General features: G+C 38.8%; 2 protein-coding genes across 4 annotated transcripts; both read left to right on the top strand.

Moving 5' to 3' along the window:
- Positions 1 to 1,178: 1,178 nt before the first annotated feature.
- LOC117913805 (U11/U12 small nuclear ribonucleoprotein 65 kDa protein) lies at positions 1,179 to 13,066 on the top strand. 3 transcript variants are annotated; one of them, XR_004651165.1, is made up of 13 exons: positions 1,179 to 1,459; positions 5,621 to 5,692; positions 5,790 to 6,023; positions 6,796 to 6,877; positions 7,035 to 7,211; positions 7,587 to 7,778; positions 7,866 to 8,036; positions 8,716 to 8,803; positions 9,035 to 9,093; positions 11,197 to 11,262; positions 12,148 to 12,263; positions 12,593 to 12,634; positions 12,971 to 13,066. XR_004651165.1 is itself a non-coding variant. In XM_034828853.1 (12 exons), the coding sequence occupies exons 1-11, from the start codon at positions 1,293 to 1,295 to the stop codon at positions 12,229 to 12,231; spliced, it is 1,254 nt and encodes a 417-aa protein (XP_034684744.1). In that variant the 5' UTR covers positions 1,179 to 1,292; the 3' UTR covers positions 12,232 to 12,263; positions 12,593 to 13,066. The 3 variants fall into 3 exon arrangements, 2 of the variants coding, with proteins under 2 accessions (XP_034684744.1, XP_034684743.1); XM_034828853.1 differs by having other exon boundaries at positions 5,928 to 6,023; positions 12,593 to 13,066; XM_034828852.1 differs by having other exon boundaries at positions 12,593 to 13,066.
- Positions 13,067 to 15,927: 2,861 nt separating this feature from the next.
- LOC117914606 (probable glucan 1,3-alpha-glucosidase) lies at positions 15,928 to 50,428 on the top strand. The gene is made up of 6 exons (XM_034830000.1): positions 15,928 to 17,678; positions 21,742 to 22,015; positions 22,096 to 22,231; positions 36,428 to 36,638; positions 36,776 to 36,982; positions 49,828 to 50,428. Exons 1-6 carry the CDS (start codon positions 16,092 to 16,094, stop codon positions 50,191 to 50,193), a joined length of 2,781 nt encoding a protein of 926 aa, XP_034685891.1. The 5' UTR covers positions 15,928 to 16,091; the 3' UTR covers positions 50,194 to 50,428.
- Positions 50,429 to 56,534: the final 6,106 nt, after the last annotated feature.

Here is a 56,534-nt window from a genome sequence, read left to right as displayed (position 1 = left end):
AAACGGTTCTAAAAATTGTTTTTGAGGACAATTTTTTGAAAATTGTTCTCTAATGTTTTATCATATACAAACATCAACAACAATGACATTGAATTTAATATTGTATCAAAATTTGAATTTGGTTTATTGAAGTCATCGGTGAAGTTTTAAGTCTATTTGGTAATTGTTTTTATAAGAATTATGAGAAACAATTTTTGAGAATGATTTTTAAAAATTGTTTTATAATATTTTATAAAATAAAAGCCTATTTAGTAACTTGAAATATTTTTAAACTATTTTAAATATTTTTAAATATGTTTTAAAAATAAAATTTATATCCAATGCTTTATTTTTAACCATTCCATATGCTTGGATAATTATAATAATTTTTTAAAGTGAAAACAACAAAAAGAAATTTAAAAGATGTTATTTAAAAACACTTCAATTTTTATTTTTAAAAATAAAAAATGATTTTTTATTGTCAAACTTGTTTTCTTGTTCATTTGTTCTAAAGAATAAAACATTGTTCTAAAAAATAGATTAGGTCCTAAATTGTTGAACAATAGCATATATCAATATAATTTAAAGACATAAAAGAATGAAATTAGATATAAATAAGAGTCAATTAATTAAAAGAGATGAAATAATTCAAAAATTACAAATGGATTCATTCTTGTATTTTAGCATAAAAATTTACTCTTTTTTTTTTTTTTTACAAAAATATCCTTTCTCCTTTTTTTATAAAAATTTATATGAAAATAATATGAATATTGAAGAATATTTATGTGAAAAATAAATTACTTTCTAAGTTTAAATATTTGAGAAGTTATTTTTATAAATTCGGGATTATTTCATGATTTTAATAAAATAATCACATTCAAAAAGGGAAATGGGAAATCAAGAAAATACGAAGAAGAAAAATAAAGAAAAAAATAGAATAAAAAAATAAAAAATAGAAGTTAATAAATAATCTTTATATTAATTTCATTTATTTTTATCTATTATATAAAAATTAAATAATTTTAAAAGATATAAATTTCAAATTAATTTTAATTATATTTAATTTTCTTTTACTTTTTTTCATAAAACAATCAAACAAAAATCATTTTTCTTTAATATATTTTTTTCCATAATATTTCTTGAACCAAACATGACCTAATGTATTTATTTATTTATTTTTCTGAAAATATGGTACAATTCGTCTGCTCCGTTGCTCCATCACAAGATCTGTAAATTGTCCAAAACGCAGCGTTTTGAGCACCAGTCCGAAACCCTAGGTTTGAAGAAGGGAAGCAAGTGCTATTGAAGCTCTAATGGCTTCGCAACCCATGTTAGGCCCTAGAACGCAGAGTTTTGAAGCAGAAAAATCGGCGGCGACGCTTTTGATTCGGCATCTCCCCGAAGCCATTCCTCAGGACACCCTGTCTCGCCTCTTCTCCAGCTATGGCGCTTCTTCTGTCCGTCCTTGCACTTCTGGAAGGTACGAATCGTTTTCCATATACCATCATGGTTTCCCTTAATTATCATTGTTGTTTGCAAAAACCTGTATGTTTTTTTCCTCATTATTTATGAGTTTTCATATTTTTCCCGCTAATTTTCTAGTTCCTTTTTAGCATTTCTTCGAATTTGAAAATATAAACAAGGAAGGAATGAAAAAAAATTATGAGCAAGTTTGATTTTTTTTATTTTATAGTTTATTAGTCATGGGTTTTTAGTGAAATATTCGAGTTTTTAAATTTTCTAGGGAAATATTTAATGGGTTTGTGTATATGAAAGTATGGGGTTGTTACTTGGTAGTGGAGACTGAAATTCAGAGACGTTTTCCTTTTTTAGAAAATGAAAACAACGAAACTTTTAGTTTTGGATCATTTCAGTTGTTGAAGTGTTTGCCCTTTCTAAATGCCTCAAGAATGACAGATAAAGTAGTTCTCATTTCTGCTACAAAACCGTCCTGTGTGTCTCTAAAAAAAAAACAGTCCTGTGATTATTTTCATTTTCAGGTTTATGGGGTAGCACCGATTTAGAACTTATAGATTTAATTAAGTTGGGTGGGGTGGTTTCCAATCATTTTGTAAAAATTTACACAAAGCCCAAGCAGGGCATAGTGTTGTACCATTGCAGTTGTATATCAGTCCCTATTGATATGCTAGAGCTTCAGCTGTGGTAAAATATTGGTCACTGCATCTTGCATTTCTTCTTCTCCTTCTTCCATAAGTTGGACATGGAGAAGGAAGAGATAAGAGGGTCTTATTGAGAATGTGCTAAAAAATACAGAATGGAGTCCAACCATAGTGACTAATTGTGCATCTCATGCACAAGGATACTAGCCATGGTTCAAAGTAAGACTTGACTGAGTCGTATTTGGCTCAACCGTTTCGGTGTTGAGTACAATACCCAATGCCATCTCAAACTCAAACTCAATCAAGACTCATTTAAACTCGGTTGACTAGATCCAGATTCTAAGTTGACTTTGTTGAACTGTCTCTAAGTTACCGAAATAAATTATTTTTCTCACCAAAATTTTTAAAGGTGAAAGCGTAAGGTGAAGTGTTTTCGTATCCTTGAGGCAAGGTGTAAGCCTTTTGAGACCATCATTTTTAGAATTAATAAATATTAAAATATAATTTAAAATGTATAAAATTTTTAAAAGATAATTGAATTATATAAATTTTTGCTATTAAATCTCAAATTAATTTCATAACCTTTTTTAGAATATAAAATAATAAAATTTCAATCATATAATGAAGTTCAAAGTCTACAAATTCATATTCTAAATAATTTAAATATTAAATTGATTGTCTAATTTTTTTTTTCTAATTTTTTTGTTGTTTGAAAAAAATTAATAACTAAAGAAAATTACAAAGTAAAATAAAATTAATTATCTAATTTATTTTACTATTTCGAAAAATCAATTATCTAAAATTTTTGACTAAAATCAATTATAGAAAAAGAAATTAGTAGTTTGCTAATTTTTTAAATAGAAAAAGGGGGAAAAAAATCCAACCTCATTAAACAAAGAGATCAAGAATGCTTTTTGAAAAACCAAAACAAAACAGAAAGATAAGGAAAAAACTAATAGGTGTGAAACAAAAAGAAAAAAGAAAAAAAAGGGCAATATAAAATGAAAAATAAAATATAAAACTAATTTGGGAGAAGAAAAGATATTGGAACTGGAGAGAAGAAATGAACGGAGAACGAAGAGGGAAAAAAAGGAAGAGCTGAGAACGAAGGAGAGGAAGAGTCGAGGACCATATTGGAAGATCTCGTTGGAGCAATGGGGAGATGTCGAAGTTATCTACGCGAGAGTGAGCTATTGCCACATTTCAACAACAGTGAATTAAGAATTAGGGGTTTTTTTTTTGTGTTTTCTCCTTTGATTGCACTTTCCATAGACTCTTTTGGTTAAAGACAACCCTTTTTGTATTTTTTTATTTTTATTTTTTTTGGGGTCTTGTCGCAACAACCAAAACACGTCCGAGGCCTATGCCTCAAGCACTGATGTGTTAAAGGCACATTGGAAACACACCTTAGATACTCTTCGACTCTAGAGGCGTGCACCTTTTAGGAGTCTAGCACTTTGATGAACGTTTCAACTTGTTTTGGGAATGCTTTGCCTCAAGGTGCACCCTGAAGCAAGCCTCACCAATGCCTTTGAAAACAGTGTTTCTCACTTCAAATCACGACAAGTGAACAGTAAATAGGATTCAAAGCTAAGAAATCTCTGAAAAATCAAAGATTCTCTTAAAAAATAGAAGCTTTTCAAGATTCAAGACCCTTGACCCATGATGAAGAGGAAAGAAATCAGCCTTACCCATGACTGAGTCTTTCTCAACATGATATTGATTTCCTCCATTAACGTGCATGGTGATTGCTGCATCTGCCCTCTCCTCTCTCTGCTTTTGGTCTTTGGTGTCATGGTGATTTCCTCCCTTCTCTCTTTCTCTTTTATTTGCCCTCATCTCTCCCCCCCTATGGTGTGGGTGAGTAGGTGTGCATTGTGTGGATTGGTGATTTGAAGAAAGGGTAGAGATGTGTCATTTTGTATGAATTGTTTATCATTTTATATGTTAATGTGGTATGAATCATTAAGTGATTAAGTGTAGTATGAATTGCATTAATTTGAGGTAATATATTATCATATTTTATAATCTATTATTTTATATGATAATAGTTTAATTATTTTATATGTTAATGGTGTGGTATAAATTATATTAGTTTAAGTAATGTATTATTTCATATGGTAATGGTAGCATATATGGTGTATTGATTTATCATTAACAATATATTGACACCATTTAATTTATTATTATAATACTATATTAAAATCATTTAATTAATAATATATTCTACTTTGTTTGATAAATATAGTTTTCTATTTATATTTAAATATAAAGTGTTCTAATCATTTAATCGAAACTAAAAATGGAATTAATAATTGAATTATATGTCTTTTAGTAAAAATATCATTGTATTTGAAATAAACTAATTTTCAATTCTTATCATTATCATAAATCACATTCTACAAAAACTTTATAACGATTTAAATAATATTAAATATGAGAAAAATTTTATTTTATTACTTTTTTAAAGCTTATTTAATTATATTTATTTTTTCTAAAAAATTTCGTAATATTTTTATAATTTTTAAAACTTTTTAACAATCTTATTTTACATATCACCCAATACTGAGCCGGGAAGCCGAGATCGATGTGTCTTGAGACCCTCCAAGTTGATGATCGATACCGCGACTTTAAACCATGATACCAGCTTAACTATAGAAAAAAAAATTTAAAATTGTCACAAACCTTCCCTTTTTTTCTTTTCTATTGCAATTTCTAGAAACTAGAAATGACATCTCTTATGTCAATTACACCAAAGGGATATTAAATGAATGAGATTGGAATATATGAATTAGAGCCACTTTGAGGTTTCCTATGAAATAAGGCATGGAATGGGGCCACAACAAAGAAGTTCCGGGAGTTTCGAAGGAACCTTTGTGCTGATATTCATCAGGGGTTGAGAATTGGAATTGAACTGTATGAGATCTAATCTCCCGTTGTTCCTTGGTAACTTAGTGGTCTACTAATAATTGGTTGTAGGTTTGAGTTCTACTTGGGGAGATTTAATTTATTTTAATTTCTTTAGTTCAGAATGAAAGGGCTTGCTTTGACTGTTAGCATTAGGTAACTTGCCCCTGTCTTAGTTCTTCTTGCGTTCTATCTCATCGTATTGCATTCTATTTTGCAATATTTGAGAATCACTGTCAATAACTTGGTGTAGCTTTGAGATAATCCTTTATTCCATAGCCCTAGAGCTATTTACAACTGGTCAATTAATGATAAGGACTAAGGAGCAAATTTTCGCTATCCTACTAATATTTTTCTTGCTCTACTATTCTGCCCAAACCTGGTTGAGGAAGAGTTGTGTGGTGTAAAACAAAAAAAAAAGAAAAAAAAAATACTGATTCTGGCCAAGCATACTATAAGTAATTTTTTTTTATGGGGTGAGTAAAAGGCTCTGGTTTTGTATTCTTCAAGAATTCTTTTGTGTATGTATGCATGTATGTGTGTGTGTGTGTGCGATAGAGAGAGGGAAAGAGAGAGTATATGCAGCTTTCATAATCTTTCTTGTTTTGGTGCAGGTTGAGGAACTGTGCATTTGTGGATTTCAAGAGTGAAATGTTGGCTTCTCAAGCACTACGCCAATTAAATGGGTACTTATCTCACAGTTCTTTTTATTAGATTTCCTTGTTCTTTAATCACAAGAGCCTTATTTTGTATATCTTGTATTGTCTTCTTATATTCGGCTAGGTTGAGGTTTCTTGGTAAAGTTTTGTTAGTGGAGAGAGCAAATAAGCCAACTGAGGATGATAAACAAAAAAGTGAAGCTCTATTTGGCAAGGATCTTACTAAACCCGTATCTTTAATAAAGGATTTTACCATGGCCAGAGATCTCGGTGAAGGATTGAAGTCAAGCTCCTTACCTGCTAGTGAACCCATCGCTGCAAGACTCGGCATTGATTACCCATTTCCTCCCCACCTTGAGTATGTGTCTTTTTCTCTCACTATTTTTAGTGTCTATATCTTTTTAGCACCCTTATCTATAATACGTGAAACGGGGTTATAAATAGAGAATTCTTATATGTTCTCCATGAGCTCTTTCTTCATCTTGTATGTACCTTTTTAGGATATCAACTGGGGCGTCATCTTTCTGGTTGGTAGAGACCCATGTGTGTGCTTCATGTGAAATTTCATATGCAAACGCAAGTATATTTTATCACATGAAAAAACAACATAAAAGGGCATAACTGATGAACACCATTAGCAGAGGGATTATGTTAAAAAGTAAAAGAGAGTAATCTCTCTCTCTCTCTCTCTCTATATATATATATATATATATATATATATATCTTCCTCTACATATTTTTTTGTGAGAACTGTAGTAGGTCCTGTTCTACTTTATATTAACATGAGAAGCATTAGTGAAGTGTTTGGTAACAAAATAAAATAAGAAAAAGCTCTACTAAGAGTGATCCATGAGAGTGGGTGAGGGATGCCCTAGGCTTTTGAAGTACGAGCTGTTTTGTAATTCAATTACCTCAATTTTTGGGTTGCCAAATTTACCATCTGGTGTTTCTATATATTTTTTATTTTTATTTTAGTTTTTACAAATAAAAGATTATCTGTGTTGTTTATCTTCTCGTTCTTGTTTGGCAATAATTCCTTCTTCGTTGGCACAGAGATTTCCTATCTGGTTTACATAAAGTAACCTGCTTGTATCTGATAAAAAAAATGAAGTAACATGCTTATCTTATAGGTACGCTTACCCCCCACCAGATGGAAATATTCTGACCAACATTGTAAATGCTCTAATTGCTGTTCCTCGCTTCTATGTACAGGTTGGCTCTAATCTCACACAAAAGCTACTAAAAAAATGGAATGAAAATTCTTTGCCTTGTTAAATAATCATTATCCATTAGTTGGTTTTAATATAATCATCTACAAATATATATATTAATTATTTGTTCTTTATATTACTGAGCTTTTTAATTGTAGGTGTTGCACTTGATGAACAAAATGAACATTCCAGCTCCATTTCGTATGGCCTTGCCCACCCCACCTTTACCACCTCCAGTACCTGCCCCGCCACCACCACCTCCACCCCCTGAAGCTGCAAGACCTAACTTGGAAGATCTATCTAGTGGCGAGTCTGAAATGGAATCATCAGATGAGGTGATCTCTTGCTGCTTCATTGCTAAGATTCACAAGGGACATGCCTTAGTTACACTTGTATGCACACACACAAATATATGTATGTATGTATGTATGTATGGTTTATTTCTATATATTTGTATGTATACAAAAATAAATTACTCCATCCAAACACTAGAGCTTTAGAACTGGAAGCATGTTTATTTTTCTTGGCCACATTTTATGAGATTCAGTGGCTGGTGGTGTTCTGTTTGAATTTACTTCTCCTTTGTATTCTTATTGCATAATCATCATGCTTGTATATTTATCTAGTAAACAAAAATTAATTGAGTGTTTTTTGATATCTCTTCCAAGATTCTAGCAGATTTTGATACTTTCTTGTCCACATGTTTTCAGGAGGTCGATGGCAAAGCCTATTTTACTGGGCCTCCAAGAGAAACAAAACCTGGTCGAAAGCGTGTCAAACGAGAAGCTATTGTAGGCCCTGGAGTTGATAAAGATGTGGCTCATGAGGCTGTTGGAGTGAAACCTGCCACCTTGGTTCCTAAAGAGATTCCAATGATAAAAAAGAAGAACCCTGTGTTGCAGGTTATAACCCTTCCCTTTTGAGAGAAGTGAGTTACCAGATGGTCTTTCCTCTTTACCATTTTTTGATGTCTCTTTGGTTGGTTGCAGATCAAAATTGCCCCCAAGGTAATCACTGAACATAAAGATGAATGTAGCATCATGAAAGAATCGGAGGATTCTGAGAAAGAGGATTTTGATCTCAAACCTTATGCAACCTTGGAAGAATTAAAAAGTGGAAAGTTGCCTCCAGAGGAAATCTTATCACTTCCAATGTTTAAGGTATTGGAATTGAAAAGTTTAAATGCATTTATCCCTTGAAAGAAATACGTACAAAGCATGAATCAAATTTACTGATTTTCTGAAACCTAACCCATTTGCTTGCTAGATCAAAACTGTCAACTTAATTTTTCAAAAAGTAATTGCAGGAAACTTATTTATGCTTTACTTTATATAAAGTTCCTAAAAGAAGATAGTATGGCAAGATCTTAACATAGTTTTTTCGACATGTTTTTGGGAGCTTTTACATTATTTTGTCATAATATTGTAGTTATTCATTGCCATTTCCTTTTCTGTTAGCATCATCTGGAAATGCTCAAGTTCATTTTTCTTATGAGTTTATTCTGTTTGATAATTTTCCTAAATTGATATGAATTCTGGTGTTTTCAATTTTTCTAATCTTAGTGGATGTCAGTACTTTTTGCACACAACAATGCCTGTACTGTTTGAGGGTGGATTGGCTGCAGGAATTTTAAAAAGATGCCTAACCACCTTACAAATATGCATTTTAAGGAATTTGATAGGCGTTGTGAATATACCTTTTTTTGCTTGCTTATTAAAAAAAACATTTTAAGGAATCATTAATTATGAATGAAGCATATTTGAAAAAAGCAAGATTCAGTTTAGGTGCATATATCATACTTGTTGAGTAATTAATAAGATGTTTTCTTGGACCATACAGAACTATACGGCTGGGAATCCTGCTCCTGTGTTGTACATAAAGAACTTGGCAAAAGATGTGGTTGTAGATGACTTCTATTTCATATTTGGTGAGTTTCAAAATTGACTCGTGCTAAATCTGATTGACCCCTTCTTTTATTTATTTATTTATTTTTTTTAAAAAAATCTTGTATGACCATTTTAGCTAAATCTTTTTGGTCCTTATAAAAGAGACCAAAAGTTCTATGAAACTGTAATTTTGAAGTCCTTTTTTATTCTTTGCATATTTTTTCGTACAAAGATGGTTCTGGTTGATTTGTCTTGAATGTAATGTACTTCAGGATCATTATTTGGAAGTGTGGATGCTGCTAAATCTGGCCTTAGTGTGAAGTTGATGCAGGTGAAGTCTCTTGATTAATTTCTAACCATAGATCAAGCTTTGTATATCTTTGTTTGAAATTGATGTTTGAGTTTATTCTTAAAATCACTTTTAAAACTTAAAAAAGTATCACTGTCATGTCATTGAAGCTCTTTATTTTTATCCCTTGGTTGGAAATTATAAATGTTTATATAGATTTGCAGAGAAGGATGAGATATTGTTCAGAAAGAGAATGTAGTTACATACAATCCCCACATGTCCCTAAACTGAAAACCCAATGGGGGTACAGGATCCCCCACGGAGACAAAAGGAGAGATGACTCTTGGCTAGTCTGTCAGCCTATTGATGAACCAATCTGGTGACTGGTAGAAGGCTGAACAACCTAACACGCTTGTGAGATTTGCAATCCTATGCACCCAATAATGTATTGCCATGATTCTCTCCATCCATTAGCCACCTAAGTAAAGACTGGCTGAGTTTCCCTTAACTCCTAGCTCTTGCAATTTTCAAGCCCTCTGATTATGAAGGGATCTTTCATTGATAGCTGTGCTTGCTTTGATAGAAAAGGTAGGGTGATCCTGTATGAGGCTGCTGTCCCCCATTTGACTTGGGTTAACCAGGGAGCAGCCATCATAATCGAGCATCAGGGTACTTCAGGCAGGGGAGTCTACTGCATCCAAATCTCTGTTGAAATTGAGCTCCAAAGAGGTTGGCTGCTGCACCCTAATCTCTATCACTTTTATATTGGGGGATGCTGAAATTCGGTCCCTCAAAATATTGCATGGCGTGATTCCAGAAAAGTTGTTGGTGATGGACATTGAGAGAATTATGAGAAAACAAAAATTCTCCCCCAGAATAGCTAGGATAACCCTATGCAATATGAAATCCTTCCAAGGAGATAACTTACTGACTGACACCTTGTCCTAAAAGTTTTTATGGTTTCCCTCCTTCCATAAGCACTGAAGCACACAAGGGGAGCTACTCACCTAAGGATGTAAGCATTGGCAGTCCTGGTCATGATCCACCATCCTTCACAGAGGTCTATAGCCAAGTGGAGCCATGGATTCGGCAAACATAGTGAAGATGGGTGACTAGATAATAGGTATTAGAATCTTGTACAGAATCTTATTTACTTTTTCACTCCTCTGGATATAGCCTGGGTTGTATCGCAAATGTTTTCCAGTTAGGTAAGCATCCTTGGAGGCCTAAACAGAGTATTGTACTGGATTGGGATAGGTTAAGTCTTCCCGTAAATGATGGGCTTTTCTTTTCTAGATATGATTACAGTTGAGAAAAATCCTATATAGATGCATCTCAGCCCATGAGAGACTGTTATTACATGAATATATTCCTACATAAGACATGAAGCTTCTGTCCTAGCAGTGCTGTAACTGTGGATCAAGGAAAACTAGCATGCTAACAAACATCTAACTCAGTGAATGCTACTGAGAGGATATGTGAGAGTGCCTTAGTATATGGTTGCATTTAATATGTTAGGATGAGAGAAGAATGCTGGTACTTGTTACATGATTACATTTTGAAGCTTTCATTTTCAAGCACTGTGTTTATGTGGGTGTATATGGATGAAAACATCAAAAGGAGTGCATGTTAAGAAAGCCTTTTTTTTTTTTCTGTACACAGTTTGATATGATCAAAATCCTATATGGATAGTGTATGACGGGGGAGATTGTGATTATTTACAAATAGTGTCATACATAGACATAGGCTTCTGTAATTACAGTGTTATAACTAAGGAAAACAAACATCTCTTATTTTAACTTTGTGAATGCTACTGGGAAGATATATGGGAGTGCCTTAGTATATGGTTTTATTTTAATATTTCAGGCTGAGACAACAGAGATTGCTAATGAATGGTTTCATTTGCTATCATTGTGTATGAATGAGAACCTTGAGCATCTGTATGACTCTATTAAAAGAACTCAATGTTAAGAGAGCCTTTTCATTGAGAGATTTCATTTGATTAAACCTAGTCTAGGGGCATGAAATATGATCATATTGACAAGTAGTTGCAATTTGTTGGTTGATCAACATTTTCAGCCAAATCAAAATACTAGAACTGCATAATATTTGAATCTGGAAGTAATTGCACCTTTTGGATTTCAGGAGGGAAGAATGAGGGGCCAAGCTTTTGTGACATTTCCATCAGTTGAACTTGCTCATCATGCTTTGGTATGTGTCTACACTAATGAAACTTGATATGCCAATTCTATCTTTCAGAATATGTCAAATTGTGATGTGTTGTACTTTGTTGTGGTTAGTAACTTAGTCCATTCGTATGTGCTTTATTCTTGACTATAATTGCAAGGAGGAAACTGCATCTGAGGATCTTGCTAGTCCAATCATTGATAAATAAATCGAATTTTGTTTTACTCCATTGGTCTTTCCATGTTTTCATTGCTTTATATCCCCCGTATGTGAATGACAACCAGATTGATGTAGTTAAGAAGCAGTGACATCTAAGTATCTTTGCTCTGACTTTGCTAGCAACTTTTTACCTGTGGAACTTACCCTTTTCTTAGCAGAATTTTTTTTCTTCATTCTACTTTGCTAACAGCTTTCTTATCTGATCTTCCCCTGTACTCAGAATCCCTATTGTCTGTAAAATTTGAATCCAACTGCCAACTCAGATTCCAAACTCAAGCCATAGAAAGGCTAATCCATCAGTAACATCTTGGGTTTGTTTGCAATATATTTGTGCAACAGAACCCGCTCACTGTTCTTGATCTCATAAGAGATATGGTGGTTCAAACCCTTCTTTAGTATTTTTAGCACGTCCACCCTTGTAATATTTATCTTAATCCACCTCCATCTCGTTGATGCCAACCTCTTCTTATTGAGTGATTGTAGAACTGATATGAGATTTTGCTAAATAAGAGCAGTTTATGAAGTTTTGTTTGAAGTCTTGACAATTAAAGTAGATGTCTCTATTCCTTGTACTTTTTTGCCAGTTTGACTGTAGTGGTTATAAAGTACTCATTTATCATGCAATTATAATCTTTGGTCTCAAAATGTAGTGAACTGCTCATTTATTAGCAATTTTAATCTATGGTTCAGAATGTAGTGAATGGATACGTCTTCAAAGGCAAGCCAATGATTATCCAGTTTGGTCGGAACCCTGCTGCTGCAAAAGAGAAATAAACTGATATCCTGCAATAGGAACAACTATTATGGTTAGTTCCCAATTGATTTTACCTTGTTTTGTTATGGTAGGCAAGCAATTTGGCATGGAACCCACAACTTTTAGAGTGAGGGTTTTCAAGTGGCCAAGCAATTGGCTTGACCGTACTTCAAAGCTGAAGATGAGCAGTCTTAGCTTCACTACATTGATGCATGAACTGGGATGCAAGCAGTTGATTCATACTTTGTGGTTTGACATGGTTACCGGGTCTGATCTTAAATTCAGAAAAATTAACTACATTACACTGTTAGTTTATTAAATCTCATATATTCCTGTACATTTAATCATTTTGTAGTTTGATTAATTTGGTTTACATGGCAGATGCATGAGGACAAATGGACCTGTTGAAGAGGCAAAGCCCAGGTAAATTCTGACGATGATCTGCTGCACCAAATGCAGGCACTTATGCCTTCGCTAAGTTTATCCTTTAATTTATCAAGGGCTTGAGGGTATTGAATACAAGCACACTCCTGAATCAATCATAATGAAGGATGTGAAGGAAATTTTTAGGCCAAAATTTTTTCAGGCGGCCAACCCAGTTGGCCTTGGCTTCTCAATTGTCATGCTCAAGGCAACTATTCCATTTCTATATCCTTCATTAAACCCTAATGTGATTTTTGAATTGACATCATAATCGTCTTCATTTAACTAGTTTTGCTTTCTAGAGCTGTGTGGACTGACTTTCTTTCTTCTGATTAGATTTTGTACAACACATTGTGTACCTTGAGAAGGATTTTTCATCCTCTGTAAGTATTAATCTCACAGCAATGAAATGTTCATTTCTACCTGATCTAATTTTTTGTATTATTTGCTCAACCCATTCTTAAAAAAATACATCAGAAATTGTATTTTGTGTAACTCATACCCTGCAATAGCTGAGTTTCAAGGTTTTAATCCCAAGTTGGAAGTATCTATCATAGCCAAAAGATCAATTAATTCCAATAGTTAAAAGGATCTAAAAGAACTTATCATGGCCACGTGTTGGACAGCAGAGCCAAAGCAAGGGCCTTTAATTAGCTAATGGCAATACTGAAAGGCTAAGCACAAAGACAAGAAGATTTGTCCAACATGAGGCCCTTGCTTGATCCAGTTCCTGATAGAAGGCGCCTGGGATTAGACCTGTGAATAAGAAATATTCTTAGTAAGGGGTAAAAGTAAAAATTGCATTAGCAAGCGAGAATTAAGAGAAATTTACAAAAATTAATACAAAATACAAATCTCCAAGTTGACTTGGAGATGCATAAATTATATGCAAGATAGTTTGGACTAACTGAAAAAAAAAAATACTAAAGATCGAAATATACTTTTTTTTTTTTTGTTTTTTGATAATCGAGGAACTTTTCATGGTCAAGTCCTTATGACTCTATGGAACCCAAAACTCGAGGTATTGATCGTTTCATAACAACCAGCACCAAGTAAATATGCCAGGATTTGAACTCAAAACCATGTGTTATTTATTGGGATCACATTTCCTAATATTTGCCCCGATCAATTGGACTACCATAGCAGATAAGATTGAAACCTTGTTTTATGCCATGGTTATATAATGGGAGACGTTTGCGGAAAAGAATGAGAAACTAAAATCATCATCAAAACTTCACCTTGGTTTATAGAATAGATTTCATTATGATACAATAAAAAAACTAAAATCCTAGGTTAAAAGAACAAGTTTTGAGAAACATTTATTTTAACCTAGTATATAATGAAATTCATCATAAATTTCCAGTTGCATCAGGGTTTGCAATACTTGTATCATTTCATTTTTCCTAGATAAATTTTTTCGGAATCACTAACTTTGCCTAGAAAACTGTAGCGAATTGCATGGACAAAATGAAGCACAAACCTTTGGTTGTGCCATGTGTGTGACCATTAATTGAAGCCACCTTTTGACATTCCCAGACTTTCATTAACAACCTTTATATATACAACACCAAGCTAGACGACTTGTCTGAAAAGAAATTAGTGATTGAGGGGTTTCCTGATGAGGGTTCTCTTTTGGATGAGATGAGGAAGCTGGAGAGGTTTGTTGGGCTGGTGGATCCATTTTTGGAGGTTGGGAGCAGCCTCAGAAACTGAAGATGTTTCTTGACTTGGCTGAAGGGTTGATCTAGTTGTTGGAGTATTTATTCTATTTTCAAAACACCAATGTTCTTCATGTTTCCATGATTTTCTTTTTTGTTTAAAAATTGTATACTTCAAAACAAATTGTTCTCAATAAATACTCCTGCATCATGCCCTGAAACTTTTGGGTATAGAGGTGAATGAATGTTGATGTCAATTGATATCTCTCAAATGCTGCAAACCTTGCTGAATATTTCCTAGTAGTATGTTCAGAATGTCGAAACTTTAAACTCTAAAGTGAACTGGAAGAAAAATAAAAAGACGAAAAAAGATATTTCTGCAATGGATCATCATTCTTCATATGAAAATTTAGACAGTCGCTTGGAGCTGTTGACAAGAAGTTTCGACAGAATAAGAATTTTGCCATTATGCCGTTGTATAAATCAGCCAATAAACATAGCAAGCCCCGGAATAATCATAGGTAATAATCTCTAATGCTCAACCATACAATGCCCACCATGGCTCCCCCCATCCTTTGAGGTCATTGTTGGATTCCACTTGATCCTTTCTCTCAGAAAGCACAGCCCGGATGTGCTAGCTAAAAGCTCTCCTACCTTGTGTAAGTGATCAGACGCTGATCAAATATCTAAGTGACTGCCAAAACTTTAACCAGAATGACTGAAATTATGTTCATGTTGACATAAAAACTTTTGCAATTCTTGGACCATCGCCCACCACTGCAAATTAAAGGGGAAATAAAAGGAAAAGGAAAAGGAAAATTAGAGAGAAAAACTGGCAGTCCAATGTTCTAACCTTGTAAACAAGACAAAGGAAATGGGTAACAAAACTTGCCCACCAAAAACAATAAGAACAGTTGGGCTTTGGCTGGAATGCTAACTTCCCATACAAACCAATTACATTAGGACTAGAGATGTCAAGATTGGTCAAGCTAGGTTTCTAGCTTGATCAAAGCTTCCTTACAGGAATTTTTCCTATATATATATATATATTAGGTGATCTTATTGCTCTATTATGAGTGACCTGGAAGCTTGTAGGACATGGGATGTGGCTGTTAGATGTAGGTGGCAGCTAAGTCCAACACCAATTGTAGGACATAGACAGTTGAATTATGTCCAGTTTTCTTCTATTCTGGGGCCAATATGAAGGACCTATGTGACATTTTTTATCTATAGCCATAAAGAAAGTACCAAATAAAATTGTGTTAGAAAAAAAAATGTTTCTCTTTTTCACTGTAAACATTTCTAACACATTCCACAAACAGGCTCATTTTGCATGCAAATCCCAAATTTTGAGGGGAACATGTATCATGAATTGTTATGCAACCATTATTGAAAAGAACTTCAAACCAGTCAGTCTTAAATAAATTTGACTTGGTCTTCATTGTAATGGAACTTCATTGACAGCACAGGCCAAAATTGGTGGTTCATAATTTTGCAGAAGCACCATTGACAGGTGAAAGAAAATATCAAACATGATGGAAAGAAAACCAAGTTTGAAACAAATGTTTCATACCCGCATCATTAATCCAACTTCAAGGATTTGGGCCCATAACACCCCCTCACGAGCAGCCCCATACCCACCACTATGAGCCCTTGATGTATATGGTGAGTGGTCTAACACTCCCTCAAGTGCGGCTCCATTGTGAAATCAGATGACTCGGACAAACAGAATGTGGAGTTAAGCTCAAATTGAAACACACAAAAAAAGAAGGGTTGGCAGTCGTTGAAGAGACTCAGCCATGGCCCCCAACATCAACCCTACTCTCCCTCTCCTCCTCCTTCTTCTTCTTTTCACTCTCCATCTTTCCTCTGTCTCCGCTTGGAAGAAGGAAGAGTTCAGAACCTGCAACCAAACCCCCTTCTGCAAACGAGCCCGCTCCCGCAAACCCCACTCCTCTTCCCTCTTCGCCACCGACGTCGCCATCCTCGACGGCGCCCTCACTGCAAATCTCCGCCAACCACCTCCCGAATCCCCCGATCAGGATCAGATCAAGCCCCTCCTTTTCACTCTTTCGGTTTATCAAAATGGCGTCGTTCGAGTCAAGATTGACGAGGACCCCTCCCTCGATCCGCCTAAAAAGCGCTTTGAAGTGCCCGATGTGGTCCTCCCGGAGTTTGAGTCTACGAAGCTTTGGCTCCAGCGGTTTCAGACAGAGACGGTCGACGGCGATTCGGGGCCTTCCTCGGTCGTTTACGTGGCTGATGGGTACGAGGCGGTGCTTCGGCACAATCCGTTTGAGGTCTACGTGAGGGAGAAACAGGGTAAACGTAGGGTTTTGTCGTTGAATTCTCATGGGTTGTTTGATTTCGAGCAATTGAGAGTGAAACAAGAAGGGGACGATTGGGAGGAGAGGTTTAAGGGCCACACTGATGTGAGGCCCTACGGCCCCCAATCCATTAGCTTCGATGTTTCCTTTTTTGATGCCGATTTCGTGTATGGCATTCCCGAGCATGCGTCAAGCTTTGCTTTGAGGCCTACTAGAGGGCCTGGGGTTGATGATTCTGAACCTTATCGGTTGTTTAATTTAGATGTGTTTGAGTATATTCATGATTCGCCATTTGGGCTCTACGGATCAATCCCATTTATGCTTGGGCATGGAAAGGCCAGGGGGACTTCAGGATTTTTCTGGTTGAATGCAGCAGAAATGCAGATTGATGTGCTTGGCTCGGGTTGGGATGCTGAGTCTGGGATTTTGTTACCCGAGTCAGGTGGTAGGATCGATACATTGTGGATGAGTGAAGCTGGTATTGTTGATACATTCTTTTTTATCGGTCCTGGTCCAAAGGATGTTGTGAGACAGTATACGAGTGTGACAGGAACGCCAGCGATGCCACAACTTTTTTCGACAGCTTATCACCAATGTAGGTGGAATTATAGGGATGAGGAGGATGTTGAGAATGTCGATTCCAAGTTCGATGAGCATGATATTCCTTATGATGTTTTATGGCTTGATATTGAGCATACTGATGGGAAGAGGTACTTTACATGGGATAGGGTGCTTTTCCCAAACCCAGAGCAGATGCAAAACAAGTTGGCGGCAAAGGGTAGGCATATGGTTACTATTGTGGATCCACACATTAAGCGAGATGAATCCTTTCACCTACACAAGGAGGCCACTAGTAAGGGATATTATGTTAAGGATGCAACTGGAAAGGATTATGATGGGTGGTGTTGGCCTGGATCATCATCCTACCCGGATATGTTGAACCCAGAGATCAGGTCATGGTGGTCTGAGAAGTTCTCTCTCAAGAACTATGTTGGATCAACTCCTTGGTTGTACATTTGGAATGACATGAATGAACCTTCTGTCTTTAATGGCCCTGAGGTATGTTGCTTGTCCCATTTGATTTTATTCATAATAACATTTGACTGTGTCTTAAGTTTTTTCTATTTTTCAAATTTACTTCAAAGAACAAGGAACCATCATGATCATGAAATAGCTTTCTGCTTAGTAAGCGAATTCTGGATATTAACACTTATTCTGCTGGATATGACAAGATCACTAGATGACTAATGTAATCATAAGACTTTTTAAAGATGTGACTTGATCACTAGAAGACTAATTTAATCAAAAAGTTTTTTAAACCATCTTGAGATTGTAGGGTTTTGGCATTTCCCCTGCAGGTTTAGTAGATGAAATATGTGTAATATACTATTTACCTCCTTTTAGTTGGTAAACTACATATGTGCTACTTAAAATAATAGCCTATAATGTTATAGCATGCTGTTGCTGTAGAGTCATACTGTCATAGGTTATAATCAACTAGGAGTTTGACTGTGGTTATAGTTGGAGTTGCATGGTCCTGGCATTGTATCTACATGGACTGAATTGATGATGTGATGAATATGAGATCTCACATTTCACTGGGGTTAGTATGGCTCTATGAAAGAGTGGGAGTCAGGTAGCTTTTCTTATCTGTCTAATGAATTATGGTATGAAAGATATGAAGAAACGTCATGAGAAGGAGAGGAGGCTCTTTAGACTTGGCTCAAGTGGCAGGGAGTTTGGATCAGGATGTGGGAGTTCCAGGTCCAATTTCCAATAGGGGCCAAGAAAAAAATGTTACCTTTGAGGGAGGAGGGGGGGATGGATTGGCAAAGAGAGTGATGGGCAACATGAAGCTGAGAATAATCTGTTGGAATTTGATTGGGGGTGCAGCAGAGAAGGCAGTGGGAGACATGAAGCTGAGAACTGTCTCTTGTAATTGATGGGGGCTAAAGGGAGACAGAAGTGGAGATGGGGCATATTCCTTGTTGTGTTAGTTTAGGAATGTGGACAAACTGAACAGGCATGTGTCTATGCTGAGTTTTGCAAGGAGTTGCAACAATTAAGGTCTTATGGGAGGACCATGGGTATCTGAAGGGAGACTTTTATTAGTTCATTTTCCTTATGAGAGATGGTTGTGTGAAAGGACATTGACCAATGAGGAGATTCTCAAATTTTATTAGAGTAACAACTTGACGGATTACCAAGATATACATTGGTATGATGCTATGTTACATGGATTGGAGTACAAGTGTCAATTGCTGGTAATCATGTTCCAAAAATTAGGAATAAATTTTAGAACATGGTTGCATGAACAAGCAATCTCATTTCTCTTTTTTTCTTCAGTCTATCCTCAAGAACAAATTGAAGTGTATGACTAAGATAGAATATCAAATCTGAGCCTAAGGTTATTTACAACAAAATAGGGATTTATTCTTCTTTCTTTGTTGAATACACCTCTAGGTACATATTTGACCAATAGGTATGTTAGACACTTATCCTACACTGACCCATTGTAACAGATGTGTCACTGATGCACCATATTGTGAGATACATCGCATTATTTCATGTGATACAGCAGATCAACGCTATTTTTGCTTTTACTTTTTCTTTTTACTACAAGATAGAAGAGAAGGTGCCTGTGTGATCTCTTGCTGTTATTGCACTAGGGTCTAGTGCATTTTTGTTTGTTTTTGTGTTTTTTTTTTTTTTTTTTCAACTTTTGAGAACGAAGTAGCAAGAATTGTTGGGAGCTTGAAGAATATATTGCAGGTCTGGTACCCTCCGCTGTGCAATTGTTGGTGCTGTACAGTTGTCAATGTTGTGCAATTGTCATGATTGCAAAATTTGTTTGAATACAACACTTAACAAATGGATGTGTGAATACAACACTTCAAAATCGCAATTTTGAAGTCTGCTTGCTAATCATGCTGCAAGTTGCTTAGCAAAATCAAGAGCCAAATGGCAGGTTTTGTTTGTGGAGGATTTTCTAAAGCCCCATGAGTTGTGTAGAGTTTCTCTGACTTGTTTTTGTTATATCTTTCATCTATATGGCTGTTTTGCTCTCTTTTCAAGCTCCCTTTTCTTCCTCCCTCTTTTTTTTTTTAATCAAGTCATGTATATTTAGGAAGGATTTCTTGTTCATCACTTTTAGTTACAAATTCATATCAATGATGTATTTGTTCTTGATAAAAAACTTGGAGTGTGCTATTTCAAAACTCCACGTTTGTTTGGGTTTACTATCTTAAAAGCCCAAGGGTGCGGACCCAGAAAAAAGAATATGGTTAACCCCAAAGTTCATTTGCATGTTAGCAATCACTTTGCTTGCCTCATCAATGTGCTTGTTTGAAGGAGTGGGAGAAAGAAAATAAAGTTCTGAAAAAGAATAAAGGAAAGGAAAGAAATATGTGCTTGACTTGCTTATCAAAAAAAAAATTGAAATAAATGCTTGAGTTAGAAATTAGTTTGCAAAGTTTGAAATTGGGAGGCAATAATAAACTAGCAGAACTTGTTTCAAAATTTTTGTTTTACGTTTTCTAAGGTAAATTATGTATGTATGTATGTATGTATGTATGTATGTATGTATGTATGTATCCATCCTAGACTTATCTTGATTTAGGATTTTGAAAGAATAATTACACTAGGAACTTAGATACTTATCTTGATTTAAGATTTTGAAAGAATAAATACATTAGGAACTTAAATGCATGGCGCGGTGCATGTATATATGTATGTATTTTGAAAGAATAATTACATTAGGAACTTAGATGCGATGCGTGGTGTGGCGTGGCGTGGTGTGTGTGTGTGTATGATGAGGATGAATCTTCAAGATATATATCAAGAAAGGGAATTAGTATTAGTTGTAATTAAAGTAGGATTAATATTACTTGGAATTAAATTATTTTATTTAGTCTATTTTGCCAATCAAAAAAAAAATATTACTTGGAATTAAATTAGGATTAATATTTGTTGGAATCAAATTAGGATTAGCTAGTTGAGTTAAAATATAATTAGAATTTGAGTCATGATATGTTATTAGAGTCTTAATAGACTTTGGATGTTATAATTAGAATTAGAATCATAATAGGTTATTAGAGTTCTAGTGGACTTTGGATTTCTTAGAGAAGCCTATAAATAGGCTAATCAATGTAAATCAAAGGGATGAATTAATATGAATAATATTATATTTTCTTTCATTGCAAGCTTGCAACCCTCAATGGTGAGACTCCATTGATTTTCTTCTAGGTGAGACTCCTAGAAGGCCTTAGTGAGACTCTAAGGTTTTCCATCTTTTCTTCATTATTTCTTCTTTCTCTCTATTTCTTATCTTATAATTTTCTCTACCATAAAATTTATTCCTTGTTCCTCTTCTTACACCCTAAAAATAAAACCCTAGCCCACCTACCCTTAAGTGTAGGCAACCATCCTAGGGTTGTCCTACATTAGTGTATTTTGAAAGAATAATTACATTAGGAACTTAGTAGGAACTTAGATGTGTGGCATGGTGTGTGTGTATCCTAGACTTATCTTGATTTAAGATTTTGAAAGAATAATTGCATTAGGAACTTATATGCATGGTTAAAATAAAAATAAAATAAAATATAAACAATAAAACCTACACACTCTGAGGAACCTCTCTTTTGTGAATATATGGGCTAAAATATCAAAAAAGGAACTTTTGTGTTTTCTGCTGCTGAAATTTTATTGTGAGTTGAAACATTTAATTGCATAAAAAATGTGACAATGCATCAATTTTTGCTAAGGTACATCAATGCATCAATTTTCTCCAAGGTATATGAATGCATTTTTCTTTTGATAAGGTATATCAAGGCATTTGCTAGTATGTTACTAATTTGTATCCTCTTATGTAAATGTATAAAATGAGAAACAGGCAACCTGTAGTTTCCTAATTGAGGTATTGTTACATCACTAATTTATCATAGATAAGAACTAAAGGTATGGCTATTACTTGGTCTTTATAATTAATATACATGACCATTTTACTAGAGTAGATTTGACTATGAGGAATTTAAATCAACCTGATGGTAACAAGTTGCTATTTAATCATAGTTGTTATAACTTACATCCTGGTGTTGTTGCATAATTATTTTTCTTTTACCAGGTGACAATGCCTCGAGATGCTTTACATTATGGAGGTGTAGAGCACAGAGAACTACATAATGCCTATGGCTACTACTTTCATATGGCTACATCTGATGGGCTTGTAAAGCGTGGAGATGGAAATGATCGACCTTTTGTTTTGTCAAGAGCATTCTTTTCGGGAAGTCAAAGGTATGGAGCTGTTTGGACAGGAGATAATACAGCAGACTGGGATCAACTCAGGGTTTCAGTTCCTATGATTTTGACCCTTGGCCTTACTGGAATGACATTCTCTGGTATGTAAAACTTATTTAATTAAAGAATGGCATTTTTTTTTTTTTAAATATAGGTTGTCATGGTTGATTTTTTATTACAGGCGCAGATGTTGGTGGGTTTTTTGGCAATCCTGAGACGGAGCTATTGGTACGCTGGTATCAACTAGGTGCCTACTATCCTTTCTTTAGGGCCCATGCTCATCATGACACAAAGAGACGAGAGCCTTGGTTATTTGGGTAGGATTATGTTTTACTATTATATTGAACTTGTGAACTTGATTATGAACTCTGAATTTTATTGTTGGTGGTTAGCAGGTCATGTATACTTTTGCAGAGAGTTTTCATTATTATGTCCAGGAGGGGAACAAAAACAGTTTCCAAAGCATGGACTTGTCAGAAAATTTTTCAGAAATTAAATATATGTTGTTTCTCTCCATAACCTGTTATCTGAATGTGTTGTAGTTTTTGCCAAAATTTATGTGGATTTTGGGTAGGGCAGTGAAGTGCACTGCAGTCTTAGCTTGCTTGATTTTGTTAGTGCACAATGATGTTCACTGCCGCCTTGTTCTTGTTGGTATGGCTTTTCTGCACAAAAAAAAAATCTCAGTAGCTCTTCCATTGAATCCTTTCACTCTTTGATGGATTATTTTTTATTTTTTATCTTTTACTTTTTATTTTTTTTGTTTTTCATTTTTTTATGTCCTTTTCCCAGAGAAACCATTAAAATTGAACCCTAAACCTATGCTTAGGGTGCCTTTGCTGATTTAGTCACTAGTCAAGGGAACACTCTCCCTGGTTTCTGGTTGTTTATGTTTTTTGTTTCCTTATGCATAGACAATTAAATGAGATAGTTGTCCAAGGATGGTTTGGTCATGGGCATCAAAGGTCAATTCAATAGGTGGAGTTGCATGGGCAAAGGGAATTCCCCAAAGAAATGAGATAAGGCTTTTATTAAGATTTTGGAGTTTTTTTCCTTTTACCACAGCAGTTATCAACTAAAGTACGGGTGTTCTTGAGGCATAAGCGTAATAGTGATATGGGCCTTTCTGATTTCATGATCCCCTGGATCCTGCCTGTTCCAGACACCTATGGTGCCTCATTGAAACTATGAAAGTCCAATCGATTTTGCATTAGTTTGGTCACATTTCAATTTGGATGTCAATGAACTCTCTTCAGCATGGCATCTGGATGAATCAGAGGTAGTCTCTACAAGCTCTTTTTTCAGGCTCAATTGGTTGACCAATTTTTTTTTTTTTTTTTTTGATAGATAAACATCAGAATATATTAAAGAAGGCTGATAAGCCGCATGTATACAGGTAGTATACTCAAAAGCCCAAGAAGAAAGGCTGCCACAACCTCACCCACCCTCAAGTGACCGCAAGCCACTCTAAAAAGCCTAAAAGAGAATATGAATCCTCACCAATGTACACCCTAGCCCACCTCCACAAATTACATACAAAAAAATTCTTGAATTTTTGAATATCTAAAGACCCTCCTCTAAACGCTAACCGGTTTCTTTCCTTCCACACCGTCCAAAATATACACAACGGAATGGAATTCCATGTATTTTTTCTTTTTTTTCCCACAAAAGAACCCCTCCAACTAAGAAGCACATCTATAACTGAATTTGGGAACACCCATTGGACTCCAAAAATAGCGAGTGCAATCTCCCAAAGAGATTTAACCACTGTACAGTGAACTAGAATATGATCCGCATTTTCCTCTTCGCAGCCGCACAAAAAACATCGATTCGGGAGTTGCCACCCCCTTCTCTGAAGCTTATCCAAGGTGAGGATCTTCCCCCACGAGGCTTCCCAAGCAAAAAAAGACACTTTTGTTGGGACCTTATCCAACCAAATGCGTCTATTCGGGAAGGCACAGGCTGAAGACCCCACCAGCAATTTATAGGCCCCCTTAGCCCCAAAAACGCCATTGCCTTCCCCTTTCCATCTCACTGTATCATCCTCAGTAGAAGTTCTGAAATCCCTCAGCAGAGTCAACATATTACCTATCTGGTCCAACTCCCAATCGTTGAAGTCTCTAACCAGTCTCAGATTCCAGCTTCCTTGACCCATGCTCGAGTCCCACACTTCACTGACTTTGGCATTCCTATTCCCTGCCAAGGTAAAAAGCTGAGGGAAGGTTTGAGACAGCGCCTCATTACCACACCATTTATCCGTCCAGAATAGCACTCTGGTCCCCTTTCCTACCTTAAAATCAATGCTCTCCCAACACCAATCAGCTTCCTTCATGATCTCCTTCCACAATCCCACTCCGTGAGGCCCACCAGCTTCCTTTGTCCTCCACCCGCATCCCTCTTGGCCATACTTAACCCCTATCACCATTTTCCACAGGTTCTCTTTCTCATAAGCATATCTCCACACCCATTTTCCCAACAAGGCTCTATTCAGAAAATTAATCTTTCGGATGCCTAAACCTCCCTCCTCCTTGGGGCTACAGACCACCTTCCACTTTATTAGGTGAGCTTTCCTCTCCAAGCTACCTCCCCCCCAAAGGAAGTCTCTTTGGATTTTCTCAATCCTTTTTGAAACGGACCTAGGGATGCGGATAAGGGAGAGAAAATAGGTAGGTATGCTGGCCAAAGTACTCTTGATAAGAGTAATTCTACCTCCCTTCGAAATGTATTGTCTTTTCCACTTGGCTAGTCTTCTTCTCATTCTTTCTTCCACCCCGTCCCAAGAAGAAACCGTTTTATGATGCGCTCCAAGGGGCAGCCCCAAATAGACAGTGGGTAATGCCCCCAATCTGCATCCTAGTTCAGCCGCCAACTCCTCCAACTCATCCACTTGCCCCACGGGAATGAGGGCACTCTTAGCCAAATTAATTCTAAGTCCCGAGGCCGCCTCAAACCATGCCAATATCCAACTTAGATTGGTTACTTGCTCTCTTTCAGCTTTACAAAAGATGATTGTGTCGTCCGCATAAAGTAGGTGTGAAACAGCCAGCTCCTCACCCCCTCTTCCCCGAAGCCTACAGCCGGTAATAAAACCCCCCTCACCAGCCCGTCTAAGAAGGGTACTAAGAACCTCCATCCCCAAGACGAAGAGATATGGAGAGAGAGGGTCTCCTTGCCGCAGTCCCCTTGAGTTTGAGAAGAAACCGGCAGGCTCCCCATTGATTAAGATGGAAAATTTAGCAGTGGAAATACACCACCACATCCAATCCATCCATCGGACCCCAAAACCCATCTTCCGAAGCACTTTCATCAAAAACTTCCAATTGATGCTGTCATAGGCTTTTTCAATGTCCAACTTGCAAATCAACCCTTTCTCTTTCCTTTTGAGCCAATAATCAATCACCTCATTAGCCACCAAGGACGCATCTAAAATCTGTCTCCCACTCACAAACGCATTTTGATCTACTGAGACGACTCTATCCAGCACCTTTCTTAGCCTATTCGCAAGGACTTTGGCCAATAGTTTATACAACCCCCCAAGCAAGCTAATGGGCCTAAAATCCCCCAGATCTTCAGCTCCTCCCTTCTTGGGGATAAGGACCAGGAAGGTAGAATTCAGACATTTGGAAAAGGACCCATGTTCAAAGAATTCCTTAAACAGATCCCCCACTTCCTCCTTCACCAAATCCCAGCTCTCTTGCCAAAAAGCCATTGTAAATCCATCCGGGCCTGGTGCTTTATCTCCCCTCATTTCCATCAGTGCACAGTAGATCTCCTCCTCAGCAAAAGGCCTCTCCAAGTCTTCAGCTTCCCGAGGATTTAGTTGATTGAGATGCAGCCCCTCAATATCCGCTCTCCACCCTGGCTCTTCTGATAAAAAATTCTGATAAGCGTTCACAATCCCCTCCCTCACCTCTTGCTCCTCAGTCAGCCAATCCCCGTTAATCTTTATCCTATCCAAGGAATTATTCCTACGGTGGGCATTAGCCATCCGATGAAAGTAGCCGGTGTTCCTATCCCCTTCCTTGAGCCACAACTCCCTTGATTTCTGCCTCCAATGGACTTCTTCCAACAGCACCCATTTGTGGAAGGCATCCTTAGCTTCCTTTTTCTGTTCAGTTTCAGCCATTGTCAGCCTCCTCTCGCTCTCCACACCATCCCAATATTCCACTTGCTGAAGGGCAGAGTTTTTGTTGATTTCCAGCCTACCAAACTCCTCCCTATTCCAAACTTTAATTTTATGCTTTAAAACCTTCAGCTTCGAGGCCAGCCTGAAACTAGCCCTTCCCCTCACCTCAATCTCCTGCCACCACCCCCGTATAAGACCTTTAAAGCCCTCCACTCTCAGCCACATGTTCTCAAATCTGAACGGAGTGGGACCCCTCCTCAACCCCCCACCCATCAGCAAAATAGGAAAATGGTCAGAAGTGGGTCTCTGCAACCTACATTGGACAATCCCACTAACCATCTCCAGCCACTGATGCGTAACCAAAAACCTATCTAGTCTAGCCCAGGATTGGTTATTCCTCCCCTCACTCCAAGTGAAAACACCCCCTTGCATAGGAAGATCCATAAGTTCTAATTCGTCAACTGTCTGGGCAAACATTCTCATAGCGCCAGTTAGCCTTCCCTGTCTATTTCTTTCCCTTGGAGACAGTAGCACATTGAAATCCCCCCCTAAACACCACGGGTCCTCCCATAGGCCTCTGATCGCCCCTAGTTCTTCCCACAAGCAAATTCTATCTTCTCTGGAAAAAGGCCCGTATACCCTAGTAAAAATCCAAACTAGCCCATTTTCCACATTCCTAATCCTGCAGGATACCGAGAAATTCCCCACCTCCGTCTCCAACACTTCCAGGGATCTTTTATCCCAGCACACCAAAATCCCTCCTGCAGAACCCACCGCATCCAAAGCCACCCAATTTGACCACCTACCCGACCCCAAACTTCTCACCAAGCCTTCCGACCAGGAATGAATTTTAGTCTCCTGAAGACAAAAAAGGTCCACCCTCTGACTTCTGATCACTGCCCTGATAACCCTTCTCTTAGAGCTGTCATTAGCTCCACGAACATTCCAACTGAGTATTCGTAGCTTCATTTAACTTCCGTGATCTGGCACCCCTTTGCTTGCTCTTCACCACATTGCTTCTTCCCCCCTTCATAGTTAATGGAGCATTCTAATCTTTTCAGCTCTCTCTCGAATTTAGATTTCTCCAACAAGGTTTTGCTGTGAACTCTTTCCCTTCTTTTACGAATCTTAACCAAGAATTCTGTGATATCCTTCTCCAGACCCTCTGTCGAAAATCCCAAAAAATTGCTGAATTTGGCCAGGTCGCTTTTCTCCCAGCTAAGCTCCCCCTCTACCTCAGAAGCTCCAGGCACTATTTGATCTGGAGCCGTCTTTGATCCCCCCTCTTCATTTCTACTTATGTTTACCTCCACCAAATCCCAGCATTCAACAGTCTTTCTCAAAGGAGACTTCGTGCCAATTAGCATCTGAAGCGGATTTACTTCCTCACCCCGCTCCATTTCAATCCCAGAATGGTCGCAATACTCCCCCATTGGAGTCCGACCAAAAAATGAGAAGAAGGAGAGGGGGTCCCAAAGATCAGGCAAGGAATCTTATCATACCTCATCGCTTCCTCAGCCAAGGCGATATCAGCCATCGGTCCCACTATTTGGCTTTGCTCAGCCTCTCCTAGCTTTCGGACATCCTCCTTCTCCCTTAATATAGGATCCTCAGAGACAGGGAACCTCTGTCGTCTCGGGCCGCAACTCAGGGCCACTTCAAGTTGGGCGCTATCCACCGTCGCTGGGCTGTCTTTAACACTCGCACCAGCATCCTCCCTTGGCTTCCAAATTTTGGGCCGATCCAAGTCCACCATCTCCTTTGGCCCAGAGGAATCCACAAGAGGAGGGGAGTTTGCCTCGGGCCCACGAGATTTCTCCAAACGGCCCATCACTAATGGCCCATCCTGTATTCCTACCATTCCCTTAAGCCCTACTTCCGGTCCACCCAACCCATAATTACAATCCATGGGCTGCCCCGACCCGTCTGTCAGCCTCCATGTCCCATCCGCCCTCTGCGTCTGGACCTCGAGCCTTGTGCCCCCTTCTTCCTGCATCACGCGCTTGCCCTCGCGTGGCTGAAACGTGCCTTCTTCCTCTCCGACTACTGCAAATGATTTTCCTCCTTCATCGGCCGGCATCGCTCTTAACTTTGGCCTAATTTCCCACCACAAAGTTAAAGAGTAGCATATGTTCTCGAACCAAATGTCCACTCTATTTGGGGTTCTCTCCTCTTTGATCCTCACCCGAATCCTAGCCCATTGCAGCTCCTCCATCCTCTCGGTTTTGACATCGATGTCCAGAAGCCCCCCGCACCCCTCTCCTATCTTGGCTAGGACGTCGCGATCCCATAAGGAGATGGGTAGACCAAAAATCCTAACCCATGCCTCACTCTCCTTCACTTCTTCCATTACGCAACCCGTCCTTTGGCTCCAATTCTCCAGACGGATGCCTAATCCACCGATCGAAACTGCACCCTCTATTAGGGCTTTCTCTGCTTCCCTTTCAACTCAAATTCCAGTAAGGCCTTGCCGTCTCCCAGCTTGGCTAGGCCTAAATTGCCTTTCAGGCCCCATCGCTTTGACATTTGTGTCCCCCAGCTTCTCAGGTCTTCCCCCCTTTCAAGCCTTGGATCCCAAATACCCACAAGACAATGAGCTAACTTTTCCGTACTCACGCCTGGTGGCCTCTTGTCCACTTTCACCCGCACCACCTCTTCTCCGTTGCTGCAGTTCTGTTTCACCACCTCCGCAAAGGATCTTCCCAACATGGGCCTCCAAACCTCCTCCGTATCATGCTGTCTCTTCTGTCTAGCTGTGTCAAGCTCCATCTCGCTCAACGCCTCCAGTAAAAGGACCCAGCCCCCTTTTGTTCCTTTGCCCTTGGGAACAAAAATGCAAAATCTTTTTTTTTCTCGATCTGTGACCCCCAGGCGAATGAAACTTCCCCCCTTGTTTTCGCCGCGAGTTAAAGAGAAGTTTCTCCCGTTCTCTTGCCAAATCTTCTCCCAATGTCGTATCCTCGTATCCTTGATGCAAAAGACCAGTCCTTCCCTAAGAGGCCCTAAGCTCGCCGGCCCCATTTTTATCCATGAGGCGACCCCTCTCTTTCTTTCCACTATGTATATTTGCGTCTTTCCTTTCTTTCTCTCTGCCTCGACCTCAATGGTCTTCGATTCTACCCCAAAGCTTCTTCTCTGAACCCCAGAGGGGTTGAGGTCCACTGCGTCCCCCATCCCGCCATGTCCCTCTCTCGCTTTCCCGTCTCTCTCACCCCCTCTCTCTCTAGGTCTTTCTCTCTCCTCCATCTCTAAACATTCAGGGCTATGACACTCAATTGGTTGACCAATTTAGAGAGTGTCGTATTAATATGTTGTCTAAGGTTGCAGAGCAATGTACCTTTCTTGTAATTGGTTTGGTTTGTTGTGTAAAGGATCTATATAGAGTTATAGACAACTTTAGTTTCCATTTGAGCTTTATAGGTTAGACATTGATTGCAACGATCAAAAGAAAAGTGGGGAAGGGGGATGGAAGTTGTTTGATGTTGCCATTTTTTCCCTATTCTTAGTTTGTTCAGCAGTTTTAAACATGCTGTCTTGTGTCTTTTGCTGCACTAAAACTATAATCTACACCAACCAATGAGATAATTTGTTTTGCTTAATTGATTAACTTATATGTTAAATTTGAGAAATGAAGTTTTATCAAGAAGCAACTAAGAAGCCAAAACTATATTTGCACTGAAAATGTTCTCTGCTGAATCTTGGAAAACTCTCTCTCTGATATCATTCTTCATATCAATGGAGTAAACTGAAGAATCTTTGAAGGAATATAAGAGTGGCCTGGTAATGGAAAGATTTGACGTGGAAAGAAAGGCTTTTCAGGTTAAGTTTGAAGGCATCAATGGGGGAATGTGGGTTTCAATAACAGAGAGAAGCCGAGGTTATGCTGTTTCATTAGGCTTTGGTGAGGAGGAGATGGATTGGTTGGTGGAACATTTGAAGAAAGCTGTGGATTTGGAGGCTTCCAGGGGTTTTACTCGGAAGATGAGGGGCAAAACGAGGACGCATTTGATGGAGATTTGCAACAATGGTAGAGGGAGATTTATGAAAATCACAGAAATTGTTGCAAAAAGAAAACCTCTAGTGCTAATTGTTCCTGAGGGTGTTAAAGGCAATGGGTGGGAAACCCTTAGGAAGGCGATTTCTAGAGTCCAAGATTTGTCTGATCAGGCTGTAAGAGTCTCGAAGGAGAAAGATAATGAGACTCAGGTGAGCAAAGGAATGTACAGAGAAGGGCGGTCCTACGCAGATGTGGTTGCAGAGGAAGGACATAGAAACCGAGCTTCGGTGCCAGTTGGAAAATGGGCAAGAGCTGTAATTTGTGAGAGTAAAGGAAAAATACTTGATTGGTTTGATGTAGGGAAAGGTATTGCGAGGATGATGGGCACGAAAGGGATGGTGTCGGTAACTCCCATTTCCGAATACAAGGGATGCTTTTTTGTGGATTCTGCAAGGAGAGCTATGTGGTTTCAAGACCAAGGGAGTTTAACAGCGAGAGGAGGGGTTGTTGCGTTGAGGAGATGGTCGCCAAAAGAAAACTCGGTTGTGGGTGGAAAGTTTAGAAGGGGTTGGTTAGAACTGAGAGGCCTTCCGTTCCATTTATGGGATGAGACTCAGTTGAGGTTCATTCTGCAGAAATGGGGGAGGGTAACGAAGGTGGCAAAGGAAACTTTGAAGCTCGTAGACTTGTCGAAGGCAAAGATGTGGGTGGAGATGAATCCAAATGTCGTGCTACCAGCGTTGCTAGAGGTGGAAGATGGAGCTTGGTCATTTACGGTTGCAGTTTCCGTCATCGGAGAACTGAAGAAGACGCTCTTCTCAGGCCAGAGTCAAATCGCAGCAAGGACGAAGTTACGTCAGCGGAAGGTTGCGTCTACCAGAGGCCAAAGAACGTTGAAGGGCTACGAGCTACTGCTAGGGATAATGAGTTCTGGAGGCCTCGTCAGCGCTTTCGTGCTCAGTCTTCAGCTTCAAATTCAGCTGCTAAAGTGGTGAAAGGAAGGGGGAAGAACTGTTTGGGCCCAACGGCGGGAAGTGTTGACGGGCCAACAAATCCAGAAGCCATTTTTAAAGGCGTTTTGCTAGGGCCCATTTTGAGGAGAAGAATATTGGGCCTTTTGCGGGGCGGGTCCAGTCCACGAAACTGAAGCAGGGTCTTCTAACGATGGCCCAGCAACGCCTTCGTCTTCAAAGCTTCAGCGATCAGGAACCTCTGCAAAGGAGGTGTTGCCGTAACACTTCTCAAGAGTCAGCAAAGCTAGAAGGTAAATCAGTTATCGGAAGACGCAAGGCGAGGAGTTGGCCGCCGAGCCTAAAGGTGACGTCTTTTGACCCAAAGAGCAACCTAGATGGGGATGACGCACCGAAAGCAAATCGAGGCTTTATGTGGGGTAGATCAGAATTCAAGAAGGGCGCCCTTTCTCCTGTTTCAGAAAAATCCCGACACATCACCGGGGGGACAGAGGGAGACGAAGGGATCTCGCCTTGCAACTGGGTAAAAAAGGTTGTCCTCCTTCCTTAGCTTTCTCTGAGAAGGGTCTTCCTTTGGCTGGGGCTTTTAATCCAAATATTTTCTCCGAATCCCTTGTTTCTTCGGTTCTTCCTTCTCGATGTCAGGCTTTTTCTCCGATTCCTTTGGAATCAAGCCCTGTCTCTCAGAGTAGTCCCTTTCCGAAATTTGCTGTTGTTGATCCCAGTCGTCATGTTGGCGTGTCCCGTTCTGAAGGAGTGGAGTTTCCTCTAGAAACCTCTAACCGAAATTCTGAAGACTGTCCTTTATCTAAGGATGCTCTAAGTAGCCGAGAGAAGCTTTGTGCCTCAGGGAAGGCTCCGTCCCCAAACCCAGAACCTCCCATCCCTTCGGAAGGTTTTCAGGTTGAGGGACTCACGCCTGGAAATATGGTCAAGGTTCAGTCGGTTTTGGAGAGTTTGAGGATCAGAATAGTCAGAGAAAATGGAAAAGATGCGGGAGAAGAAAACCAGAGTAATTCTCTTGCGGACAAGGTTTATTCCAGAAGGAAAAGGAGAAATGCTTCTGGAAACCGAGGAGAGGATTAGGTTTGGATGCTGGTTGTTCTGGGTTTTTTTGGTTTATATGAAGATTTTAAGCTGGAATACGAGAGGATTAGGATCCAAGAAGAAAAGGAGGACTGTTAGAAGGTTTTTAAGTACTCACAATCCAGATATTGTGATGCTTCAGGAAACAAAGAGGGAAACTTGGGACAGGAGGTTTATGAGTAGTGTTTGGAAAGGCAAGAGTTTGGAGTGGGCTGCTCTTCCAGCCTGTGGGGCCTCAGGGGGAATTGTGATATTGTGGGATTCTAGTAAGTTTGAGTGTACAGAGAAGGTGTTAGGATCCTTTTCTGTAACTGTGAAGTTTAACTCTGGTGAGGAAGGATCTTTTTGGTTAACTTCAGTGTATGGCCCGATTAATCCGTTGTGGAGGAAGGACTTTTGGTTGGAGCTTCAAGACCTATATGGTCTAACATCCCCAAGGTGGTGTGTAGGAGGGGATTTTAATGTTATTAGGAGGATATCTGAGAAATTGGGTGGGACCAGATTAACTTTCAACATGAGGTGTTTTGATGAGTTTATAAGGGAGTGTGGCTTGCTTGACCCCCCTCTAAGGAATGCGGCTTTTACATGGTCAAATATGCAAGTTGATCCTATTTGTAAGAGATTGGATAGGTTCTTGTTTTCTTCTGAGTGGGATTCCTTTTTCTCTCAAAGTTTTCAAGAGGCGCTTCCTAGATGGACATCTGACCATAGCCCTATTTGTTTGGAAACAAATCCTTTGAAGTGGGGTCCGACTCCTTTTAGGTTTGAGAATATGTGGTTGCTCCATCCAGAGTTTAAGGAGAAGTTTAGAGTTTGGTGGCAAGAATGTACGGGTGAAGGGTGGGAAGGTCACAAGTTTATGAGGAAATTAAAGTTTGTTAAGTCAAAGTTGAAAGAGTGGAATATAATGGCCTTTGGTGATTTAAAAGAGAGAAAGAAGCTCATTCTGACGGACTTAGGTAGAATTGATCTAATTGAACAAGAAGGGAATTTGAATCTTGACCTGGTGTTAGAAAGGACCTTAAGAAGAAGAGAGTTAGAGGATGTGTTATTAAAGGAAGAGGTTCAATGGAGACAAAAATCTAGGGTTAAGTGGATTAAAGAAGGGGATTGTAACTCTAAATTCTTTCATAGAGTGGCCACAGGAAGGAGAAGTAGGAAGTTCATTAAGTCTCTGATTTCTGAGAGGGGGGAGACTTTGAACAGCATTGAGGTTATTTCTGAGGAGATTGTTAATTTCTTTGGGAATCTTTATTCCAAACCGGTAGGTGAGTCTTGGAGGATTGAAGGAATAGACTGGGTCCCTATTTCTAGAGAAGTGGAGTTTGGCTGGATAGGCCTTTTACTGAAGAGGAGGTTCGCATGGCAGTTTTCCAATTAAATAAGGAAAAGGCCCCTGGTCCTGATGGTTTTACTATTGCAGTTTATCAAGAGTGTTGGGATGTGATAAAAGAGGATCTTATGAGGGTGTTTATTGAGTTCCACACCAATGGGGTAATAAACCAAAGTACAAATGCGACCTTCATTGCTTTGGTGCCTAAGAGAAGTCAAACTTTTAAAATCTCAGATTATAGACCAATTAGCTTGGTTACAAGTTTGTATAAGATAATTGCTAAGGTCTTATCTGGGCGTTTACGCAAAGTTCTTCATGAGACAATATCTGGTTCTCAAGGAGCCTTTGTGGAAGGGAGACACATTCTAGATGCTGTGTTGATAGCCAATGAAGTGGTGGATGAGAAAAGAAGGTCAGGGGAGGAAGGAATTGTTTTCAAAATCGATTTTGAGAAGGCCTATGATCATGTAGATTGGGGCTTCTTAGATCATGTGCTTCAAAGAAAGGGGTTCAGCCAGAAATGGAGATCATGGATAAGGGGCTGTTTGTCTTCTTCTAGTTTTGCAATCCTAGTTAATGGGAATGCAAAGGGTTGGGTTAAGGCTTCTAGAGGTTTGAGACAAGGAGACCCTCTCTCTCCTTTCCTTTTTACTTTAGTGGCAGATGTTCTAAGTAGATTGTTGTTCAGAGCAGAGGAAACTGGGATTACTGAGGGTTTTTCTGTGGGGAGGGATAGGACAAGAGTGTCTTTGTTACAGTTTGCAGATGACACTATCTTTTTCTCTAAAGCCTCTTTGGAACATCTTCAAAACCTCAAGATTATCCTTTTGGTTTTCGGGCAAGTTTCTGGTTTAAAAATCAACTTAGAGAAAAGCACCATGGTTGGTATTAACACTAGGCAGGAGCTATTGTCTTGTCTGGCTTCGGTTTTTGATTGCAAAGTGTCTGAGTGGCCTTTATCTTATTTAGGTCTTCCTTTGGGAGGGAACCCAAAGACAATAGGCTTTTGGGACCCAGTGGTTGAGAGAATTTCGAGAAGGTTGGATGGTTGGAAAAAGGCCTATTTGTCTTTGGGAGGGAGGATTACTTTAATTCAGTCGTGTTTGTCTCACATCCCTAGTTACTTCCTCTCCCTATTTAAAATCCCAGCTTCAATTGCTTCAAAGATTGAGAAGATGCAAAGGAATTTCCTGTGGTCTGGGGCAGGGGAAGGGAAGAAAGATCATCTTGTCAGATGGGAGGTTGTTAGCAGACCAAAGGAGTTGGGAGGTTTGGGTTTTGGGAAGATTTCTCTGAGAAATATTGCTCTCTTAGGGAAATGGCTTTGGAGGTTCCCTAGAGAAAGGAGTGGTCTTTGGCACAAGGTTATAGTGAGTATATATGGGACACATCCTAATGGATGGGACGCCAACATGGTGGTTAGATGGTCACACAGATGTCCTTGGAAGGCTATTGCTCAAGTTTTCCAGGAATTTTCCCCTTTTGTTCGTCTAGTGATGGGCAATAGGGGAGAGAATTCGCTTTTGGGAAGATCTTTGGTGGGGTAACCAATCTTTGTGCTCGCAATTTGCTGATCTTTATAGAGTTATTTCTGTGAAAAACCTCACTATTTCAAATGTCCTTGGCAATTCCTTTCCATTGGCTTGGAATTTAAATTTTCGCCGCAATCTTACCGACTCTGAAATTGATCTCCTTCAGAGATTAATGTCCTCCCTCAGTTCAGTGCGTTTCTCTCCTTCTTTGGCTGATTATAGAGTGTGGTCTTTGTCTTCATCAGGCCTGTTTTCAGTGAAATCTTTTTTCTTGGCCTTGTCAAAAGTTTCTAATCCTATTTTGTTCCTTCCGGCGAAGTTTTTGTGGAGTTCAAAAGCCCCATCAAAGGTTAAGGCCCTCGCTTGGTTAGTAGCTCATGGGAAGGTGAACACCAATGACAAGTTGCAGTTGAGAAGACCTTACAAGTCCCTTTGTCCTCAATGGTGCATTCTTTGCAAGGGAAATGGGGAGTCGATTGATCACCTTTTTCTTCATTGTCCTGTTACCATTGGGCTCTGGAACAAGCTGTTCAAGCTAGTTGGGCTGGTTTGGGTCCCTCCAAGGAGGTTTGTGGACATGTTGGTTATTGCTTTTAAAGGCTTGGGGAACTCCTTAAGAGGCAAGACTCTTTGGCAAGTTGCTTGCCTCACTTTGGTTTGGATAGTGTGGCAAGAGCGAAACAATAGGATTTTTGAGGATAAGGGGAGATCGGAAGAGACGTTATGGGATTTGATTTTGTTCTATTCCTCTCTTTGGGCTTCTTGTTCTGCAGCTTTTAGAGGAGTTCCTTTAAATGTGTTACAACTCAACTGGAGTGAGGTTTGCTCTTCAAAAGTTTGAGTTTGGGGGTTTCTCTTTGTTTTTAGCTAATGTTGGGGGATTTTATGCTGATCAGTTTGTGTAGGAAGGACCTCTCATCCTTCTTGTGGTTTCTTTTGTTTCTTTTTTCTTTCTTTCTCATGTATCTTTCCTTCTATTAATATATTTCTCTTCGTTTCTGATCAAAAAAAAAAAAAAAAAAAGTTTTATCAAGAAGGTAGTACATGTTATGTTTTACTGTCCATCAAAGAGAATACTGTATAGAAGTTGACAGTGAAAAGTGATAAATTGCTAGGGAGATTTACTACCTTAAATGGTAACTGGTGCTCATTAACTTATAGTATCACATAGGCTCTGACACTCTCTTCAGATATAAGTTCTGTCTTGTTCACAGGTGCTTCATTTGAGTATTACCAATTGAATATAATTGAGCACCTGGTTTAAGCATTGGATGAAACATCTGTTTCATGACTGATGTATATAATCAGTTGTTTATACAACCAGAGGAACTGAATAAAGTTGACACTATAAGCGGCATTGAATTGTCACCTTGTACATTTTAACCATCAATTACAATCTCTTTAGTGTTGAGATCTATTTTCGATATTGTAAAATCAGTGGTAAGCATGTGCTTTGTATTGATTCTAGGGAGCGAAATACGGAACTTATGAGGGATGCCATTCACACTCGATATGCACTGCTCCCATATTTTTACACATTATTCAGAGAGGCCAACACAAGTGGTGTTCCAGTTATGCGTCCACTTTGGATGGAGTTCCCTTCTGACAAAGCTACTTTCAGCAATGACGAAGCTTTCATGGTTGGGAACAGTCTTTTGGTGCAAGGGATCTATACTGAGGTGCTCTTGGAACATAATTTTTACTTGTTTTGGTTTGTTTTGCTTTCATTTTTTTTGGCTTGTTTCCCTCTTGCACTTTCTTCGTTGTAATCCTGTGTTTCTTAAACTGATACATAAATTAAATTCTTTTCAACCAGCAAGTGAAGCATGCATCAGTGTATTTGCCAGGGGGACAGTCTTGGTATGACCTGAGAACTGGAATTATCTACAAAGGAGGTATGACACACAAGTTAGAGGTTTCAGAAGAGACTATTCCTGCTTTTCAAAGGGCTGGAACCATCATACCAAGGAAAGACCGGTATCGACGAAGCTCTACCCAGATGGCAAATGATCCTTACACTCTGGTGAGTATTTGATGCTGAAGTGACCCTTCTATAAATATGCTGCAGCATCTGACTATCTGAAATATGGGTGTGCATATGTTCCAACCCTGTCATACTCAATTTTTATTTCTATATTTGTGGTCTTTGCTTTGAGGGATTTGAATTCCCACTTTTCTATCCTACTGGGCTTTAGGCCCCAAGACACTGCTTTAAAAACCAAAAAATAAATAGCTAATTCCAAATGTCCTTGAGATAAGGTAGCGACTTTTAGGTGGAGGAAAGGGTTTATGAGTACAAAAGATGTTGTAAATATTAAGTTGACGCTCCATTAGATCTATTTCAAATATTTGACATCTTGAAAATACCTTGAATTTTTTAATAATTTTGTCAACATATCCAAGATATCACTGATGTGTCAATATGTCAATTTGCAGTTTTTATATTAGAAATCTCTGCATAACTGTCTGTAGCACAAATGACATTGGATGTATGGGTTTTTGACATTGATCATGTCAATGCTATCTAAATTCATGGTTAGCATACAGAAACAAACACATTCATTTTGTTCAATGGTAGATACAAAGGATGAGCAGTCCTTCCAAGATGTACAATTACCAATCAGAAAGTAGAAAAAGTATACCGCCGCACAAAGACTAACAATATGTGCCGAGACTATAGGCAGAAAAAACAATGTACACACTGTAAAAGCTCTTTAAACTTAGGGTGGAAAAAAATCAACAATCAAAGGAACCAAGTGTTTTTGCTCCTTACTTGGCTAATTGGTTTACAAATTGATTAGCTGAACAAGGAAACCTTAGAGAAGGAGCATCCCACCTATTAGAATTTTGTGGAGCAACTTCCATGCACCTCTCTCCCTATTGGACACCTAATACATAACAACAACAAAATCTTCCTCTACCTTTAGGTTGGGTTGACACAACCTTTAGAGTGATGTGAATTACTAAAGGTACTAGTACTATTGTATAAGCTTCACAAGCAACTAGGGAGTTGTACTTCCATAATTTTGAATGAGGTGTACATAACACCATTGTGTTATCATTTAATGAATGAAGATGTTTATTTTTTATTTTAAGAACAATTAATTCCCCACAATAAATTGAAAGTACAGGCCCTTCCTTTTCCTTTAGAGCACCAAATTAATCTTGCATGGCCCATGTTACATATGGAGGTGTAGCAATGCATTGCACGTAAAGTAAAAATTTTAGAAAAAAGTGTACTGCCCCATCAAGCTAACTTCCTACCCTGACATTGATTTATTATATATGGCTTTGGGAAAAGCTTACCTTCTGCCTCGATGAGTCTTCCCTCTTGAGAGGGGGTGACCAGCCCTTAGGCTGCCTCTTTTCCCATTCTTGTTCCCTTTTTAGAATGAGGGTCTTCTCATTGTTTAGTTCATATAGATTGAGAAATTCCATTTTGTTGTCCTTGCAAATTGTTTCTCTCCTCTTCCATTCTTGATGAGACATGGTATACTAAGAATTAGGGTTCTTCCATGGATCCTATTATCCTTGCAGATTATTTTGTCTCTTTTCTTCCAGTCTTGATGAGGCGTGTTGAACATTAGGCTCTAACAATCCTTTCCTCAAAATCTCTCTCTATCTCTCTTCTCTGTCTTTTTTTTTTTTTTTTTCTTTTTTTGAGTCTTATTAAAATTAGTACTCTCCCTCTCTTTTCTCAAGGTAAGCTCTTTCGGAAATCCAAAAGTTCTCACAATTTCAGGTCTTTTCCTTGGTTGGTGGCTAACAGTAAGATTAATACAAATAATCTGCCTCATCGTAGGAGTCTTCATAAAGAGGAATGCAAGGATTATACGACGAAATTAGTGGTTAATTTTGTTGAAGGATATCTATGTTTTCATCTCTTTGGATTTAGCTACCAAGAAGGTTTTCTGTTGTTTCACTTGGGATTACTTTTACTAGATTTGATATCACTCTGCTCCTCACATACGTGAGTGTTTCAGGTTGAGTGGACTCCACTGGTAGGTATCCTAAAACTCAACTTAGATTATGCTCCCTGGGCACTTTGTTCAAATGGAGATTGGTGGTTTAGTGCAAGACCATATATGTGAGATGATCCAAGCTTTTTCTTATGTAGTAGCCTTTGTACTAGCTGGTGAGTTAGAGATATTAGCGGTACTAAGTAGTTTGAAACTGACAAGAGAGTTAAGTACCTTCAATTTTATGGTGTACGGAGATTGGGTGACAGTTCTTTCTTGGCTGGCAAACAGAGATTTTTTGGTACAATTACATGTGTGTGTGTGTTTTTTTTTTTAAATAAATCTAAAAAAATGGTAGTTACAAATCCATTTCTGAAAATACAACACTTAATATTCACATCAAAATTGTTTTTTGAAAAGTGATTTCAATATAAATTTATAAATTGTGCTTATACTAAAACCCCATTTTGAAAAAATCATTTTTAGAAAAGACAATTTTAAAAGTGCTGTATTTTTTTTTATTGCAAAAATTAATGAAATGCTGTTTTTAAAAATAATTTTTCTAAAATAATGCTATTTCAATAAAGAAACCCACAAATAGGTGGAGAGGGTCGTGGAAATATGAACATGAGATATTGATAATTGTGGATCTCTCTGGAGTTTAGGGCTACAATTTCTCTTAGAAGTCAAGATTGGAAAATCAAGAAGTTGATAGGCTGACCATGGGAGGAGCCATTTTCTTAGTTGACTATTTTAGGCATTTCATTCCCCCTTGAATTTTGTGGACTAGTCCTTCACCTCTACTTTTGGATTTGGAAGCTTGAGTGGTTTTTTCTATGAGGAGCTATGTGTTACTCTAGTTTTATTATGTCCACATATATTTTCATTTCTGAAGGACTTTTAATCCTTCTTGTAAATCTTCATTTACTTTATACTCATACAAGTATAGTTTCTCATTCAAAAGAGAGGGAAAGGAAAAAAGGCATCAAAGTTTGTCCCCATCAAGAGGGCAGCAGTTGACATGAATGCAGAAGTTTAGATGGTTTTATTTTTCTCATTTATTCGAGAGAACCTTTGTGAAATTTTAATGTTCCTGTGCTATCGAGATTGTTGCAATATGTGGCATTGAATTGAACTTAAGGGAAGTGTTTGGTAGGCTGGAAACCAATAAGAACTCAGCCCTTCAACAAGTGGAGTTTTGGGACGGGGTGGAAAGGGAAAGGAGCTTGTCTGAAGGAGAAACTGAGCTGAAAAAAGAAGCCAAGGATTCCTTTAAAAAATGGGTCTTAATGGAAGAGACCCACTGGAGACAATTGTCAAGGGAATTGTGGCTTAAGGAGGGAGATAGAAACACTGGATTTTTCCATAGGATGGCAAATGCTCACCGAAGGAATAATTCTCTGGATAGAATTAAAATTAATGGAGTTTGGATGACTGAGGACCAGGAGGTGAGGGAGGGGATAGTGAGTGCTTTTCAGCAGTTATTGCTAGAAGAACTAGGCTAGAGGGCGGATATTGAGGGGTTGCACCTTAATCGCCTCAATTCCCGTGAAGCTGATGTCTTGGAGATGCCATTTACTAAAGAGGAAATTTACGTTGCCCTAATGGATATGAATGGTGATAAAGCTCTTGGCCCAGATGGCTTCACAGTTGCTTTTTGGCAATCAAGCTGGGGGAGCTAGTGAAGGAGGAGATTATGGACTTGTTTAGAGAATTCTATGACCAGTGTTCTTTTGCCAAAAGCCTCAATTCCACTTTCTTAGTCCTCATTCCCAAGAAAAGAGGGGCTGAAGACTTGGGTGATTTCCGGCCAATCAGTTTGTTAGGGAGTTTGTACAAGCTCTTGGCTAAGGTGTTGGCGAATAAGCTAAAGAAGGTGTTAGATAAGGTGGTTTCCGGGGACCAAAATGCCTTTGTGAGGGGCAAACAGATTTTGGATGCGTCTCTTATTGCCAATGAGGTGATTGATTTCTAGCACAAAAGGAACGAGAAAGGGTTGATTTGCAAATTGGACATTGAAAAAGCCTATGACAGCATTAATTGGAATTTTCTTATGAAAGTTATGTTTAAAAAGGGCTTTGGGTCGTGGTGGATGAAGTGGATTTGGTGGTGCATCTCAACCGCCAAATTTTTAGTCATGATCAATGGGGTGTCGGCTGGCTTCTTCTCGAATTCCAAGGGGCTGAGGCAAGGAGATCCTCTTTCCCCGTATCTCTTTGTGTTGGGCATGGAAGTGCTGAGTAATCTGATTAGAAGGGCGGTTGATGGGGGCTTCTTGTCAAGCTGTAGAATTCAGGGGAGAGGGGAAGAGGAGATGATAGTTTCACATCATCTTTTTGCTGATGATACAATCATCTTTTTTTTTTTTTTTTTTTGATAATTAAAGGATATTCATTCAAAAGGCACAACGCCACAAGGTATACAGGAAGTATACAAGGCAGCTAAGGCCTCAAAAAACACCAACAAGAACAAAAGAATCACCTCCCTTTAACTGGAGGCTATCCACTCCAGGAACCCTATAAGGGAGAACGCCTCCTCACCTACATACAATTTGGCCCAACTCCATAGATTACAAACAAAAAAATTCTTTAACCTCTGCACATTTAACACACCTCCCCTAAAAGCTAATCTATTCCTCTCCTTCCACACCGTCCAAAAAATACACAACGGAATGGCGTCCCAAATCTTTTTCCTTTTCTTTCCCACAATCAAGCCCCTCCAGCTAGCTAAGACCTCCTTTACACTTTCTGGAAAAACCCATTTCACATCAACTAAACCAAAAACAATATCCCATAGAGCTCTAACCACTGTACAATGAATAAGGATATGATTTACACTTTCTTCCTCACAACCACATAGGAAACAACGATTTGGAAGGTGAAGCCCTCTTCTTTGAAGTCTATCCAAAGTAAGCACTTTCCCCCAAGTCGCCTCCCACGCAAAAAAAGCAACTTTAGTAGGCACCCGTGCCACCCAAATGTTCCTAGAAGGGAAATCTGTATCAGCAGACCTCGCCAGCAAGCTATACGCTTCCTTGACCCTGAACTGACCTCTTTTTCCTTTCCTCCATAGGACTGAATCTTCCTCCAGAGAGGGCCTGTGACCCCTTAATATATGCAGAAAATCCCCAACCAACTCCATCTCCCAATCATTGAAATCCCTCACAAAGTTTAGATTCCAATTTCCTTGCCCCGAATTTTGATCCCACATTTCCTCAACCGTTGCATTCCTTTGCACCGTCATACCAAAGAGATGAGGGAAACAATGGGACAGCGCTGACTCTGTACACCACACATCTGTCCAAAATCTGATCTTGTTGCCCTTCCCTACTCTGAAAGTCATGTTATTCCAGCACCAATCTGACTCTTTCCAAATCTCTTTCCAAACCCCTACACCCACTGCCCCATTAGCCTTCTTAGGCCTCCACCCAAACTCCTCCTGCCCATACTTCACCTTGATCACTTGTTTCCAAAGATTATCTTTGTCACAAGCAAATCTCCATATCCACTTACCAAGCAAAGCTTTGTTCAACATGGCTAGCTTCCTAAGGCCTAGCCCACCTTTGTCCTTGTCTGTGCAAACCACCTCCCAATTAACCAAATGAATTTTCCCCTCCATATTTCCCCTTCCCCACAAGAAATCCCTTTGCACTTTCTCAAGCCTTCTAGCAACAATCTTGGGCATTCTAAAAATGGACATTTGGTAGATTGGCATGCTAGCCAAAGTACTCTTTATTAGAGTAACTCTTCCCCCTTTAGAGATATATTGTCGTTTCCAAAGAGTTAGTCTCCTCCTGACTCTCTCTTCCACCCCATCCCACATATAGGGCGCTTTATTAGGAGCCCCTAAGGGAAGACCCAAGTACTGAGAAGGTAAGGACCCCACCCTGCAGCCTAGCTCAACAGCCAACTCCTCCATCTCCACCACTTCTCCAACTGGAATGATTTCACTCTTGGCTAGATTAATCCTTAGGCCTGACGCCGCTTCAAACCAGAATAAGATCCAACTTAAGTGGGTTAGATGCTCCTTTCTGGGCTCACAGAAAATAATTGTATCGTCAGCAAAGAACAAATGAGAGATAATCAGAGAGGATTCCCTGCCACCCCTTATATTACACCCTGATAAGAAGCCCCCCTCCACAGCTCTCCTCATAAGGACATCTAACACTTCCATCCCCATAACAAAGAGATAAGGAGACAGGGGGTCTCCTTGTCTAAGCCCTTTAGTGCTGGGGAAGAAACCTGCAGGCACACCATTAACCAACACTGAAAATTTGGCTGAAGATAAGCAGCTCCACATCCACCCCACCCACTTTGACCCAAAGCCCATTTTTTGCAACACCTTCAACAGAAATTTCCAGTTGATACTATCATAGGCTTTTTCTATATCCAGCTTACATATTAGACCCTTTTCTTTTCGTTTCTGCCACGAGTCTATCACTTCATTTGCAATTAAGGAGGCGTCAAGGATTTGTCTTCCCCTCACAAAGGCATTCTGAGAAGTAGATACCACCTTTCCAACCACTGTCTTCAGTCTGTTAGCTAGCACTTTAGCCAATAACTTGTACAACCCCCCCAGGAGACTAATGGGTCTAAAGTCTCCTAAGTCCTCAGCCCCACTCTTCTTGGGAATCAACACCAAGAAAGTATTGTTAAGGCTCTTTAGGAAAGAGCCATGTTCGTAGAATTCCTTGAACATTTCTATGATCTCCTCCTTGATAAACTCCCAACAGCTTTGCCAAAAGGCCAGAGTAAATCCATCCGGGCCAGGGGCTTTGTCCCCATTCATCTCCATCAGGGCCGCATGAATTTCTTCCTCTGAAAAGGGCCTTTCCAGGTTTTCAGCCTCTTGATGGCTGATCTGCTCAAGCTGAATTCTCCCAATATCCGCCTTCCACCCCGAATCTTCTGATAGAAAATTTTTAAACGCATTAGCAATTCCTTCCCTAATTTCCTGCTCCTCTAGAAACCATTCCCCATTGATCTTAATTCTCTCCAGAGAATTATTTCTACGGTGAGCACTTGCCATACGATGAAAGAACCCCGTGTTTCTATCCCCCTCCTTTAGCCATATTTCCCTTGAGAGCTGTCTCCAGTGTGTTTCCTCCATTATCACCCATTTTCTGTAATTTTCTTTTGCCGCTTTCTTCAGCTCTGTTTCCTCCACAGTCAAAACTCTCTCCTCCTCCTCCCTATCCCAGAATTCCACCTGCTGCAAGGCTTCAGATTTATTACTCTCCAGCTTACCGAAGACTTCCCTATTCCAGACTTTCAGCTTCTTTTTTATTTCCTTCATCTTGGTAGCCAACTTGTAACTACCACTGCCCCTTACTTCAATTTCTTGCCACCAGCTGCGCACCAACTCTTTAAAGCCTTCAGCCTTAAGCCACATGTTTTCAAATCTGAATGGAGTCGGCCCACGTCTTATCCCACCCCCCACTAACATTATTGGAAAGTGGTCTGAAACCGGACGGGGCAGTCTACATTGATTAATCCCACTGAACTGATCTATCCAACAAGGAGTCACTAGGAATCTGTCCAAACGTGCCCAGTTCTGATTATTTTGGCCCCCATTCCAAGTGCATTCTCCCCCCTGAAGAGGAAGATCCACCAGCCCAAGATCATTCACTGTTTCAGCAAATTTCCTCATTGCTGGGCTAATTCTCCTTTGGCTACTCCTTTCCCTTGGAAACAAAGTAATGTTAAAATCCCCCCCTACACACCAGGGCTCTTCCCACAGCCCTCTAATTGCCCCAAATTCTTCCCATAACGCATCCCTTTCCACTTTAGCAAACGGGCCATAAACTCCCGTAAACACCCAGACATTCCCATTTTCAACATTCCGAAATCTGCAAGATAACGTGAACTGACCCTCCTCCCAATCTATAATGTCCAAAGTCCTCTTATCCCAACATATAAAGATTCCTCCCGAGGCCCCCTCCGCATTCACAGCTTTCCAATCAAGGAATCTCCCAGAACCTAGACTTCTTGCTATGCTATCCGTCATAGCTTGCATTTTTGTTTCCTGAATACAAATTAGGTCCACCCTCTGATTTCTTATGAAAGTCTTAATCACTTTTCTTTTGGAGCTATCATTAGCTCCCCTTACATTCCAGCTCAGGATTTTCACCTTCATTGGACAATCACAATTTGGCGCCCTTTGCCCTGAACCGAGCCTTTCTGTTTCAACCCCCCCTCATAATTTACGGAGCATTCCAGCCTTCTTAGCTCCCTTTCAAATTTAGACTTTTCCAGTAGCTCTTTGCTATGAATTTTCTCCCGTCTTTTTCTGATCTTGGTCAAAAAATTCAGTATTTCCTTCTCCAACCCCTCCGTGGGGAATCCCAGGAACTGGCTGAACCTCGCCAAGCCACTCTCTTCCCATTTGTCCTCCAATTCCTTTCTTTCAATTTGAACATCATATATGTCCCCAACCCCATTCATTCCCCTGCCTTTATCACTACTGGATAGTCCCACTTCCTTGCAGCCATTCATCCTTTCATTACTTGCCTCATACACTGTAAGCCACATTGAATTATCAGCCCGACCTGCCTCACCCAAATCCCCAGAATGATCGAAAAACTCCCCCTCCGGAGTCCGATCAAAATTAAAAAAATTGAGATGAGGATCCCCTAGATCCCTTTTCCCCCAAGAGCTAAACCCCATTCCATACCTCATTACTTCCTCTTCGAGCGCCCTATCCGTCTCTGTCAGTCTGACCCCACCTTGTATCTTCCTTGTTTCTTCAGACTCCATCGCAACGAATGGCTCTGGTGCGTGAAGGTGTCTGGGAATGAGACACTGCAGCAGGGAGCCCATCTCCTCTTGGGCTACTGGCGAGCTTGGGCTCTCTCTTTGATTACCACCAGACTCGTACTGTTGGGAGCAGCCCTTAGTCCCACTTGGGCCTGCGTCTGACGGACTGATTAAAGGCAAAACTGGGCCTTTAGTGAAGCAGCCCACAACACCCTTTCTAAGTGGCGGGCCTGTATCTGGGCCAAGCTCACTTACAGCCACCCCTTTCTTTTTCAAGTCCATGGGCCCGCTCAACTTTGGGCCCACACATGAGTTTAAAAAATGAAACTTGGCATTTGAGGCCCAAGTCCTTGATGTCGGGTTTAGATCTGGGCAGACCTCGACCCGACCCGGCCCCTCCCCCTGCACGTCCATCCCATCACCTGACGGGTTCTGCACCTCGGGCCTCACGCTCACCCACTCCTTCATCACGCGCTGCCCCGCGCGTGGCGTCTCCTCACCCCTAACCTCACTGCTCCGACGGCTATCTTCGGTTCTGCGCTTTCTCTTTATCACCGGCCAGCACTCCCACCATAGAGACACCACGTAAATCTCCTCCTCCGTTTCAATTTCCAGAATGCTCGGTCTAAAATCTCCTCTCAGTCGCACCAAGATTCTGGCCCATTGGAGTTCACCCATCAGCTTCGTCTGTTCATCGACTGCGATGAACCCTCCACATTCGTCCCCCACTTTCTTCAATATTTCTTGATTCCAGAGCGAGATTGGAAGCCCAACTATCCTCACCCAGGCTTCCTTTCTCTCTTCCTCCTCTGTCCGACACCCGCTCTTTGGACTCCAATATTCCAGCCGTACCTGGCTTCCTTCCATCGTGTGGTTCCCAAAGGAAACAACACGTCTGGCCTCCTCCACATTTTCAAATTCCAGCAACACTCTTTCCTTATCCAGCTTAGCCAGCCCTAAATTACCCTTTAGATTCCACGACTTTGCCCAGATTTGCCCCACCTTCGCTAGGTCATCTTTTCCCCCTGACCTATCCTCCCAATTCGCCACAGCACAATGACCCAATTTCTGTAACAGTCCTATAGTTTCCTCCCTTCTCACCTTCACTGCAACTCTGCAAATCGGCCTTCTCACCACTTCCGCAAACGTTCTCTTCACATCCATGTTTCCCCCTACCTTTTCTTTTTGCGTATTGTTCTTCCTATGGAGCGACCTGCACAGAGTCTGTAAATTTTCCGCCATTTCAATCCATCCCTTTTTTCCTCCTCTGCCTTTTGGGATGAAGATACAATATTGTTTTCGTTCCAAATCAGTTACCCCTAACCTGAGGAAGCAACCCGCTTTGTTTGCACTTCGCATCAGAGAGAAGGATCTCCCCTGTTCCTTCCATTCCTTCACCCATTTATCTTCCTTCTCGTCCCTTATACAGAAGTTTAGGCCCTCCATAAGGAACCCTAAGCTCTCCACACCCATTCTAACCCAAGACGAGACTCCCCCTTTGCTTTCCTCTATAAATATTTGGGATTTTCCTTTTCTCTCTAACAGTTCTAGCTCAAACACCTTAGACTCTACTGCGAATCTGCTCCCCTTTCGCCTTCTTCGGGACCCATCCTTATCTTCATCTCCCTCGCCGACATCATCTCTCCTTTTTCCGGCCTCACGAGCTCGCACGCTGTCGCGCTCGCTCTCTCTCTCCCATGACCTTTTTCCTCTTGATGATACAATCATCTTTTGTGAAGCTAGGAAAGAGCAACTTTCCGCTCTAAGCTGGATTTTGGTTTGGTTTGAGGCGGCTTCCGGTCTCAGAATTAATCTAGATAAAAGTGTCTTAATTCCGGTTGGTGAGGTGGAAGATATTGAGGAAATGGCTATGGAGCTTGGTTGTAAAGTGGGATTGCTGCCCACTATTTACTTGGGGCTGTCCCTTGGAGCTCACCACAAAGCTGTCTCTATGTGGGATGGGGTGTCTCTATGTGGGATGGGGTGGAAGAGAGAATGAGGAAAAGATTAGCTCAATGGAAAAGACAATATATTTCGAAGGGAGGGCGTATCACCTTAATCAAGAGCACTATGGCCAGCTTGCCTATTTACAATATGTCCCTCATTCGAATGCCTAAGAGTGTTGCAAATAGACTCGAAAAACTACAAAGAGATTTTCTTTGGGGAGGGGGAAGCTTGGAGAGGAAAGTCCATTTAATTAAATGGGAGGTGGTGTGCACTCAAAGGAGAAGGGTGACCTTGGCATTCGGAAGATTGATCCCCTGAACAAAGCGTTGTTGGGTAAATGGCTATGGAGATTTGCCGTTGAAAAGGATAATCTCTGGAAGTTGGTGATTGGGGTGAAATATGGTCAGGAAGAGTTTGGGTGGAGAACTAAAGAAGCCCGTTACACTTATGGAGTGGGGGTTTGGAAGGAGATTTTGAAGGAAGCTAAGTGGTGCTGGGATAACATAAAGCTATGTTTGGTTCCCGGAAAGTACAAAGGAAAGTAAAAAAATGCTAAGGAAAATGATTTTCTCATGTTTGGTTGTCCTATGAAAAATATCAAAGAAAATCAAATATAATTAAAACTAATTAAAAACTTATGTATTTTTAAATTATTTAATCTTTATATTGATGAGTTAAAATAAATAAAATGAGTTTGAAGTAACAAAAAAAATAATTTATCAACTTTTAATCTATTTTTTTATTTTCCTTCTACTTTTCCTTTGTATTTTCTTTCCCTCGCATTTTCCCTCAAATTTTCCGGGAACCAAACATAGCCTAAAGTTTAAGGTGGGGAAAGGGACTAGAGTTAAATTCTGGACTGACCAGTGGTGTGGCAATGCGGTGCTGTCCCACTCTTTCCCCCAGCTTTTTGAGTTGGCAGTCCACAGGAATGCAACGGTCAATGAGATGTGGGACCCAAGCATGGGTCAAGGAGGTTGGAATCTTAGATTTCATAGAGACTTTAATGATTGGGAGCTGGATTTGATTAGAGGATTGCTTAATATGCTCAGGGACTTCAGGATAACTTCAGAGGAGGACACTGTGCTTTGGGAAGGGGGGGGGTTCATGGCAAATATGGGGTTAAGGTTGCCTACAACGTGCTGGCTGTTATCAATGCATGCACCTTTCCGGCTAAATGCGTTTGGGTGGACAAGGTCCCAACCAAAGCGGCCTTTTTTGCTTGGGAAGCCGCGTGGGGGAAGATTCTCACCTTGGATAGGCTACAAAAAAGGGGTTGGCAGCTTCCTAACCGCTGTTTTTTGTGTGGTTGTGAAGAGGAAAATGTAAATCACATTCTTTTACATTGTATAGTGGTAAGGGCCCTTTGGGAAATCGTCTTTGCCCTTGTTGGGGTTCAGTGGGTGTTCCCAGAGTCAGTGAAAGAGGCGTTATTCAGTTGGAGGGGCTCCTTTGTGGGGAAAAAAAGGAAAAAAAAATTGGAATTCTATACCATTGTGTATTTTTTGGACGGTATGGAAGGAGAGGAATAGATTAATTTTTAAGAGAGGGGTGTTACATATACAGAAACTCAAAAATTCTTTTGTATGTACCTTGTGGAGTTGGGCTAGGGTGTATATTGGAGAGGAGTCCTCTTCACTCTTAGGCTTTTTGGAGTGGCTAGCGGCCACTTAAGGGGGGGTAAGGGTGCTTGTTTTCTGTGCTTTTGTTTTAGGCTAATTTGTATACTCCCTGTATGTTTTGTGGCCTTTGCCCTTTAATATATTTGTGGTTATCTATCAAAAAAAAAAAAAAATGAACTTAAGGTCCATCCCAAGGACATAGATTGGTATCAAGTGGTGGACACATTCTTTATCTCCATAAAGTTCAATATGTTGGCTGTATGCAGTTTTGACAATATATCTGATTTAATTGCATGCTTGGGCAGCCCTGATGAGGGATTTTCCAAAGAATCTTGCACTGAACTTTTATTTGGAATTGCTGTTAGTTCTGTTCAGATTGAGTTGATAAAGAATGATCCTGATAATCCTCTCATTTGGTCCTTTACACTTGGTTGCATGTATTATTTATTCCCTGTTTTGTTGCTTATTTTTATTGTTTCTACATCCTGCTCTCCATTGATGAAGATGAAATTGTAGTTTTCTCTATGGCATCAAAATAACTCTCAAGCTTACCATATGTTTTCTCTCACTGTTCATCTGTTACAGGTAATAGCTCTAAACAGTTCTCATGCGGCTGAAGGAGAACTCTATATTGACGATGGCAAAAGCTTTGAATTTAAGCAGGGGGCCTACATCCATCGCCACTTTGTGTTCTCAGATGGTAAGCTTACATCTTCAAGCTTGGTGCCCAATGCCGGTAGAACCCTATTTTCATCAGCATGCGTCATTGAGAGGATTATAGTCCTGGGCCACTCTTCTGGACCAAAAAATGCCCTCATTGAACCCTCAAATCGAAAGGCTGAAATTGAACTTGGGCCACTTTGGCTTCGAAGAGGGAAGAGTGCGCCTGTTCTAACCATCCGCAGACCTAATGTTCCAGTTGCAGATGATTGGACTATAAAAATTTTGTAATAGGTTTAGTTTGTTGAACATCTTCCTGGAAACTGATCTCTCCACTGTTAGGATGTTGTTACAAACTTGAAAAATTAGATTTGTTTCCTGATCTGGGTGGGACATACCCATTTTCTTTGAAATGGGGTTATTTATAAAATTGGAACACACCACTTTACAACATTGTGCAGGCAAAGAAGCCTTGTTTTCTGCAGTTTGCTTTTCTTTTAATGAATGGAAATTTTTGGTAGGTGAATGCTGCTGTTAGATTTCATCTTTTAGATTGCTTGGATGATAAAAATAAACACATTTATCCTTGAATTTGCCATCTTTTACATATGAAAGCAGTTTGGTTTCATTTTTGAAAGAAAATTTGTCTCCATGACATCAAATTTTCTGAAGTTGGTGTGAAGGTCGGTTTCAGAGTGAGTTTGGCAGCTGCTTTTCCCTTCTAAGGCATTTGTGGATGCCCCTTTTACCATAAATACATTTTCCTCAATGTTTTCCGACAAATTAGGGAGAGAAAATAGAGATAAAAAAATAAAAAATAAAAGGAAAAAGAAAAAAATGAAGAATGATAAAATAATAATAATAATAATAATAATTTAACTTAATAATTAATTTTTATATATTTTTTTAGAATTTATTTTACTTATTTTATGTAAGTTCTTCATTAATTTGAATCATATTTGGTGTTTTTTTTATGAGTACTTGCTTAAAATCAAACATATTTAATAAAAAAAAATGGATAATATTTGTATATAAACAAAATTGTACTTTTCCTATATGTATTAGATGTTTACTACATTCAATAAATTGTCATTTATAAAACAAAATAAACAAAATTGTAAATTGGATTTTTAGAAAGTAATTTTCAAAATGTTACCGTTGCTTGCTAACTTGGTCTTAACTTAGACATGTTAATCATCTTGTGTTTGATTCCTGTTCTCTCTCCTCTCATGGCATTTTACTACTTAATAGAATTTTTTTTTGTTGGAAAACATATTTTGTTTTTGTAAACAAGCATCCTGCTATCATTAGCTTGAATTTAAAATATATGATAATTAAAAAATATATATATTTTCTATTTTATTATTAGAAAAAAAAAATCTAATCATTTCTAACATTGATTACCAAACATCCTCTTAATCATCTTGCGCATGATCCTATTTAATTAATTAGATTTATTAAGATATAATTAATTAGTTAGCTTAAATGAGAAAGGTTATTCATTAGCTTTTGTGCAATCTCATATATTTACCAAAATACCCTTGTTCACCCATATGAATAAAAAAAACTCAAATATCCTCAAACAATACGTCACTAAAGAATATAAGCTCGAGTGAAGACTATTGGGATTTATAGAAAAATAGTAGCTTCTTTAGAATCCAATTTTGAACTTAATTCAACATCCTACTCTAGAGAGTCAAGTGCATTTCTAGTATCCTATGATGTTAAATTGAGATATAAAACTTGGGTTTGTGACTTATTAACAACTACATGCAAATACCCTATGAATTGATATTCATAATCTAATGAGGTGAATGTTCTCAACATCTTAAGATTACCTTTAAAGGGATATACTGTTTCAAACATATGAGATATCATGATGTCCATTTTGAGAATACTTACGGAAGTATGAGACCACTTCAAGGTCTCCTCCGTAGGTCAAAACCACTAAAGACCTCAATACTAGCTTAATAGTCTCTCAAGGTTCAGAGTTTATGCAACATAGTAGCTTGGTGAAATCATTACTATCCAATAGCTAATGTCATGACTCACCATAAGTCCTATATAATGTGTAACTATATACATTGGTGTACTAATTGTGAGAACTTCATCCTAATAATTAAGACAAGTCATCTCCCAAGTGGAAGGTTGTGCATTGTAGCCTCACATAGATTGCCTAAATCCATGAAACAGTTATGAGCAACTCATCTACTTGCATGAAACATATGACTTATATCTTCTATGTAACCCCTAATGTACTCAATTCATATACAATGCAAGTGATGCAAGTCTGACTGCTTAATCATAGATAATGCATAAATAGGATAGTAAATGGAAAACTAGAATCATCATATAAATTATGAAAACCATTAATTGTTACATCATATCATGCTTTTAAGGGATCTATTCTAAAAAGCTCCCACTAGTAGTGAAACCACATTGGGAATACATTTGACACTTATGTTATCCTCATGACCATCAAAGATTTTACTAGTTAAAGTCTTAGTCAAATGATCTGTTAGGTTCTCGTAGAAGGTATCCTCTTCACAACATCACTTTTTTATATTATCTCACGAATAAGGCGATACTTTCTGTTAATGTGTTTACTCTTTTGATGGTTCCTTGATTCTTTAGACTATGTTACCGTCTCACTGTTATCACAAAATAGGATCATAAGCAATACAACCAAGGGAATTACCCCAAGTCCCATAATGAACTTCCTAAGCTAAACAACTTTCTTTACCACTTCAAAGGAAACAACATACTTGACTTCCATAGTGGAGTTATAAATGTAAGATTGCTTCACACTTCTCCAATTAACAACTCACCATCTAGAGTGAACACAAAGTTAAAGGTTGACTTACAAAAGTCTTTATCAGTCTAAAAGTTCAAATTTATTTACCCAATGGGTTCCAACTCATTGCTATGGAACACAAACATATAATATCTTGTTCTCCTGACATACTTGAGTATATACTTGAATGTTGTCCAATAATACTATAGTTTTGGATTAGACTGATATCTACTCACCATTCATATGATAAAGCAAATGTCTAATCTAGCACACAACATTACATACATATGACTATCCACTGTTGAGGTATAGGTTACTACTTTCATGCATAACCAAAACACAATCATCTTATTATTGCAATCTTGACTTTAATCCCAAGTATATATTGTGCTTCTCCCCTTCTTTCATTTGGAACATAGTCGACAACCATATCTTGATTGATGACATTAACTTCACATCATTCTTAATGAGTAGAATGTCATCAACACACAAGATCATGAACACCACCATGCTTCCCTACATCTTCTTGTACACACAAGGCTCATTCTCATTTTATTCAAAGTCAAAAGTTTTAACTACTTAATCAAAATGTGTGTTTCATGAACGAGATGCTTGCTTTGATCCATAAATGGATTTATGCAACTTGTATACCAAATGCCCTTAGCCTTTGCTGTGAAATCGTATGGTTGCATCATATAGATGCTCTCATCAGGATAGTCATTTAATAATGTTGTCTTGACATCCATTTTCCATATCTCATAATTGAGATATTTCACACCGAACAAAAGTATTCTGATGAACTTGAGAATGATTACCAATAAAAAGGTCTCCTCGTAGCAATGTTGGGAAACCCTTGGATAATAGGTGCATGCTCTCTAACAACCTAAGGGCACTAGATCTACACAATGGAAGTGATAAAGATACAAAATTATAGATATAGGGCTTAAAACATAGACATTTGATCTAAATGTTCCTAGATCGATATCAAATGAAGCAAAAGACAATGTGAATCTAAAAAAACCTCATAAGATTCCACTTGAAAGCTCGCTTTCCTAGATATTGGCACATGAGAATGGTGGAATCCTCTTCATAAGGATGGAGGCTGGGGTTCTCACTTCTTTCTGGAAGACAAAATGATTGAACTGCCAAGCTAGAATCCCATAAGGGGGCTTATATAGGTTTGCTTGTGGGCTTAAGTGACTTAAGCCCATCTTAGGCTTAGGTCACTTAATCTAGCCTATTAGGTCATAATTAATTAATTAGTTATATTGGAATCTAATTAATTAATTCATTCATAAGCTCTTGTGCAATCTTGTGTTTTATCCAAAATGCTCTTATGCACACTTATGAATAAGAACCCATCTATCCTTCAAATGATGTGTCACAAAGGAATGTGAGTTTGAGTGGGAAAAAAATGTGACCCATAGGAAAATATTGTCTCTTTCATAATCTTATTTTAAAGTTGACTCAACATCTCACTATAAAAGATTCAATTATACTCAAGTATCCTATGATATTGAAATGAGATATGAACCTTGGGTCCATGACCTACTAATTGACAACATGTAGACTCTCCATGAATTTGTGTCAATAATCTAATAAGGTAGATGTTGTCAACTTTTGATGATTACCTCTTTAATCCTTGAGTCTTAAATCTTCTTATTCTATGATCAACTAATAAACTCAATCTCATAAAGTGTATGTTTCAAATTCATCTGAAGGAATTATTATGACTATATTTTACATGATTACAAGTCCTTAGCATCACCCAAGAAGACACACTATCAAATTTGTAGAGAATATATGACTACCTTAGGATCTCATCCATAGCTCAAAGTCACTAAAGACCTTAACACTAGCTCAATATTCTCTTAAGGTTAAGAGCTCATGTAACATAGTATCTTGGTGAAGTTATAACTACCCGATAATTAATATCATGATTCACCAAAAGTCCTATCTAATTTGTAAACATACACACTGATACACTAACCATGGGAACCCCATTCTATTGACTAAGACAAGTTATCCTATCACTTAAGAGGTAGTGCATTGTAATCTCATGTGTATTGCCTAAGTCCATGAACCAGTGATGAACAACTCATTTATTAGCACGAAACCCATGACTTGGACTTTTTACACAACTCCTAATATGGCCAATTCATGTATAATGCAAGATGATGCAAGCCTAAATGCCCAATAATAGATAATGCATAAATAGGATAGTAAATGGAAAATTAGAATCATCATATAAATAATGAAAATCATTTATTGTTACATCATATCATGTTTTTAAAGGTTCTATTCTAACAATCTTCTACTATTCCTCAAAGCATATTGGGACAACATCCGACACCTATGTTATCCTTATAACCATCAAATACTCTGCTTGACAAAGTCATGGTGAAGGGATTCGTTAAGTTCTCACAGTTCTCTTTTCCACAACATAATCGCTTCTATACACTATCTCACAAATAAGAAAGTATTTTTTTCTCAATATGTATCATGACTACCCAATACTAGTGCACTCACCATGAGAATACCATCATGATGACTAAGATAAGTCATCTCTCCAATTAGGAGGTAGTGTACTATAGTCTTTAACAAATTGCCTAATTCCATAAACTGACTTTGAACTACTCATCATCTTACAAGAAACCTATGACTTTGATCTTTTTTAGAACTTTCAATACTCTTACATCATGTACTAGGCAACTAATATAGATATGAATGGCCAAACAAATAATTAATACAATCAAGAATATAAATGAGAACCATAAATCATGATGAATAAATATATTAATAAATTCTTATTTTGTTACATCATGACATGCTTTTAAGGGGATATATTTTAATAATTGAAATCAAGTTTTTGACTATAACCTCTTAGGGCAAGTAAGAAGTTATTAGGATAGAGCCCTTAAAAGCATGACATGATATAATAAATTTTGGGGTTTATTAGGTTAGGATAGAACCCTTAAAAAAATGACATGATGTAACAAATATGAAATTCATTATTCGTGTAATGATGTTCTAGTTTCATTTTTATCTATACTTATTCCATGCATTATACTTTATGAGTATTTTAGCCTATCATTTATTGCATTGTACATAATTTGCGTGCATTAGGAGTTGCACGAAAGGTTTAAGTCATGAGTTCCTTTCAAGTAGATGTTTTATTCACAATTGGTTCATGGACCTTGACAATCCATTTAAGGTTGTAATGTATTACTTTCTAATTGGAGGGTTGATTGGTCTTAGTCATAAAGATGGGGTTCCTATGGTGAGTGCACTAGTATATACAATTACACATTAAATAAGCCTTATGGTAAGTCGTGACATATGGTTATTAGGTAACCATGACTTTACAAAGTTGCTACATTGTATTGTCTTTCAACCTTGAGAGAATGTTGGGCTTGTGCAGAAGTGAGCAATGACTTTGACATATGAGAAAGATCCTAAAGTGATCATATATTCCCTATGGATTGAGTCACTGTTAATAAAAACTAGTAGCAATAAGTATTCTCAATAAAAGTACTATGATATCTCATGCACTTCGAGACAATGTGTCTCCTTAGGTGAGCTTAAAGACATGTAGAAATCCATGAGCCCATGGTAATTCCTTTAATGGAATTTGACATATGCTTTTAGTGAGTTAGGGTATGTCATTTCATCACATAATAAAAGGATTTGTAACTCAAGGATGATAGAGGGTCTTTGAAAGACCGATAACTTTTACCTTGTTATACCACGAACATGGATTGAAATATTGGATTTTACGGATATATCGGTATTTCGATTTTATAGATTTATTAGAAATATCGATGGAGCGAAAATTATT

This window comes from Vitis riparia, chromosome 5 (assembly GCF_004353265.1).
Source record: "Vitis riparia cultivar Riparia Gloire de Montpellier isolate 1030 chromosome 5, EGFV_Vit.rip_1.0, whole genome shotgun sequence".
In the NCBI taxonomy this organism is placed as follows: domain Eukaryota; kingdom Viridiplantae; phylum Streptophyta; class Magnoliopsida; order Vitales; family Vitaceae; genus Vitis; species Vitis riparia.
This window is presented reverse-complemented; position numbering and strand designations above follow the sequence as displayed.

Bases quoted from the DNA above. Each gene is read 5' to 3' on its own strand.
- LOC117913805 (XM_034828852.1), top strand. From the start codon at position 1,293: ATGGCTTCGCAACCCATGTTAGGCCCTAGAACGCAGAGTTTTGAAGCA. The intron at 6,878-7,034 runs GTTGGCTCTAAT...TTTTAATTGTAG, and splicing joins TTCCTCGCTTCTATGTACAG to GTGTTGCACTTGATGAACAA. The intron at 7,212-7,586 runs GTGATCTCTTGC...ACATGTTTTCAG, and splicing joins AAATGGAATCATCAGATGAG to GAGGTCGATGGCAAAGCCTA.
- LOC117914606 (XM_034830000.1), top strand. From the start codon at position 16,092: ATGGCCCCCAACATCAACCCTACTCTCCCTCTCCTCCTCCTTCTTCTT. The intron at 17,679-21,741 runs GTATGTTGCTTG...TTCTTTTACCAG, and splicing joins CTGTCTTTAATGGCCCTGAG to GTGACAATGCCTCGAGATGC. The intron at 36,983-49,827 runs GTGAGTATTTGA...CATCTGTTACAG, and splicing joins CAAATGATCCTTACACTCTG to GTAATAGCTCTAAACAGTTC.